At 39.2% G+C, this 72,089-nt stretch overlaps 2 protein-coding genes across 2 annotated transcripts; both read right to left on the bottom strand.

The window, feature by feature from the left end:
- Positions 1-2,296: 2,296 nt before the first annotated feature.
- ZNF879 (zinc finger protein 879) lies at positions 2,297-11,375 on the bottom strand. The gene is made up of 4 exons (XM_065874895.1): positions 11,343-11,375; positions 8,393-8,519; positions 7,843-7,938; positions 2,297-3,744 (listed from the first exon to the last, which is right to left on the bottom strand). Exons 1-4 carry the CDS (start codon positions 11,373-11,375, stop codon positions 2,297-2,299), a joined length of 1,704 nt encoding a protein of 567 aa, XP_065730967.1.
- Positions 11,376-17,156: 5,781 nt separating this feature from the next.
- Positions 17,157-24,275, bottom strand: LOC136121098 (transmembrane emp24 domain-containing protein 2-like). The gene is made up of 2 exons (XM_065874900.1): positions 23,693-24,275; positions 17,157-17,185 (listed from the first exon to the last, which is right to left on the bottom strand). The coding sequence occupies exons 1-2, from the start codon at positions 24,273-24,275 to the stop codon at positions 17,157-17,159; spliced, it is 612 nt and encodes a 203-aa protein (XP_065730972.1).
- Between the last annotated feature and the right edge of the window lie 47,814 nt (positions 24,276-72,089).

Here is a 72,089-nt window from a genome sequence, read left to right on the forward strand (position 1 = left end):
ACATATGGACTTCTGTTAATATTAAGGTAGTGCACAGCATCTGTAAGTTTCCTAATGTTAAAATAACCCATGCATTCCCATGAAAATTCTGTATTTATCATGTGTTATCTATGTTTGGGTACTTTGGTTTACATTTGCTAATGCTTTGTTTGGATTTTTACATTTCTGTTGATAGATGATATTGGCCTGCAATTTTTCTGTCTTGTATTTTCCTTGTCTGATTTTGGTACTGGGTTATATTAGAATCATCATGCTTAAAGATTATCTCCTCTGAAGGATCCTGCAAAAGACTTAATCTGTTACACTCAAGTTTGATAGACCTCGCCTTAAAAATAACTAGGCTTAATATTTTGTGTGATTTTATTTAATTTTTTGATGACTTTAGGACTATTGATACTTAGGGAATGCTATTGTCTGAAAGTTTGTGTCCCCTCAAAATTCATGTTGAAATTCAACTCCAAAGGTGATGGTATTAGGAAGTGGGGCATTGGGTGATGATGATCATGAGGGTACCTCCCTCATGAATAGATCAATGACCTTATAAAAGAGGTCCCTGACAGCTCCCTCACCATGTGAGGACACAGTGAGAAGTCACCAGAAATGAACCAGGAAGAGGGTTAACCACAATACAGCCATGCTGGTGCCTTGATCTTGGACTCCCCAGCCATAATCGTGAGAAATAAATTTCTGTTGTTTATAAGCTACCCAGTCTCTGGTATTTTGGTATAGCACTCCAAACTAAGATAGGGAAGTTATGTGTTTCCTAGGAATTTTCCTTAGGTAATTAGAGAATTTAAAAGAATGGTTGTTGGGAAAGAGACATTGCAGGTAGAGTACTAAATGACCCAGAAGAGTTTGTTCCTCACAAGTCTGAAACAATGAGACTGATTAGTCCTAGGAGGCAAAGCTGAATTCACTGATTTTTGCTTTGCTTAATCTCCATCCGAAATAACATTTTGGAGTTTTTGTTTTGTTTTGTTTTAGCACCTTGGCAAATAGAAAAAAAACTAACAGTTTTTAAAATGAAATGAGTATTCCTGTCCTTAACTGCTTGTCTACTCCTGATAAAATTGGCAAAACTGGATGTTAACCTCTGAACCTCTGTGAAGCTCAACAATTTTAGTATGACTTGTTTTTAGCTTGCTCAAATTATTGTTCACATTTTAGAAATGCTTTACTGGGATAAATAACTTGTTAAAAGACATAGCCCATTTTTTGGAGGAAAAAGCATCTGAACTTAGATAAGCCTGAATTTTTGTCTAGTGGCCCTCAGAGTGTGTGAGGGAGAGAGCATCACGTGATGGAGGTGAAGGTAGAATGTAAGAGTGAAAGTTATCTTGTTCACTTGACCTCCTAGGAGGACAACCCAAGTTCCATGTTGTTCCTGGGCCTTACTGGTGGCTGGTAACCAGAGAACTCAAGGAAGCAGGCACAACCTGGGAGCCAAGAGTCATACTCCCTATGGCTACATTGCAAGATGATTTTTAACAACATTTATCAGTAAATTAACTTGCAAAAGCAGTTATCTAAACAACCTCTAATTCTCAGCTTAATACAGCAAAGGTAATCAACTTATGAGAAAAACAAGTGAAATATCATGCCTTCCATGATTTGAAATCATGTGACTTTAGATCTGATTCAGAGTTTGGAATAGTTGGGGAGAAAACTCACAGGACTTACACCTGCAGTTTACAGAGTGATTTTATTTTCAGGTGAATGGCTTAGGAAGCAGGGGAGAAATAACTCAAAAGTTTTAACAACCACCAAGTACAGAAGTTGCTTTTAAACTCTTACAAAAACAAATTTTAGTGACAGTGAGGTAGCTCCAGGTCACCTGCTTACATTTCCTCTCCAATACATTCTTCTTAGTACAACTGGCTTGCGTAACACTCAAATGCAGTTTCAAAGAAATAGAATACTAGATTAATCTGAAGTCTGGATTTTATGGCTGCACTTTTCCATAAATCAACATGCTTCCCAGTGATGCCTGTGAAAGCTGGTGGCTGTTATCATACATCACTAGAAAGAAAATAAAATACTAACCCTTTGATCTGACAAATTTTCTATTTTATAGTCAGTAATAACTTAAGAATTTATGAAAACAACATCTTATAGAAGCTTTCCTAATATTCCTAAGGTTTTCCTGCATCATAAAGTCTCTGATGTTTGATGAGGTCTAAATTCTGAAGTTTAATTCACAATTAACTAATCTTCATGACTTTCTCCCCAAGACGAATTCTTTGATATTTCATGTGGAATTAACTTCAGTTGGAAGGTTTTTCCCCATGCATTTAACTTATAGTTTTTCTCCAGTATGAGTCCTCTGATGATTTGTAAGGGATGAGCTCTGACTGAAAGCTTTCCCACATTCTTTACATTTATAAGGCTTTTCTCCTGTATGAATTCTCATATGTGTCATAAGGGATGAACTCTGTCTAAAGGCTTTCCCACATACTTTACAGTTATATGGTTTCTCTCCAGTATGAATTCTCTGGTGCTGAATGAGAGCTGAGCTTTGGTTGAAGGCTTTTTCACAGTCATTACATTTATAAGGTTTCTCTCCAGTATGAATTTTTCGATGAGTATTAACTGCTGAGTGGGAACTGAAGGCTTTTCCACATTCCTTACAGTTATATGGTTTCTCTCCAGTATGGATTCTGTTGTGTATATTAAGCCGTGAAATCCAGGAGAAAGCTTTCCCACATTCATTACATTTGTAAGGTTTTTCTCCAGTATGAATTCTTTGATGTTGTATAAGAGCTGAGCTTTGGCTGAAGGCTTTCCCACATTCTTTACAGGCATAAGGTTTCTCACCAGTGTGAATTCTCTGATGTATAATAAGAGCTGAGTGGTAACTAAATACTTTTCCACACTCATTACAATTAAAGGGTTTCTCTCCAGTATGAATTCTATGGTGTCTACTTAGCCGTGATATTGAAGTAAAGGCTTTCCCACACTGACTACATTCATACGGTTTCTCTCCAGTATGAATTCTATGATGCTGAATAAGAGATGAGCACTGGCTAAAGGCTCTCCCACATTCATTACACTTATAGGGCTTTTCTCCAGTATGAATTCGCTGGTGATTATTAAGGGATGAACTACCTTTAAATGTTTTTCCACATTCATTACATTTATAGGGTCTCTCTCCAGTATGCATTCTCTGATGTCCAATTAGAGATGTAGTGAAACTGAAGGCTTTTCCACATTCACTACATATATAAGGCTTCTCTCCAGTATGAACTCTCAGGTGCTGAGTTAGAGATGAGCTTTGGCTAAAAGCTTTCCTACATTCCTTACATTTATAGAGCTTCTCTCCAGTATGGATTCTCTGATGTTTACTCAGAGAAGAACTGTGGAGGAAGATTTTCCCGCAGATACTACACTTGTAACACTTACGCACTGTGTTGATTCCCAGCTGTTTAAATAGAATTGAATACTGCTGTGAACAGGGTTTCCTTCCTCTGGAAACAATTCTGGGTTTTCTAATAAGTGATAATTTTAGATCAAGATTTTTCCCAAGGTCAATACCTGTAAAGCTCTTCTCCTTCATACAGGTTTTCTTGATGGTAACTAAGACTCCCCTCAAAGGTCTGTTCTTTTTGCCTTGCTGATTCTCTAGTTTTTCCTCATTTATGTAAATTTCTCCCAACTTGAAGTCAAAAGGACCATCACCTATGAGTTGATTCATTACTTCCTGATTTTCTTCTTCAGAAACTGTGGTTTCAAACAAGCTCTCCCATCCTAAAATAAATGAAACATGTAAGTCTCTCTTGCACTGAGAATAAAGAAAAATGACATTAACATATACAAGGATGGCTAACAAATGTATCCTGGGAGTCCTTAGAAAAGGATGAAAAAAGAAGAGCAAGAGAAACAAGCAGGATGGAAGAGGTGCCTGGGTGGGAAAGGGTCTGAAGAAACCTATGTGTGGGTGGGCTGAGGAACTGAGAGGGCAGCTCTTCCAGTAGAGCCAGGCCTGATCTAGTAACAAAGCAGAGGTCAGCAGGGTATACAGCATTTCTGTGTACAGCAGGTTGTACTGTTATTCAGCTTCATCTCCCAGGTCAGCCACCAGTGTACTCAAGCCAAATCCAAGAGAAAACTGCAGAGGGGCTATAAACAAAAAGTGGAAGAAGCACTGCCCTTAAAAGGCTCTTTGAAACACCAGACCTCAGCTACTGAAGTTCTGGGACTCATTTGAGTGCTATGCATAATGTTGTAATGAACTTCACTGACTCACTCAGACAATATCTACTGAGTATCCACTGTGTATTACCATGCAAAGGTCAAGACTCAGGGTTACAGGGAACGTGCCAGATAAGAGTCCAATTTTCACAAGGTTTACATTCTAATAGCCAACACTGACAATAACCAAGTAACCAAATAAAGTATTGGGAGTAATGAGAACTGTAAGAAAATATACAAAAACAAGGCAATGTGTAATATAAGTGAACAACCTGGTATTTTAAACTGGGTGGTGAGGAAATAAAATTAAACATGAGATCTAAATAACACACAAGAGCTAGCCATGAAAAAACATGGGTATAAAGATGATTCCACCTAGAAAGAAGAGCCATTACAAAGGCACTAAGGCAGGAGTAAGCTTCGTGTGTTTGCAGATAAAGAACAAGTGTGGCCTAGGCAAGAGGGAACTAGGGGAGAGTGCTACAATGGGAGGAAATGAGGTGGGCAGGGACCACATCATGTGGCATCTTGTAAGATATAGGAATGTGTTTGGAATTTCTTCTAAGGATCACTGGGGGATGGTTGTGTGACAAATGGGCTGTAATTGGGGGCAGAGGAAAACAGAACAAAGACAGGTATAGAGCAGCCAATTAGGAGGCTGCCACAGTCTTCCTGGAGGAAGGTGATGGCAGTCTGCACTGGCATGGTAGCAGAATCAGGCACACTGAGATATTTTAAAGGCAGAGATGACAGGTATGTTCACCTGTGAATAGGGGGTACAGAATAAGTGAGAAGACTCAAGAATGATGGCACCTAGCTTTTGGCTTGGGGAACTCAATGGAGATGGGTGCCATATAGGAAATACTGTGAGAAGACTACATTTTTGAAAATGATTTTCTGTCTACCTTTTTGATCACTTAGGATACAGTGCAAGAAGTGGGATCACTGATTCAAAAGGAATGAATGTACCTTATGAAAGAGCTTTCATTTTCTTAACTAAAAAGGAAATATATAATCATTGTAAGAAAAATTAAGAAAATACAGAAAACTATAAAAATGAAAATACAGTTCACCCATAAACACATCATGCAAATATAATCACTGCTATATGTGGAATTCAGCTCACCAAAATTTTTCTGTATATAAAGAAAACATTTTTACCTAAAAAATTAAAGTGGTTAAAACTTCCCCCTCCCCACTTCACTTAAAAAAAAAATCATGAACTCTCTCCGTGTCCATAAATGTAGGCTGACATCATCGTTTTGATGGCTGCATAATATTCCAGTACATGAATATATCATATTTAATAAATCTCCTTTGGAGTCATTTAGCTTTAGTTACTCCTAGTAATGCCTCATGTTATAACAAACATTCTTTTACACTATCTTTGCAACTTTGCACAATTATGGAATTATTTTCTTAAGATAAATTTCTAAGCCTGGGATTGATTTTAATAAAGCCAGAAAGACTTCCAATCAAAATCCCACTAAAGATATTGCTTATTGCTCAAAACAGTAGCAAAACACTGGACGTGTATTTCTTAACCTTTGGTAATATTCCCTATTAAAGAGAAAAATGCTTCAGTTTGAATTTCATTGATTTATAATGAAGTTGAGTAGTTTTTCAAGAAATCTTTTTAATCATAATGCTCATACCTTTGTGCTATAATTATTCAGACCTTCTTCCCCTTATATTTACTTTTGTATTCCATAGCCATGACAGCAATATTAATAGGGAAAAATGGGAAACTAAAATTTCCAAAAGGAAGATTGTTTAATAAAATATGGCTTAACAATACACTAGAGTTCTTTCAATGAAGTAGACCTCTATTCAATGATGGCTAAATAATTGAATGACATTCATAATTAAAAACAAACTCAAGAACAATATGTATAATCAATCTGTTTCTCTGCATGCATGTGTCTTTCTCTCTCATGTACAAATACACTCAAACAAATATTCACAGTCTGAAAAGATAAATAGTAAAATATTAACAATGGCTCAGCACAGTTGGTAAAATGTCAAGTGAATCTCCTTTTTTTACTCCTCTGTTTTTTTTACAATACCATGCACACCTTAAACAAATTTAAAATAATTGATTTTTTTTAATGCTTTCAAAAGAAGAACACAGTCAATTTGAAACTAATGATTTCTTTGCCAACTAGAAAGCTCACAGCCAAATTTGAAACTCATCCTTGGCTACCATCCTGGTTCTTATAATAGATACATTTATTTTCTACAGTTCTGATTGAATTTCTATTTTATTATATTGTTATTCTTACAGTGAGGCTTCTCCAATTGTCCATGGAATATGGCAGAATATATTTTAGTTTGTGGTAGAAAAAAGATCCCTGAACTGAAAAAAGACTTGGGTCTTCAAAGCAAAGGGCCCCGTGAATGCTGAATAATATTAAAAACAAAAACAAAAAAGTCAAACCTCCTTGATATAACTTAATGAAACTTCTGAATTCCAAAGACAAAGAGGATATCTTATAATATTCTAGACAGAAGACAAAAAAGGGGGAAAAGGTTTTCTATACAGGAAACAGAGGGGAAAGAAACTCCAGAGGACTTTTAATCAACAATACTCAGTGCCCCAACACAGTGGAGCAAAGTCTGAACAATTCTTGGGAATAAAAACTGATGCCAGAATTCTAGATCCCAAACATAACTCCCACAGGAGAGGTAAAAGAATTGATATTAGACATGCACAAATACAGTACACATGAACCTTTCTGAAAACATTACTCAGTAAATATTCTAGTCAGACCAAAGGAAAATATCTGAAGACAGAGTTCATGAATAGAAACACAAGACTGAACTGACATAGAAAGGCTACCTCTTGCTATCAAGAGAAATAAATTCTGGACAAGCAGCAAAACTCAAAAAGCGAGCCATCCTCTGGTGTCAGAAACAAAGACAATATTCAAAGTAGAACAGAAAGCAAGAGCTTATGATTCAGCAACCCACAGGGATTTTAGAGATTGAGAGATATGTCCTAGAAGCCAGGGTCTGGAAATATTAGTTTAAATTTTTTCACACAAAAGAATTAGGAAAAAGGCATGTTGAACATCTGCAAACCTTCTGCCTGAATTCAGTAATTGTTACCACTTTGCTAACCTTGCTTTCTCTCTCTTGCATAATACAAAATATACATGCATCATTTTTTGTTTGTTTTTTCTCTTTTTGTATTTTTTTTAGCTGAAATGTGTAAAAAGTTGCAGATAAGTCAAAGCAAAAACCCAAGATGGGACAACGAGAAATGCACTGTAGTGATAAAAGGTTTGTTCAGACCATAAAAAGAAAATAATTTAAGAAAATAATCAATCCAGTAAAAGCAAGAAAAAAGGGGGAAGGTATGAATCACAAACCTTTACACATTACATACTGCATTACATATTCTGCATTCAAATTACAAAGGACATATGACAAAAATGCAACCCATATTGGAAGAATTCAACTCTCCCTCTGAACCTGCTGTACCAAGTACTCAAAAAGGTCAAGTGAGGATATGCCCTTCCCAGCATTTCTCACCTGGCCTGGTACATCAAGGAGGGCCTTCATCAATATCTCCTGCGTGCAGCCTCCTCACTGATCAGCAAAGCCCAAGCAGTCAGAAAATGCTATACCCATTTCCCAATTACTGTCACTCACCTAGACATGTGCTTTGAGAAACTCCATTTTCCACCATCCAGGGGTCTTCCCCTTGCTCTAACTGGAGGATAACTTTTGGTTTGGAAAACAGAATCCCTGTTCATGAGCAAGAAAGAGAATGAATCCATGGTGCAGACATGAGTGGCCAGTCTGACACTCAGATCCAGCCCCAGAGTCTGGGGCAGAGGGACAGTTGAGAGGAAAGAGATTTGTTCTGAGAAGGGTTTAAAATTGGGCTCCCAGAGGATGGCCAGGAGGTGGTCTCAGGAAGAAAGTTAGGGCTCTGGCTGTGCACTCCTCTAAGCTGGAACCTCCTGTGAGACCCAGAGGGACAGAGTTCAGGGGACAGAAGACAGGAAAAGCACAGAGAAGATGCCCATCACCAATTCTACCAAGCCAAGACTTGTCCCGGCAGCCAAGGGCAATAGCAACCGCTACTTTCTGAGTCCACCTGTGGGCTGAACCTGGCCATGCCCTCCAAGTGTCCTCCTTGGAGAGGGCACCAAGGTGCTCCCCCAGCAGATTCTACATCACAAGGAAAGGTCCTTACCCAGCGAGAACAGAGTGCTGTAGTTCTCCAACATCACCTCCTGGTACAAGGTTCTCTGCGCAGAGTCCAGATGCAACCACTCATCCCGGCTGAAGAACACAGCCACATCCCTGAATGTCACAGACTCCTGTAACAGAAACCCATTCTTGCTCACCCAGGGCCATACCCTCTGTGGGATGACTGGGCAGCAACACTGTCAGTACTCTAGGTTCTGAGCATTTCAGGGTGAATACTTCCTTACCACCCCTCAATTACTGATCACATATATATTTGTCATCTACCTACTGTCAGTGATGCACTGTGTCCCCAGAAAAATGAAACACAGCAGCCAAACAAGGTAAAGCACTTGAAATAATTAAATAAAATCAGAATGACAGAAACACTGAACTCTAGACATGGACATGTACAATCACCTAGACCAAACTCATTTTACAGGTGAGACATGAGAATTGGATTTTAGAAGATTTTAGAGCCTCCAGTACACTCACTCAAGGAGGAATAGGTGTGCTTGGATTCTGTCATCACCGTGGGCCATCTGTGTCCCGGGCAAGAGGACACTGACAGTCACAGTAAGGGAGGCTCAGAGAATGCCCCAAGCATGGCTTTCCCAGGAGCGGGCCCAGCGTGTGAGCTCCACAGTTTGAAGAGCCGTGTGAGAAGGCTGCAGTTGGGACTCTCTCTCCCCACCCCAGAAGTCTTTGTTCTACCTCTCTCTGATACCAAGCAGGACCCTGTGGGGCCCTCCTGTATACAAAGAGCCTTTCCATGTCCCCCATTTCTTGTTTGTAGAAAAAGGGCTTCAGCTTCCTAGACCTTCCTGAACACCAAAGAGCATATTCAAACAGTTGCTAATCAGGGAAGTGAGGGAATGCAGAAACAAAGGAACAGACAAACAAAGGAAACTGTTTCTGTTGTCAAGAAACAACAGTGCAGCCAAAAAGTAGGGTCCTGGTTCCTGCTCAAGGGACATACATAACAATGTATCTCTGAGTTCTTCTGCAGGAACTAAGGCCCCCATCCAGGTAGAGAATGTCACTTAAGGCTGAGCGCAAGAGTCCTGGAACACTGCCCTGTTACCTCACCACCAACCAATCAGAAGAAAGTCACACACTCTGCAGCCCTCACCCCAAATTTTCCCTAAAAAAACTTATCCCCGAAAACAGTCAGGGAGTTCAAGTTTTTTTTAACACAAGCCATCCTTTCTCAGTGCTTGGCCCTGCAATAAACCTTTTCCACTCCAAACTCCGACGTTTTGGTTAGTTTTGCCTCACTGTGCATCAGGGACACGAACTTGCCTTCAGTAACATCTCCCGCTTCACTGCATCACAAGTCACCTCTTTTAAAGTAGTGGCCCCTTTCTTTTATTATTAAGAATCTTTTTTTTAAGCAAATTAGGAATAAGCAAAAGAAAAAGGAATGTTAATCTAACTTTCTACCACTAGAAACAAGGTTTATTAACTTCTTGCTGTATGTTCTTTCAGACTTTTACATGATAATATGGCTCTAAGTTTAAACAAAAATAAAATGTTACACAGGTAACTTTATCCAACAACATTTTTTATTTGCTGCCCAGCATCTCACTGTATAGATTACTTACAGATTATTAGATGGTTTACTTAACTAATCTACTAGTGGGCATTTAGGTAACTAAGCTACTTGTGGGCATTTAGGTTGTTTCCATTTTTGTAACCCTAAAAATTCTGGATTGAGCATCCCTGCACATCACAAAAAAGCGTGCAAAGCTTATTTCCTTAGGACACATTTCTAGAGGCAGAAATACTTCCACACTTTCTCTTTATCCCCAAAACCCAGAAAGGAGATCACAAGGCCAGGGATGTTCTCTGACTGATAAGGGCAAAAACAAAACTAAGAGGCTGTTGGAAATAAGTGAGAAGACTCCCACTCCAATCTCCATTTTCTTTCTGAATTTCTTTCTTCGTCCTTACCAAATGTATGTAAATCTTTTTAATAGCTAAATAAACCATCTGTCAGTCTCACAACTCAGGACTGTTTCCTCAAGGACCTGGCAACCATTTCTTTGAATGCGCCAACATTCCCAATTCCTGGGAGGAGATGGGCCTAACTTGTCACCTGACAAATTTCCAAATTGCGATATTGGGTTATAGCACTTACCTATATAAGAATGAGTTTTCTGTCTTTGCACTCTCTTTAGTGGATTGCCTGTGATGCACATTACATTCTGGCTTAATGTTTATTCAATAATAAAAGTGTTTTCTTTCTCTTCTACCTTTGTGGAAAGGTTTCCTGGGTTGGGAAGAGATTATGTTTTTAATTATAGTTCCCCAAGTGAAAGGGCAAAGAAGGGAAAAAAATCACTGTGAACCAGACGCTTCCCACTTCAGGGAAGGCTCACTTCCCGAATCTGTCCCCGCAAGCCACTGCCCAAATTGCGACTTCTTTTCCTTTCACCATCTGTACGAGCCTAATCCTGCTTGCATGTGCAAAATCGCACAATAGGAGGGAGTATCCCTGACCACACCTGCTGACTCAGAGGTCTTCTTTCTAGGATCTTCTTAGAAAATCACCTGGACCCTCACCAGGTATTACTGGAGTAGACTGGTTCTCAATACCTTGAGGATAGAGACCTTCCTCTTCGATTTCCTAGCATTATGGAAAGATCTGACTCCCCCACGTCTCTGCCCTCCCCAAGGCAAAACAGACCTGGATCCCACACAAAGCTCTGGGTGTGGCACTGGCATGGGGCCTGTGGGCCCATTCATTTCCTAGTCAACAAGCACTAACTTACGTAGAAAATTCAAAATGAGACTGGCCCTGCAGCAAGGGAAACACCTTCTTTCTGAAGTTCCTCAACTACCAGGCCTTCTAGTCCCTCAGTGCGCTTCATTACCTAGAAAAGCTCAACAATGGATGAAGCATGTTCCCCACCTCTGAACCCAGAAGGTAGTTCAAGAAAGAAGCCTTCACATACCAGAGCCTGGGCTGGCAGCAATCTTGTGGCCATGTCTCCCTCCTGCTGCTCCTCTTGGAGAAGGCACCTGAAACGTTGAAAGAAACTGTGAGGTCTCTCCATCCTATCTGCACTCCCGTCCTCATCAGGGTTAGGCTAGGTTAAGAAGTCTCCACGCACTGAGCACCTTGCAGAAGGAAACCAGAAGGAACCTGGAAGCCTAGGCATTCCTGAGTGGGAGGGGCCCTATGCTTGATCACCAAAACCAGGAGCGGGCAGTAAGAAGACTGCCAGTCACTGGGCCTGCTACCTTTCAGCCAGTGGTTTATGAATAAAGAGGAATCAAACTAAGGGCTTAGAACTATCTGATATGCATTAACAGTGTAAAGGGCAGTCACACCGGGCTCACAGAAATGTTTAATCATAGAGAAATGACATAAATATTCCACACACCTGCATTTAGGTACTTTGAGCTATAGTAATTATGATATAATAATTCTTCAAAAGTCATTTTAAGAATTGATGTCCTTTTCAGAAATAGTCAACCAAAAATTAGCTGTGTTTTTGGAAACTGTTTCCTTTCGAAGAAAGAGTTATCAAAGCTCCTTAAACGTAAAAGGAAACATTACCTAACCACCTTCCCTACTCCCACACCCCCAAAAATACAAGACTTAGAAGAAATAGCTTCGTTGGCTAGAAATGAATTTAAAATTTAGAGAAAACGGAAGTAACTCTGCAAGCATACAAAATTACTCTAAACAAACGAGTAAACAGTTAAATCACTTAGGATTCACTCTAGAACAATGTCAAAAAACAAGGTTGGCAAAAACGGATAAACATAAAGTTTAAACTCTAGGGGGGAAAAAACCAACCAACGGAAAAAGGTGAAAACCGCCCCAGGGTTCACGAACCCTGAAAACAAGGCACAGCTTGCTGCAATCTCTTTTCGAGTGCCGTTTCTCCAGGAGTCTTGCCCCAGGCATAGGCCCAGCTGTCGGGCGGGTAGACCTCCCCGGGCAACGCCCCCTCCTCGGGCTGCGTTCACCTGCCAAGGCCGCCTGGGCTGGCACGCCCAGAGCTGGGGCTCGCGCCGCGCTGGCCTTCTGTCCTGGCCCCGCCGTAGGAGGCGCACACCCCGGGCCCACTCTCACCGGCAGTCTGTACCTGGGCTCGCCAGGACGGGGACTCGAAGCTGCGGCCCTTACTGCAGGCAAGGGGAACACCTAGCGCAGGGATATTTGTTGTCGCCGCCGCCGCCAGGCCGCCGGACAAAAATGCGCGTGCGCAAAGGAGAACCGCAGAGCTTTTCCTTTCGAACTATACTTCCCAGACGTCTGCACTCTACGGCACTCTACGGGGTACGAGAAGGGCCAACGGTGGGAAGGCTAGAGTCTTGCTAGAAAAAGCAGTCTTGCTAGAAGGCAGAGGAAGTTGGAGCCTCTGCTGTAACCACATGTCCTCTGGCGCACCCTTTTTATTCATAATTATGATGACAATGATAGTAGGAGGGAAAAGTGAATATGTAATAGAAAATGTGGACGACTAGAAGTTTGCTGCTCCTTATTGGTTATTGAGAAAACTTAGAATCTAACAAATTTTTGAATTAAAAAAATTGTCTAAATTTTGTAGCCTATGATAAAAGATACATTTTTGAACTGACACACTGGGTAAAAACAAAAACATAGACCTAGTATTGCCCTTTTCATGACACTCATTACTTCTTTTAAAAGGGTTCCTTTAAATTGTAAAGCTTGTCTTCCAGTATTGACTGTACTTCCCTTCTTTACAACTGCATCCTCATTGTCTGGCACTGTACATACCAAATAATACGTATTCAATAAGTGTTGAATGAATGCTTTTTAAAATATCCACCATTACGGTTTACGAAAACAGACCTAAAATCAAAGGGTACCTTAAGGTAGAAAATAAAGAGATGAATTAAGATATAACCGGAAAAATAATATGAAAAAGAAATCTGGGATCACAATGTTACAAAGACAAATATATTTCAAAGTAAAAATAGTTAAGTTGGACAAAATAGGTTGTTATGTATCGATAAAAGATAACAATACACATTACTAACCATTAGGGAAATGCAAATCAAACCCACAATGAGCTATCACTTTACACCCATTAGGATAGCTGCTATCAAAACAAACAAACAAAGACAAAAACAAAATAATACAGAAAAAAACAAGTGTTGGTGAGGACTTGTTGAAATTGAATCCTTGTGAATTGCTGGTGACAATGTAAAATGGTGCAGCTGCTGTGGAAAATAGTATGGCGTGTCGACTTTAAAAAATGCACAACGTGCAAGTTGTGAGTCAAGTTTTATTTGGGGCGAAATGAGGACTATAGCCTGGGAGACAGCATTTCAGATAGCTCTGAGAAACTGCTCCAAAGAGGTATTGGGGGAGGTCAGTATATTTGTGATTTTGGTGAAGGGGGAGTACATGCAATCAAGCACATATTTTTTTGCAGAAGGTTTCTGCTAGTCACAAGGAGCAATCATCACCATGAAGGTGCTTAGTGCTTTTCTAGATATTAGGAGATGCAAGAATTGGACTCATAAAATTGTCTCCTGAAAATATATGACTATCTGAAGACATGTTCTGCCAGTTTTTCCCAGAGCACAGAGTGCCTCATTTCTGCTCTCCACCCTGAATTCCTTTCAGGGGGTGTTGAAAGTCAGCAGCTGCAGCAGCACATCTACCTTGTAGAGGTAGATGGCAAGTGCCAATGGCAAGTGCCAATTTGCAGTTGACAGGCAGTTCCTCAAAAAATTAAAAATAGAATTACCATATAATCCAGCAATTCCACTTCTAGGTATATTCCCCAAAGAATTGAAAGCAAGGACTCAAGCAGGTATTTGTACACTAATGTTCACGGCAACATTATTCACAGTAGTCAAAAGGTAGAAACAACTGAAGTGTCAATGGATGTATGAAAGGATAAACAAAATGTGGTCTATCCGTACAATGAAGTATTATTCAGCCATAAAATGAAGGAAAATCCAATACATGCTACAACATGGATGAATCTTGAAGACATGCAAAGTAAAACAAGGCAGACACAAAAGGACAAATATTGTATGATTCCACCTATGTGAGGTATCTAGAAGAGTCAGATTCATAGAAGGAAAGTAGAATAGTGGTTACCAATGGTTGAAGGAAGAGTGAAATGAGGATTTATTGTTTAATGGGTACAGAGTTTCAGTTTGGGATAATGAAAATTTTCTGGAGGTGACTAGTGGTGGTGATTGCACAACAATGTAAATATGCTTAATGCTATTAAGCTATACACTTAAAATATGATTAAAATGGTAAATTTTATGTTATATGTATTTTACCACAATAAAATAATAATATAAAATAAAATAACAATTATGAACCATTACTGGCAAGACAGCATTGAGATTTACAAAGTAAAAACAAGGTGGCAGACTGAATACACATAATTACCTCCTTTTTTCTCTTCATATTCTTTAAAATAATAAAAACACATGTATAATTTGAAAAGTAATAAAAACCATACAACTCTAGAAAAATACCACCAGAACACAAGAAATTGATAATCTTGGAAGGCATGCAGCAGATATGTGCCCTGAGAGACAAAGGCCATCTAACAGAGCCATATGTCTCCTTGCATGGCCCTGCAATAAACCTTTTCTGCTCCAAACTCCGACTTTTCTGTATGTTTGGCACATGAACTTGTGTTGGGTAACAAAAGTATTTACACAGATTATAGTTCCTAGAATAGCTCTGACGGAATTAATTACGAATATAATTCATTACAAAATCAAAGAAAGTAAAATTTGTATGGATTACAAGGAAATGAAGTAAGTAAATTAATCAGTAAAACATTAGAGTCAAAATTAGTGTTGAAGCATATTGTGAGGGTAATTAATCATGCAATTAAAACCCAAAATATTACAAAAGAGAGTGGCAAAGAGAATATGGTAGCAGGTTACTGTTCTTGATTATTCAGGAGAATGACATAATTTCAGAAATAAGTTTTAAAAATCTTTAAATGTGTATGTTAAATATTCAATAGAACCCACTAAGCAAATCAATATATGAATATCTAACCAGCCACTGCATAATCTTTTTTTTTGTAGGTTCAAATCTTATTTATTTTTATAATTTTTATTGGAGTATAGTTGATTTACAATGTTGTGTTGTTTCAGGTGTACAACAAAGTGAATCAACTATACACATACATATATCCACTCTTCTTTAGATTCTTTTCCCATATAGGTCATTACAGAGTATTGATTAGGGTTACCTGTGCTATAAGTAGGTCTTTATTAGTAGGTATTTATTATATCTATTTTATAAATAGTAGTGTGTATATGTCAATCCCAGTCTCCGAATTTATCCATCCTCCCCTTCCCCATGGGAACCATACGTTTTTGTTTCACTTTGTTTTTGTTTTTAAAAAGAATTGTTTATTTACTGGACCTGGGGCAGATTAGATACACAACCAATTTTAAATTTACATCTTTTAACTCAATTTTGAAGTGTTTTCACACACACACACACACACACGCACACAAACTGGCATGCAACAGTTGTCCTAAGGCAAAACACAGTCACCATAAACTGTTGCAAGTATTTTCACCCAAGGTTGAAAAATTGTTTATCCTGAACATGAAAACCTGTAACAGATTTAAATTAATTATATAAAACTTGTTACTTGTAGTTTTCCCCTTGCAAAGATCCAAAAAAAAAATGTACAAGTAACTAATATACATCAGTCACAACATAATCCTGGATCATCCCCACCAAAACTAGATGCTTCTTTAATTTTAACCCATCATCAGAGGCCAAGAGAAAGTCATTTTGTTTTATACGAAGCAAAATTCACATGTGCCAAAAATGAAAGACCCAAGAAAAACAAACACCCTAGTGCTGACAGTAATGCTCAGTACACTAATTAAACAGTGGCCAAAATGCCACTGATCAAAAATAAAATAGTGGCTGTATATCACTGCAAAGAAATCCAAGAGGCTTTTAACCCTTTGGCATCAGAAATCCAGATTTTTCCAATTATGTGAACGCATACCTCCTCCATGCTAAGAGTAGAGAAAGTGGATAGGCCATCATAGAAAGAAAAAGAACTACCGTTCACTGTAACACCCAGAGAATTGGCTTTAGTAGCAACGTCTTAAAAGGTTAGGCAGAAACAAAAAATGGTTATTAGCTGCTTGTGTCAACAATTTTAAGTGGAGGTGATTGAGTTCTAAGGTTCAAAGTAAAACTTTAAAGGGGAAAAAGGTTGTTGGTTTAAGTCTTTAAAGCAAAAACAAGATAGACAAAGTATAAAAGTACCAACCTGGTAGCATACTCTAGTCACAGAGCTCTGCCATTAGGCTAGATAGAAAATGTCAAGATTCATATTGTTGTTTCTGATAAGTACTCAACAAAATGAATCTTTAATGACTTGAACTGCAGGATTAGGGATCCCAAGAATGTAGTCATTTTTAGTAAAGTACTATCAGTAAAGTACAATCCTGATCAGACTGCATTTTATTATAAAAACAAAGGAAAGAAGATATAATAAGGACTATGCACCTATATTCCACTTACAGTGCTTGAGTTCTGGAAGGACCTGTATAATGGAGGAAGAATTCAAATATGAAATCATGCCAATCACATGTCAAATTTCACTGACTTTCCTAAAAAATGTTTCTCCCCAATATATAATAATCACAAAGAAACATAAGCTGTGAATGTACAGTTTAGAAAATAAAAACATAGAAACTAATGACATTATTATGACAAGATGTTTGGTAAACAGCGAATTATGAGTTTGGGATCATTAGAAAAAGCCTTTTTAAACAACCTTCTGGACTTCAAAAAAGTCTCTTCAGGAGTGGAAGGATGTGCTCTCAATCCCTCTTGTGAGAGCACCGGAATCACAACTGGCTGCTTGACAATCATCGACAGTGGGACACTGGAGCTCACCAGGGAAGATGCCCCACATCCAGAGACAGAGGAGAGACCACAGTGGGATGGTGGGAGGGGTGCAATCACAGTAGGGTCGAGTCCCATAACTGCTGGGTGGGTGACTCACAGACTGCAGAACACTTGTACCACAGAAGTCCACGAAATGGAATGAAGTTTCTGAGCCCCACATCAGGCTTCCCAACCTGGGGGTCCAGCAATGGGAGAAGGAATTCCTAGAGAATCAGACTTTGAAGGCTGCTGGGATTTGATTGCAGGACTTCGACAGGACTGGAGGAGGCAGGGACTCCATTCCTGGAGGGCACACACAGAGTAGTGTGTGCATCAGGAACCAGGAGGGGGAGCGGGGACGCCAGGGGAGACTGAGCCAGGCCTGCCTGCGGGTGTTGGGAGGGGGCGGTCTCCTGCAAAGACAGGGAGCAGGCAGCTGTGGCTCACCATGGAGACGGGGACACTGGCAGTGGAAGTTCTGGGAAATGCAACTTGGCGTGAGCCTTCAAAGAGACTGTCATTGGCCCCACCAAGGAGCCTGGATGGGCTCCAGTGTTGGGTTGCCTCAGGCCAAACAACCAACAGGGAGGGAACCCAGCCCCACCCATCAGCTGTCAAGTGGATTAAAGTTTTACTGAGCTCTGCCCACCACCAATCCCTTCAATCAGGAAACTTGCACAAGCCTCTTAGATAGCCTCATCCACCAGAGGGCAGACAGCAGAATCAAGAAGAACTACAATCCTGCAGCCTGTGGAACAAAAACCACATTCACAGAAAGATAGACAAGATGAAAAGGCAGAGGGCTGTGTACCAGATGAAGGAACAAGATGAAACCCCAGAAAAACAATTAAATGAAGTGGAGACAGGCAACTTTCCAGAAAAAGAATTCAAAATAATGACAGTGAAGATGATCCAGGACATTGGAAAAAGAACGGAGGCAAAGATCAAGAAGCTGCAAGAAATGTTTAACAAAGACCTAGAAGAATTAAAGAACAAACAAACAGAGATGAACAATACAATGACTGAAATGAAAACTACACTAGAAGGAATCAATAGCAGAATAACTGAGGCAGAAGAACGGATAAGTGACCTGGAAGACAAAATGGTGGAATTCACTGCTGTGGAACAGAATAAAGAAAAAAGAAAGAAAAGAAATGAAGACCACCTAAGAGACCTCTGGGACAACATTAAATGCAAAAACATTCGCATTATAGGGGTCCCAGAAGGAGAAGAGACACAGATGGGACCAGAGGAAATATTTGAAGAGAATATAGCTGAAAACTTCCCTAACATGGGAAAGGAAATAGCCAACCAAGTCCAGGAAATTCAGTGAGTCCCATAGAAGATAAACCCAAGGAGAAACATGCTGAGACACGTAGTAATCAAATTGGCAAAAAATAAGACAAAGAAAAATTATTGAAGGCAGCAAGGGAAAAGTGACAAATAACATACAAGGGAACTCCCATAAGGTTAACAGCTGATTTCTCAGCAGAAATTCTACAAGCCAGAAGGGAATGGCATGATATACTTAAAGTGATGAAAGGGAAGAACCTAAAACCAATATTACTCTACCCGGCAAGGATCTCATTCAGGTTTGATGGAGAAATCAAAAGCTTTACAGACAAGCAAAAGGTAAGAGAATTCAGCACCACCAAAGCAGCTCTACAACAAATGCTAAAGGAATTTCTCTAAGTGGGAAACAGAAGAGAAGAAAAGGACCTACAAAAACAAACCCAAAACAATTAAGACAATGGTCATAGGAATATACATATCGATAATTACCTTAAATGTGAATGGATTAAATGCTCCAACCAAAAGACACAGGAGTGCTGAATGGATACAAAAACAAGACCCATATATATGCTGTCCACAAGAGACCCACTTCAGACCTAGGGACACATACAGACTGTAAGTGAGGGGATAGACAAAGATATTCCATGCAAATGAAAATCAAAAGAAAGCTGGAGTAGCAATCCTCATATCAGATAAAATAGACTTTAAAATAAAGAATGTTACAAGAGACAAGGCAGGACACTACATAATGATCAAGGGATCAATCCAAGAAGAAGATATAACAATTATAAATATATATGCACCCCACATAGGAACACCTCAATACATAAAGATACTACTAATGGCTATAAAAGAGGAAATCGACAGTAACACAATAATAGTGGGGGACTTTAACACCTCACTTACACCAATGGACAGATCATCCAAAGTGAAAATAAATAAGGAAACACAAGCTTTAAATGACACAATAGACCAGATAGATTTAATTGATATTTATAGGACATTCCATCCAAAAACAGCAAATTACACTTTCTTCTCAAGTGTGCATGGAACATTCTCCAGGATAGATCACATCTTGGGTAACAAATCAAGTCTCAGTAAATTTATAAAATTTAAATCATATCAAGTATCTTTTCTGACCACAAAGCTATGAGATTAGAAATCAATTACAGGGAAAAAAACATAAAAAACAGTGCTTCCCTGGTGGCGCAGCAGTTGAGAGTCCGCCTGCCGATGCAGGGGACACGGGTTCCTGCCCCGGTCCAGGAAGATCCCACATGCTTCAGAGCAGCTGGGCCCATGAGCCATGGCCGCTGAGCCTGCACGTCTGGAGCCTGTGCTCCACAATGGGAGTAGGCCACAACAGTAAGAGGCCCGCGTACCGCAAGAAACAAAAACAACAACAACAACAAAAAAACACATAAAAAACACAAACAAATGGAGGCTAAACGATACGTTATCAAATAACCAAGAGATCACTGAAGAAATCAAAGAAGAAATCAAAAAATACATAGAGAGAAACGACAATGAAAACACGATGATCCAAAACCTACGGGATACAGCAAAAGCAGTTCTAAGAGGGAATTTTATAGCTATACAAGCCTACCTCAAGAAACAAGAAAAATCACATATAAACAACCTAACCTTACACCTAAAGGAGGTAGAGAAAGAGGAACAAACAAAACCCAAAGTTAGTAGAAGGAAAGAAATCATAAACATCAGAGCAGAAATAAATGAAATAGAAACAAAGAAAACAATAACAAAGATCAATAAAACTAAAAACTGGTTCTTTGAGGAGATAAACAAAATTGATAAACCATTAGCCAGACTCATCATGAAAAAGAGGGAGAGGACTCAAATCAATAAAATTAAAAATGAAAAAGGAGAAGTTACAGCAGACACCGAAGAAATACAAAGCATCCTAAGAGACTATTACAAGCAACTCTATGCCAATAGAATGGACAACCTGGACGAAATGGATAAAGTCTTAGAAATGTATAACCTTCCAAGACTGAACCAGGAAGAAATAGAAAATATAAACAGACCAATCACAAGTAATGAAATTGAAACTGTGATTAAAAATCTTCCAACAGGGCTTCCCTGGTGGTGTAGTGCTTGAGGGTCCGCCTGCCGATGCAGAGGACATGGGTTCATGCTCCAGTCCGGGAGGGTCCCCCATGCCATGGAATGCTTAGGTCCGTGAGCCATGGCTGCTGAGCCTGTGCAACTGGAGCCTGTGCTCCGCAACGGGAGAGGCCCCAACAGTGAGAGGCCCGTGTACCGCAAAAAAAAAAAAAAATCTTCCAACAAACAAAAGTCCAGGACCAGATGGCTTCACAGGTGAATTCTATCAAACATTTAGAGAAGAGCTAACACCCATCCTTCTCAAACTCTTCCAAAAAATTGCAGAGGAAGGAACACTCCCAAACTCATTCTATGAGGCTGCCATCACCCTGATACCAAAACCAGACAAAAATACTACCAAAAAAGAAAATTACAAACCCATATCACTGATGAATATAGATGCAAAAATCCTCAACAAAATACTAGCAAACAGAATCCAACAACACATTAAAGGATCATACACCATGGTCAAGTGGGATTTATGCCAGGGATGCAAGGATTCTTCAATATATGCAAATCAATCAGTGTGATGCACCATATTAACAAACTGAAGAAGAAAAACCATATGATCATCTCAATAGATACAGGGAAAGCCTTTGACAAAATTCAACACCCATTCATGATAAAAACTCTCCAGAAAGTAGGCAGAGAGGGAGCCTACCTCAACATAATAAAGGCCATATACAACAAACCCACAGCAAACATCATTCTCAATGGTGAAAAACTGAAAGCATTTCCTCTAGGATCAGGAACATGACAAGGATATCCACTCTCACCACTATTATTCAACATAGTTTTGGAAGTCCTAGCCATGGCAGTCAGAGAAGAAAAAGAAATAAAAGGAATCCAAATTGGAAAAGAAGTAAAACTTTCACTGTTTGCAGATGACATGATACTATACATAGAGAACCCTAAAGATGCCACCAGAAAACTACTAGAGCTAATCAGTGAATTTGGTAAAGTTGCAGGATACAAAATTCATGCACAGAAATCTCTGGTATTCCTATACATTAATGACGAAAAATCTGAAAGAGAAATTAAGGAAGCACTCCAATTTACCATTGCAACAAAAAGAATAAAATACCTAAGAGTAAACCTACCTAGGGAGACAAAAGACCTGTATGCAGAAAATTATAAGACACTGATGAAAAAAATTAAAGATGATACCAGCAGATGGAGAGATATACCATGTTCTTTGATTGGAAGAATCAATATTGTGAAAATGACTATATTACCCAAAGCAATCTACAGATTCAATGCAATTCCTATCAAATTACCAATGACATTTTTTTTACAGAACTAGAACAAAAAATCTTAAAATTTGTATGGAGACACAAAAGACCCCACATAGCCAAAGCAGTCTTGAGGGAAAAAAACGGAGCTGGAGGAATCAGATTCCGTGACTTCAGACTATCCTACAAAGCTACAGTAATCAAGACAATATGGTACTGGCACAAAAACAGAAACATAAATCAATGGAAAAAGATAGAAAGCTCCGAGATAAACCCATGCACCTATGGTCAAGTAATCTATGAAAAAAGAGGCAAGGATATACAATGGAGAAAAGGCAGTCTCCTCAATAAGTGGTGCTGGGAAAACTGGACAGCTACATGTAAAAGAATGAAATTAGAACACTCCCTAACACCATATACAAAAATAAACTCAAAATGGATTATAGACCTAATTGTAAGACTGGACACTACAAAATTCTTACAGGAAAACATAGGAAGAACACTCTTTGACATAAATCCCAGCAAGATCTTTTTTGATCCTCCTCCTAGAGTAAGTGAAATAAAAACAAAATTAAACAAATAGGACCAAATGAAATTTCAAAGCTTTTGCACAGCAAAGGAAACCATAAACAAGATGAAAAGACAACCCTCAGAATGGGAGAAAATATTTGCAAATGAATCAACGGACAAAGCATTAACCTGCAAAATATATAAACAGCTCATGCAGCTCAATATTAAGAAAACAAACAACCCAATCCAAAAATGGGCAGAAGCCCAAAATAGACATTTCTCCAAAGAAGACATACAGATGGCCAAGAAGCACATGAAAAGCTCTCAACATCACTAATTATTAGAGAAATGTAAATCAAAACTACAATGAGGTATCACCTCACACCAGTTAGAATGGGCATTATCAGAAAATCTACAAACAACAAATGTTGGAGAGGGTGTGGAGAAAAGGGAACCCTCTTGCACTGTTGGTGGGAATGTAAATTGATACAGCCACTATGGAGGACAGTATGGAGGTTCCTTAAAAAGCTAAAAATAGAATTATCATATTTTTCAACAATCCCACTACTGGGAATATACCCAGAGAAAACCATAATTCAAAAAGACACATGCACCCCAATGTTCATTGCACTATTTACAACACCCAGGTCATGGAAGCAACCTAAATGCCCATCAACAGACAAATGGATAAAGAAGTTGTGGTACTTATATACAATGGAATATTACTCAGCCATAAAAAGGAACAAAATTGGGTCACTTGTTGAGAAGTGGTTGAATCTAGAGACTGTCATACAGAGTGAAATAAGTCAGAAAGAGAAAAACAAATATTGTATATTAACGCATGCATGTGGAACCTAGAAAAATGGTACAGATGAACCGGTTTGCAGGGCAGAAATTGAGACACAGATGTAGGGAACAAACGTATGGACACTAAGTGGGGAAATCCACGGTGGGGTGGGGTTCGTGGTGTGATGAATTAGACGATTGGGATTGACATGTATACACTGATGTGTATAAAATTGATGACTAATAAGAACCTGCTGTATAAAAAAATAAATTAAATAAAATTCAAAAATTAAAAAAAATATATTAGGACACACAAACTAGCAATACATAAAAATGGTAATAATATATGATAACCATGTTGGGCTTTTCCAGAATACAGATAATTTTAACTCTAAAAATAATGTGATTCACCACATTAACAGATTAAAGAAGAACACACACACACACACACACACACACACACACACACAAAATCTCTTCAGGTAGTAGATCTGTCCCAATATCATGGTAACTAGAACAAGAGCTTCAAAGAAGGACCAAAGGACCACTCTGCTGTTTGTTCTGCCATTGATTGCTCTGTGTATTCTCTCCCGAACTTCCATGTATTCCTGTTCATGCTTTACAGCTGTCATCGCCACTGTGAGCTCATTAATCATTTCTTCTAGCTTGTTCTGGTGAGCTTCTGTTTCCATGTTTTGTCCTTTGGGCGCCTCCTCAATATCAATGGTGAACATCACTATTTTTGGAGTCATGGTGGACATTCTATTGCTGAAACAAAACTTACATGTTCCATCCATGTCAGCAGCAAATATGTATTTCCCACTGGACTTCCAGTCTTCTTTATAAATTCCTTTATTATCAGGCCCTGTAATCTCCACGTCAATGCCCAGGAAGATGTCCTCGGCCACCTCGAAGATGAGGCCCATCTTGGTGCCCGAGGTGACCCACTCGAAGAAGCACTCCTCTGCATGCACGTCAATGCTGACAAAGTAGTCCAAGGCCATGGCCAGGATGGCAGCCAGGAGCACCAGCAGCTCAGCGAGTGTCACCATGGTGGGGCTGGGGCCAAAACCAGGACTGGAACTGTGGCCTCCAGAGCCGCCGTTGCTGCCACCACCACCTCAGCGCATAAGTTTGTTTTCTACACCTGTGACTCTATTTCTGTTTGTAAATAAGTTCATTTTGTACCTTTTTTTTTTTTTAGATTCCACATATAGGCGATATCATATGATATTTGTCTTTCTCTGACTGACTTTCTTCACTCAGTATGACAATCTCTAGGTCCATCCATGTTGCTGCAAATGACATTATTTCATTCTTTTTTTTTATGGCTTAGTAATATATCACATTTTCTTTATCCATTCATCTGTCGATGGATATTTAGGTTGCTTCCATGTCTTGGCTATTGTAAATACTACTGCAATGAACATTGGGGTGCACGTATCTTATTTTATATTTTTAAAATTAATTTTCATTGGAGTATAGTTGCTTTAGCATGTATCTTTTCAAAGTAGCATGTATACTTTTCAAAGTATATTCTCCAGATATATGTCCAGCAGTGGGATTGCTGAATCATATGGCAGCTCTATTTTTAGTTTTTTAAGGAACCTCCATACTGTTCTCCATATTGGTTGTACCAATTTACATTACAACCAACAGCGTAGGAGGGGTCCCTTTTCTCCATACCCTTTTCAGCACTTACTGTTTGTAGATTTTTTGACGATGGCTATCCTCACCACTGTGAGGTGATACCTCTTTGTAGTTTTGATTTGCATTTCTCTAATAATTAGTGATGTTGAGCATCTTTTCATGTGCTTTTTGGCCATCTGTATGTCTTCTTTGGAGAAATGTCCATCTAGATCATCGCCGAATTTTTTTTTTTTGGCGGTATGCAGGCCTCTCACTGTTGTAGCCTCTCCCCTTGCGGAGCACAGGCTCTGGACGCGCAGGCTCAGTGGCCATGGCTCATGGGCCCAGACGCTCCACAGCATGTGGGATCTTCCCGGACTGCGGCACGAACCCGTGTCCCCTGCATCGGCAGGCAGACTCTCAACTACTGCGCCACCAGGGAAGCCCTGCCCATTTTTTGATTGGGTCATTTTTTTTAATATATTGAGCTGCATGAGGTGCTTTGTATATTTTGGAGATTAATCCCTTGTCTGTCACTGCATTAGCAAATGTTTTCTCCCATTCTATGGGTTGTCTTTTCTTTTTGTTTATGAGTTCCTTTGCTGTGCAAAAGCTTTTAAGTTTCATTAGGTCCCATTTGTTTATTTTTGTTTTTATTTTCCATACTGTAGGAGGTGGATCAAAAAAGATATTCCTGCAATTTATGTCGGAGAATGTTCTGCCTATGTTTTCCCCTAAGAGTTTTATAGTATCTGGCCTTACATTTAGGTCTTTAATACATTTTGAGTTTATTTTTGTGTATGGTGTTAGGGAGTGTTCTAATTTTATTCTTTTACATGTAGCTGTTCAGTTTTCCTAGCACTACTTATTGAAGGGGCTGTCTTTTCTCCATTGTATATTTTTGCCTCCTTTGTCATAGATTAGTTGACCATAGTTGCATGGGTTTATCTCTGGAGTTTCTATAGTGTTCCATTAATCAATATTTCTGTTTTTGTGTCAGTAACAAACTTTTTTGATTACTGTAGATTTGTAGTATAGTCTGAAGTCAGGGAGCCTGATTCCTTCAGCTCCGTTTTTCTTTCTCAGGTTTGCATGGGTTATTCGGGGTCTTTTGTGTTTCCATACAAATTGTAAAATTTTTGTTCTAATTCTGTTGAAAAGTCATTGGTAATTTGATAGAGATTGCATTGAATCTGTAGAGTGCTTTGGATAGGATAGTTATTTTGACAATATTGATTCTTCCTATCCAAGAACATGGTGTATCTCTCCATCTATTTGTGTCATCTTTCATTTCTTTTATCAGCATCTCAGCCTTCAGAGTACAGGTTTTTTGCCTCCTTAGGTAGGTTTATTCCTAGCTATTTTATTATTTTTGATGCGATGGTAAATGGGATTGTTTCCTTAATTTCTATTTCTGATATTTTGTTGTTAGTGTATAGAAATGCAGCAGATTTCTGTGTATTAATTTTGTATCCTGCAACATTACCAAATTCATTGATGAGTTCTAGTAGTTTTCTGGTAGTGTCTGTAGGATTTTCTATGTAGAGTATCATGTCATCTGCAAACAGTGATAGTTTTACTTCTTCTTTTCCAGTTTGGACTCCTTTTATTTCTTTTTCTTTTCTGATTGCTGTGGCTAGAACCTCCAAAATTAAGTTGAATAAAAGTGGTGAGAGTGGTCATCTTTGTCTTATTCCTGATCTTAGAGGAAATGCTTTCAGTTTTTCACCACTGAGAATGATGTGAGCTGTGAGTTTGTTGTATATGGCCTTTATTATGTTGAGGTATATTCCCTCTGTGCCAGCTCTCTGGATAGTTTTTATCATAAATGGGTTTTGAATTTTGTCAAAAACTTTTTCTGAAGCTATTGAGATGATCATATGGTTTTTATTATTTTTAATGTGGTGTATCTCATTGATTGATTTGCATATATTGAAGAATCCTTGCATTCCTGGGATAAATTCCACTTGATCGTGGTATACGATCCCTTTAATTTGTTGTTGGATTCAGGTTGCTTGTATTTTTTTTGAGGATTTTTGCATTTATGTTTATCAGTGCTGTTGGCCTGTAATTTTCTTCTTTTGTGGTATCTTTGTCTGGTTTGGGTATCTGGGATAAGGTGGCCTCATAGAATGAGCTTGGTAGTGTTCCTTCCCCTGAAATTTTTTGGAGTATCAGAAGGATAGTTATTAACTCTTCTCTAAATGTTTGAGAGAATTCGCCTGTGAAGCAATCTGGTCCTGGACTTTTGTTTGTTGGGAGTTTTAAAATCACAGTTTTTATTTTAATACATGTGATTTGTCTGTTCATATTTTCGATTTCTTTTTGGTTCAGTCTTGGAGATTGTACCCTTCTAAGAATTTGTCCATTTCTTCTAGGTTGTCCATTTTATTGGTGTATAGTTGCTTGTAGTAGTCTCTTATAATCCTTCTATTTCTATGGTATCAGTTGTAACTTCTCCTTTTTCATTTCTAATTTTATTGAATTGAGCTCTCTCCCTTTATTTCCTTATGAGTCTAGCTAAAGGTTTATCCATTTTGTTTATGTTTTCAAAGAACAAGCTTGTAGTTTCATTGATCTTTTCTATTGTTTCCTTCATCTCTATTTCAACTACTTATGTTTTGATCTTTATGATTTCTTTCCTTCTACTAACTTTAGGTTTAGTTTGTTCTTCTTTCTCTAGTTACGTTAGGTATAAGGTTAGGCTGTTTATTTGGGATTTTTCTTGTTTCCTGAGATAAGATTGTATTTCTATAAATGCCCATCTTAGAGCTGCTTTTGCTGTGCCCCATAGGTTTCGGATTGTCATGTTTTCATTTTCAATTGCCTCTAGGTATTTCCTCTTTGATTTCTTCAGTGATCCATTGATTGTTTAGTAGCATATTGTTTAGCCTCCACGTGCTTGTGTTTTTTATAGTTTTTTCTTATAATTTATTTCTCATCTCATAGCATTGTGGTTGGAAAAGTTGCTTGATATGATTTCAGTTTTCTTAAATTTACTGAGGCTTGGTTTGTGGCCCAAGATGTGAACTATCCTGAAGAATATTCCATATGCACTTGAGAAGAATGTGTATTCTGCTGCTTTCAGATGGAATGCTCTATAAATAGCAATTAAGTCCATCTAATAGCAATTAAGTCCATCTAATGTGTTATTTAAGGCTTGTGTTTCCTTACTGATTTTCTGACTGGATGATCTGTCCATTGGTGTAAGTGGGGTGTTAAAGTTCCCTGCTATTATTGTGTTGCTGCCCATTTCCCCATTTATGGCTGTTAACATTTGCCTTATATATTGAGTACTCCTATGTTGGGTGCATATATATTTACAATTGTTATATTTTCTTCCTGGATTGATCCCATGATCATTATGTAGTGTCCTTCCTTGTCTCTTGTAACAGTCTCTATTTTAAAGTCTACTTTTTATGATATGAGTATTGCTACTCCAGCTTTCTTTCGATTTCCATTTGCAAGGAATATCTTTTTCTATCCCCTCACTTTCAGTCAGTATGTGTTCCTAGGTCTGAAGTGGGTCTCTTTGTAGACAACATATATATGGGTCTTGTTTTTGTATCCATTCGGCCAATCTATGTCTTTTGGTTAAAGCATTTAATCCATTTATATTTAAGGTAATTATCAGTATGTATGTTCCTATTGCCATTTTCTCAATTGTATTGGATTTTTTTGTTGTTGGTCTGCTTTTGTTCTCTTCTCTTGTGATTTGATGACCATCTTTAGTGCTATGTTTGGGTTGCTTTTTCTTTTTGTGTGTGTATCTATTGTTGTTTTTTGTTTGCAGTTTCCATGAAGTTTTGATATAGCAGTCTGTATATGCACAAGGCTGTTTTGAGTTGCTGGTCTCTTAATTTCAAATGCATTTCCCATTTCCTGCATTTGTACTCTCCTCTTTTCATGGTTGCTTGTTTTGATATCATATATGTGTATGATAATTCCCTACTATTACTTTATGTTTGCCTTTACTCATGAGCTTTCCCATTTGTGATTTTCTTATTTCTAGTTGTGGCCTCTTTTTTTCCCTCTTGCTTAGAGAAGTTCCTGTAGCATTTGTTGTAAGGCTGGTTTGGTGGTGCTGAATTCCCTTAGCTTTTGCTTGTTTGTAAAGCTTTTGATTTCTCCTTCAAATCTGAATGAGAAACTTGCTGAGTATTCTTGGTTGTAGGTTTTTCCCTTTCATAACTTTAAATATATAATGCCACTCCCTTCCAGCCTGTAGTTTCTGCTGAAAAATCAGCCGATAACTTTACAGGGATTCCCTTGTATGTTGCTTTTCCTTTGTTGCTTTTAATAATTTTTCTTTATACTTAATTTTTGTGAGTTTGATTAATATGTGTCTCAGTGTGTTCCTCCTTGGGTTTATCCTGTATGAGACTTTATGTGCTTCCTGGACTTGGGTGACTGTTTCCTCTCCCATGTTAGGGAATTTTTTGGCTATAATCTCTTCAAATATTTTCTCAGGCCCTTTTCCTTTCTCTTCTTCTCCTGGGACCCCTATAATTTCAAGTTCCCTTGTTTCTCCTGGAATTTACCTCTACATTTCCAAATTAAATAAAACAAAAGCAAAAGCAAACTTATGTTGCTATTTTTCTACTTTAAGATATTAAATATCTCGGGCTTCCCTGGTGGTGCAGAGGTTGGGAGTCCACCTGCTGATGCAGGGGACATGGGTTTGTGTCCCAGTCCAGGAGAATCCCACATGCTGTGGAGCAGCTGGGCCCGTGAGCCATGGCCGCTGAGCCTGTGTGTCCAGAGCCTGTGCTCCACAGCAGGAGAGGCCACAACAGTGAGAGGACTGCATACAGGAAAAAAAAAATGATATTAAATATCTTAATGTTTTATCCATGGTTTCATTTGTTTCTATTTTTTTTAATTTAGGAAATATTTGGTACAATGGTTAGGAAGTATAACTTGGTCTCCTTCTTTGTAGAATGCAGAAAGTACTAGTAACTACCATTGACTTATGAGGATTAAATGAGCTAAAATACAAAAAGCATTTAGAGCCCCAGCAAATGTAACCACTATACAAATATTAGACATTATTATACTATTATTGCCATTATTTTTTTAATCTCCATTCTCAATCCAATCTTCAACACTCCCTCCACCACCACCACCCCGCCACCAGTGGTAACCATTCTCCTGGATTCATGTTGGTGTGTTTAAAGTTGTCCCAGAAGTCCCTGAGACTGTCCTCATTTCTTTTCATTCTTCATTCTGTTCTGTGGCAGTGATTTCCACCACTCTGTCTTCCATGTCACTTATATGTTCTTCTGCCTCAGTTATTCTGCTATTGATTCCTTCTAGTGCATTCTTCATTTCAGTTATTGTGTTGTTCATCTCTGTTTGTTTTTTCTGTAAATCTTCTATGTGTTTGTTCAGCATTACTTGTATCTTCTTGGTCTGTGCCTCCATTCTTTTTTTTTTTTTTTTGTGGTACGCGGGCCTCTCACTGTTGTGGTCTTTCCCATTGCAGAGCACAGGCTCTGGAGGCACAGGCTCAGTGGCCATGGCTCATGGGCCCAGCCGCTCCACAGCATATGGGATCCTACCAGACCAGGGCACGAACTCATGTCTCCCGCATCAGCAGGCGGACTCTCAACCACTGTGCCACCAGGGAAGCCCTGTGACTCCATTCTTTATCTGAGATTTTGAATTGTCTTTACTATCATTACTCAGAATTTTTTTTCAGGTAGATTGTCTATCTCCTCTTCATTTAGTTGTTCTTGTGGTTTTTTCTTGTTCCAATGTCTGCAACATATTCCTCTGTTGTCTCATTTTGTCTAACTTTCTGTGTTTGTGGTCTCCTTTACACAGGCTGCAGGATTGTAGTTCTTGCTTCTTGTGTCTTCCCCTGGTGGGTGAGGTTGGTCCAGAGGCTTGTTTAGGCATCCTGGTTGGAGGGACTGGTGCCTGCCCTCTGGTGGGTGGAGCTGGGTCTTTCCCCTCTGGTGAGGGGGACCATGTCAAGGAGTGTGTTTTGAGGTGGCTATGAGCTCAGCACGACTTTAGGCAGCCTGTCTGCTGCTGGGTGGGGCTGTGTTCCTATCTTATTGGTTGCATGGCCTGAAGCTTTCCAGCACTTGGAGTCTGCATGTTGTAGGGTGGGGCCAGGCTTCAGTGCCAAATTGGGAGAGCTCAGGCTGATCAATATTCCCAGAGGCCTCTACTACCAGTGTACTTGCCCACACAGTGAGCTACAGCTGACCCCTTGCCTCCCTGGGGGACCCTCCAAAACCCCTAGGTAGGTCTAGCTCAGGTTCTTGTGGAGGTACAGCTTTGTGCTGGTCCCAGTGCACGTGAAACCTGTGTGTGGCCTCCAAGAGTGGAGTCTTTGTTTCCCCCAGCCCTGTGGGGCTCCTGCACTAAAGCCCCACTGGCCATCAAGGCTAAATGCTCTGGGGGTTCTTCCCCCCAATGCCAGACCATCAGACACTCTTGGAGGGCTATTTTTTTTTTTTTTTTTTTTTTTTTTTGCGGTACGCGGGCCTCTCACTGTTGTGGCCTCTCCCGTTGCGGAGCACAGGCTCCGGACGCGCAGGCTCAGCGGCCATGGCTCACGGGCCCAGCCGCTCCGCGGCATGTGGGATCTTCCCGGACCGGGGCACGAATCCGTGTCCCCTGCATCGGCAGGCAGACTCTCAACCACTGCGCCACCAGGGAAGCCCTGGAGGGCTATTTTTATGTGAGAATATCCCCGTGTAGCCTGTGTGGGTTTAATATTTTTTGGTGCAAGGGCTGTTTTTGGTATAGAAGTCTGCCACCTCTTTCCTCAGTTTATGCTGCCATTAACCCCTTGATAGGAGGTGCAAATGATGTTGTGGTGACCAGAGCCTGCACTGGATATTGAGCAGGGCCTCCCTTTTGCTCTGTGGTTGTCACTGCCCTGTCAGGGGCTGGGTCCGCTCCCTAGTTGTTGGAGTAGAGGACCCCAGATCTGTTTCATAGCTGTGTTTCTGATCTGTGGTGTGAGGTAGGTGGGATTGGAGCACTCCCACTGGGAGAAAAGACACTGAGTGTTCCTCCTCTGGAGATGTTCACCTGTGGGTGTGCTCTGTTGTGTCACCTTTCACCTGTTGTGTGAACTCTCTGATTTCACTGTTGTTGGCACTGCTCTTGGCCCCATCTTAACTGTGAGTATGTCAGCAATTGGTCCTGGTGCCTCTCAGATGTTGTTTTCAGCAGACCACCAGTATAGACCCACTGAAGTCAGGTCCCTGATTGCAGTAATCATGGATCTAGACCTGCTCTGGGTGAGTGGGGGCAACTCAGACTCTAGCCTGGCCCAACCCCTGCATGTACATGCCCACAAAGTCCATAGCTACTAAAGCTAGACCTGTCTTGGCTGTGGGAGCACTCATTGCCTGTTCAGATGTTCTGCAGGCGCTGAGTTTACAAAGTCAGTAGTGGGGGTGTAAATCTGCAATTTGTACAGTTGTGAGAGATTTCAGCTCTTCTTCCTTAGTTGCATGGCCCCTGGAGTTCAGCTGTGGTTTCAGCCCCACCTCTGCATATGGGCCACCCACAGGAATCTACTCCCAAGGATGCCCTGGAGCACAAAAGTCTACCCTATGGGAGATGGGGTGCGGAGGAGGAGGAGGAAGCCAGGGGCATGAGAGCCTGCCCTGGTGGGAGCACTTTCTAGTGTCCAAGGAGGCAGGGACCAGTACATGGAGATAGAGGCTGCAATGGCAGCCCTGCCCTTTGCACATCATTCAGCAATGGCACTTCGCTTCTATGGCAGTCTGGACTTCCTCCACGAGCATTCCTGGTTGCAGAGCTCCTCACTCCTGTACCCTCAGTCTATCTCTGTACAGCCAACAGCAGTCCTTTCCCTGGGTCTACTCTCCAATCCCCGTGTTCCATCACCCAGACCCCGTCCACACTGGCAGACACATGTCTCAGGTTGGGACGCACATGGCTGTGGCACAGACCATCTGTGTAGGTCTCACTCTGTCCTACCTGCCACAGATTGGTTGCTGCGCTCTCCTCCGAGTCCCCAAAGCTCCTCTTCTGTTCTAGCTGATCTCCCTGCTGATGAGGGGGCTTCCCAAGATGTGAGAACCTCTCCTCTCCTTCAGCTCCCTCCCAGGGGTTGAGGTTCCATCCTGCTTCTTCTCCTCTTCCTTTTCCCTTCTTCTTTTTTTTCATCCTACCCAGTTACGCGAGGATCTTTCTTGTCCTTTTAGGTGTCTAATTTCCTCTGCTAATGTTCAGCAGGTGCTCTGTATTTTTCCACTTGTATTCTTTAAAGATTTGATTTGATTTTTATTTTTTTGGCTGCGTTGGGTCTTTGTTGCTGCGTGCAGGCTTTCTCTAGTTGTGGCAAGTGGGGGCTACTCTTCGTTGTGGTGCACAGTCTTCTCATTATGGTGGCTTCTCTTGTGAAGCATGGGCTCTAGGAGCTCAGGCTGAAGTAGTTGCAGTACGCGGGCTCATTAATTGTGGCATGTGGGCTCTAGAGCACAGGCTCAGTAGTTGTGGCACACAGGCTTAGTTGCTCTTTGGCATGTGGGATCTTCCCAGACCAGGGATTGAACCTGTGTCCCCTACATTGGCAGGTGGATTCTTATCCACTGAGCCACCAGGGAAGTCCCTGTGGATGTATTCTTGATGCATATGTGAGGAGAGGTAAACTCCCCATCCTCCTACTCCTCCGCCATCTTGACTCCCCTGAGTAATCTTAAACTACATTCAACATTCTCTTTTAATATAAATTACTTTATTTATTATAGTAATTATATCTTTACAATCAAAGTTGTCTTTTCACTATGTTCTGTTAACAAGAAATTAAATGGTAGTTATAAGCAAATTTGTTTGCCTAGGAAACAAAAATTGTATATTCAGTTTAACAGAAATAAAAGAATTCGTGTCTGAAAATGCAAGATTGTTTATTACATAGCCTTTGGCCTTGCAATTACAGTATAAAAAAGTTCAGTTTCAAAGTGACAATTACTTGTGCTGTTTGAGCTTTAAGGGTTGGAATGTTAAGTACAACATCAGCTTCTTAAAGACAAAGCAAAGTGATCTATGATATGTCTCCCCTGCAAAAGGGTATTTAGATATACAATTAACATGAAAATCTTGTATCAGACTTCAGTGGGAGATTCTTCAGCATACCTTATCCAGCATATTCATAGTCCTATACCTTGCCAACCTCACTTTCCCACATATGGAAGCACAGGTTCCCACGTACACATGGTAATAGAAAATAAAATCACTAAGTTAGCACTCTAAATTTCAGTTCTGAGTCTCCTTGTTGATATTAGTACTTAAGTATGCTGGCCGTCATAAGATAGACTGGGACCTGGGACCCTTTACCGGAGTGCTTGCACTTGCACCTGGACAAAGATCTCCTCCAGCAACAAAATACAAAGAAACTAAATGGGACTAAAAATAGCAACACTCTTGTGCAATTGGGGCAATTATGAACAATAAACTATAAAAAGCACACAAACTAACAGCCACTTCTGAGGTTCCCTGAGCAAAAGCAGGGTACTGTGCATGATCCCTGCACACAGCACCACCAAATGGGTGGGCAGATGACCTAAGCCACTCCTCTGGCTGGACCCACTGGTCTGCCCCACCTTCACTCCATTTAAGGAACCAGCTTGCTCCTGCTACCCCTTGGGCTGTGAGCAAGGGAACCTGTTACTTGTTTTTGCTCCCTCATGTCCCACCAGTCCCAATAAAGCCTTGCCTGGATTTCTAATCTGGCCTCATAAATTTCCATTGATTAAAGAGTTCAAGAACCCAGGTTGGTATCAGTCATACTACTCCACGAGATGCAGACAGCAAAAAATACATTCCAGGATTTTGGAGGTAGTTGAGGGGAAATAAAAGCATTGATGAGCTAGAATCAATAAGGATGTTAAACTGCCAACCACTAAAGTGCTAATTTGTTCCTTAGCTGAGGTTTCTCGGAAGAGGCCTGTGGTCCAAGCCACTGGTGCCTTAGGTCCTGGTAGAAAAGTTCTCCTTTAGGGTGTTTCTTCACTCTCACCAAGCCCACTCAAAGTCTAGCCAGCATTACCTCCCAAGGTCTCAGGTTCACGCCTCCAAACGCAGAAATGTTGGATGGGCTGGCATGTTTCAGGGCAGTGGGTGGGCGCTCAGAACTGGGGCACCCTAAAGCCCAGCTCTTCTCCCCACCTAGAGCAGCTAGGCAGCCCTGGTGCCACACCCCCACCCGGATTCTGTGCAGAGGCTCAGGGCCCAGGCAAGACTTGTGGAGAAGGTGGAGACCTCCAGGGCCAGCTCTCAATTATCTTATTGAGATTTTTTTAAATGTTACTTCAAAGAACTTAAGTGGAAAAGCCTTTTGCCTAACATGTGAACTGGGAAATATCAGAAATCAAAGTTTGGTTCTCAAAAAAAAAAAAGGTTTTTCCTGTCTCTATCTACTGTAAAGGACTAGAAAGAATGACAATCCAATAGCAATAACAAATTATGGTCTCTAGGTAGCATTTAATAAAAAAAGTTTCCATAGAGAAATGGCTGATTACAAATCCAAGACAGGGAGTTCACAAAATAAGTCTGGTGCTTGAAAGCTGGAAAACTATCCACGACTACTGGGTCATGTCAAAAGGACATAGGAACCAACTTGAAGAGTTTCTGTTGGACAAAGATGGAAAAATTTGGGCATCAGAAAAGAATATTAACTGCAATGGATTGAAATGCATCTGATGCCAGAAAAATCTGTTTACCTGTGCTTCTGACTAAGACAGAGTAAAAGGAACTAGAGTTATCTTCCCACCTTAAACAACAGCAATAACAACAAACACAGATGAGATATATGAAATAATATTTTCTAGACACAAGACATCAGGCGACAAAGGACATTGGTTCCTGAGAGACAAGAAACAAAGGAGAAGAGCCCTACAAAACCGTCCAAGCTTACTTCTTTGACAGAGTTTTCAGGTCAAGGCACAATAAAGGCATTTGCAAAGCCCAACATCCATTTCTGATTAAAAACACTCAGCAAACTGGAAATAGAAAGGAGCTTCCTCATCTGCAATGTTAACAGTAGGTTTTACAGCTAACATCATGCTTGATGATAAAAGACAAAATGCTCTACAATCAGGAGCAACACAGGGATGTCACTCTCATTACTTCTATTCGTCATTTTAGTGGAGGTTCTAGTGACTGCAATAAGGCAAGAAAAAGAGAGAAAAGGCATCAAGGTTGGTAAGGAAAAAGTAAAACTACCTTTATTTGCAACCAACACGATATTCTTCATAGGAAAATATGATGGAATCTATGAAAAGGTTACTAGAACTAGAAAGTAAGCTTAGCAAGATTGCAGTATGCCACTAGGTTGCAGTCAGCCACTATAATTCGGAAAAGGCAAGGAAATGGATTCTAATCTAGAGTCAGCATGAGTTCGGCTCAGTGAAACAATTTTTTTGGACTTCTGGCCTCCAGAACTATAAGAGAACCAATTAATGTTTTTTTAAGCCACTGAATTTCAGCAGCAATACACCTATTAAAATTATTTAAATAATTTTTTAAAAGATAATACAAAATGCTGGTGAAATGTGAGGCAACTAGAGCTCTCATACTTTGGAAAACAGTTTGTCAGTTTCTATAAAGTTGAACATACACTTATCATATGACTCAGCAATCTCACTTCTAGGTTACTCAATAGAAATGAAAATATATGTCCATACAAAAAGCTGTATGAAAATTTTACAGCAGCTTTATTCATAATAACCCGTAATTGGAAACACAAATGTCCACCCACTGATAAATGAATAAACAAATTTTGGTATACATTTTTCTTAAAAAACTCCACTATTGTTACATGCAATAATGTAGATGAATCTCAAAAACATTATTCTAAGTGAAATAAGCAAGACAGAAAAAGGATACATAGTGTATAATTCCCTTTATACAACAAACAAGAAAATGCAAAACTATATGGACAGAAATCAAATCAGTAGTTCCCTGGTGCAGGGAGTAGAAGGAGGAGGAAGGGATTGACTGCCAAGGGGCACAAGGGAACTTTTTGTGGTGATGTAAATGTTCTACATCTCGATTTTTCTGGCAATTACGTGACTGTAGGCCAAGATTCAACAAACAACATTGAAAACAGGTGTATTCTACTGTTAGTAAATTATGCTTCAATAAACCTGAATTTTAAAAATGAGTACATCCCTGAAAAAAAAGCAATTAATATAATCATTCATATTAAAAAATGAAAGGAGAAAGGGACTTCCCTCATGGTCCAGTGGCTAAAACTCTGCGCTCCCAGTGCAGGGGGCCTGGGTTTGATCCCTGGTCAGGGAACAAGATCTCACATGCCGCAACTAAAAGATCCTGCACACTGCAACGGGGATCCCGCGTGCCACAACTAGGACCCAGTGCAGCCAAATAAATTAATACGTATTTTTTCTAAAAATTAAGGGGGGCCCAGTCTTACCTAAGGGGCCCCACACTTTTTAAAAAATGAAAGGAGAAAAATCACATGGTCGTTTAAATAGATGCAGAAGTTTCATGAAATTCAACAACCATTCATAATAAAAATTTGCAGCAATTTAGGATAGAAGGGAACTCAATCTGATACTGGATTTCTATCAAATACCTCCAGCTTACCACCATTCCAAATGATGAAATAGTGAAAAAAATTTTCCTTTTGAGATCATGAATAGGACAATAGTTCTGATATCATCCCTTCTATTTGAGTTTTTTAAGAGATCATAAACAATCAAGAGTGGTTAAAAAAATAAAGGCATAAGGATTTAATGAAAGGAATCACATTATTTGTAGGTGATATGCTTCTGTACATACACAATCCAGCATATTCTACTGATAATTATTAGAATTAATGAGTTAGTGAAATTGATAGCTGTAAAATTGATATAAAATAATTTGTTTTCCTATATATCAGCCACTATCAAAAAGTGAAATAAAAGAGACACCATTTATAATAGCATCAAAAATATACAGTCCTTAAGAATAAATCTAACAAAAATGTTCAAGGCCTCGATGAAGAAAATTATAAAACTTTATTGGCAGATATTTAAAAATTTAAATAAATGGAGAGAGAGACCATATTCACAAATTAGAAACCTAAAAATTGTAAGTATGTTCAATTACCCCCAAAAGATTTACCAATTCAGTGCAATCCCAACAGGTTGTTTGCTGAAGTTAACAGGTTGATATTAAAATTTGTATCAGTGTGCATAGGGTCAAGAATAGTGAGGACAATAATGAAATAGAAGTATATGGGAGGAATTGCTCTCTAAGATACCAAGCCTTATGATAAAGATAGAATAGTTATGACATGTGTTGTTGCAAGATTACATAAACAGATGAGTGAAATGAATTGAAGAGCCCAAACACATACCTATGTGTAATTGGCCACTTAATATATGACAGTTTTAGCATGGCAGATCACTGAGGAAAGCATGAACTACTCAATGAATGGAATTTGGATAGTTGGATACCATATGGAAAAGAAAAAAGGAAACTGGATCCTGCATCAGTCTGTTTAGAAGAAGTTATGCTATAGTTACAACCCCAATATCTCAGTTGTTCTCAAATTTTAGCTCACATAGGAATCATCTGGAGGACTAATTGAAACACATTTCCTGGCCTCATCCCCAGAGACACAAAAAATGTTTGGGTGAGAATAGATAAATCACTCATGCAGTTATTATAGAAACTCTGTCTTCAAGGAAGTGGAACATAACTTCCTTCCAAAGAGGACAGTACAGGAAGGTTTAAAGAAAATAAAAGAATAACTTGACAGTGGAGAAACATGACAACACATGTCAGCCAGGTGATTCAGGTCAACATCGATAGTTGTAAATTATGTTGATAGTATGTACACTTGAAACAATGTAATGAAAACAGCACTTTACCTCTGTGGTCTTCCTCCCAAAACCCCATAACCCCAGCCTAGTAATGAGAAAAACATCAAAAAAATCACAATAAGGGGAGATTCTACAAAATGCCTGACCAGTATTCCTCAAAACTATCAAGATCATCAAAAATAAGGAAAGTCTGAGAGTGTCACAGCAAAAAGGAGCCTAAGGAGGACATGACAACTAAGTGTAATTTGTCATGGATGGGATCCTGGAATGGAAAAAACTTAAGAAATTATTCTGAATAAAGTATGAACTTTAGTTAATAATAATTTATCAATATTGGTTCATTGTGTGAATGCAAGATGTTCATACTATGGGTTGAGTTGTAACTGTACTATTTTTGCAACTTTTCTATAAATCTAAACTATTCTAAAATAAAAATTTATTTTAAAAATGAGTCCTGGCCCAATATAAGGAGTTAGCTTTAATTTTAAGCAGAAGAGCATTATATGTGTTTAAATATTTTCATAGAACAGTTAGGATTTCTTTGATTTATAAAACATTTTCTCATATTCTTATTTTCATTTATATTTCCTTTTTGTAAAAAAAAAAAATAGTCCTTTCTTTTCCTGCTTATCTCTGTAAGCTATAGGAAAAAAATGAGACAGACTTTGAAATGGACCAAAAAGTTTACTGAATGTCCTTTTGGGTTATCTAAGCCTTTCATTGTCTTTCAGCCATTTCACAGTTCTGAAAGTTGTAAAAAATTGTTAATAATGCAAGCTGTTCTTATTTACAGAAATGCAAATAAATTGTGTCTGGGGAGTGCAATTGATCCTGCATTCCTATGAATAGAAACTTTGTGCATCTATTTGTAGATCCAGATTTCCACATTCTTGATTTGCCTATATATGTGTGGTCCTTTGAATTTTCCTGTGAGTTGATTTTAAAATCTTACTTTTTCCCTCATTAGTTAATAAGTTAAATTAAATCCTTGGCATGCATTCATTTTATATTTCTATGAGAGCCATGGTCTTACCTGTTTTCTTTATTCCTTAACAAGGCCTTTGTGTTTCTCTCATTTTTTGAATCATTCAAATATTTTATTAGGCTTTTAATTTTTCTTATATGATATTCATGGTATTCAGAAATTTAAAATACTTTTGTAACTCAAGTATCACAATATTTTCTGTGTCATTTATGCCATTGAGGAAAACATAAAAAAACCTTTGCCATTCAGAGACCAGCTAGATCTCGCATATTTTTATTCTAATTATATTTTTCAGTAAATTCCTTCTATCAAAAAAATGCATGCATATAGTATATATGTCAAATGGGAGGGGCAATTTTTATCATCAAAAGACAGGGCCCTATACAACTCCTTCCTAAAATGGAGTACCACATCTAGAGGAAACCTCTTTCAAGTTCCCTTGTTTTTCCTGGAATTTACCTGTACATTTCCAAATTAAATGAAACAAAAGAAAAAGCAAACTTATGCTGCTATTTTTCTACTTTAAGATATTCAATATTGACAATGTTTTATCCATGGTTTCATTTGTTTTTAATTTAGGAATTATTTGGTACAATGGTTCGGAAGCATATCTTGGTCTCCTTTGTAGAATGCAGAAAGTACTAGTAACTACCTATGGACTTGTGAGGATTAAATGAGCTAAAGATTAAAAAGCACTTAGAACACTGGCAAATTTTAAACACTATACAAGTATTAGACATTATTATACTATTATTGTCATTATTTTTTATCTCCATTCTCAATCCAACCATCAACACCCCTCCTCCCCTCCCCCCACACCAGTGATAACATTCTCCTGGATTCATTTTTATTATACCATTGCTTTTTAAAAACAAATATTACAAATACGTATCCCTAAAATATCTGCCTAGTCTCCCGTAGTTAAATGTTTTTCTTATAGCCTTGTTTGGAAGCTTCATCTATCTTAATACACGTGACTGAAGTTCTTAATTTTCATTGTTCTTTGGGATGTCATTGTGTGACTTCACTACAATTTATTTATCCATTAGTCTGTCAGTTGTCCTATGGTCGCCACTCTTACTACACTGCCTTTTCTCTCACAGCCTGCACCCATGCCTTCATAGGGAGTTCCCTCTGATCAGTGGACAAAGGAAAAGAAAATATGGGCCTGGTTTGCAGATGTTTCTGCACAATATGGAGGCATCACTGGAAGTGTTTCAGTAAGAACAATACAGATTCTGTATCTGTGGCTCCAGTCAGATATCCAGTAGTACAAATTAGCTTCAAGTTATACATACTTAACAAAAGAGGTTGAGGAGTGATGAAGGGGCGGGGCCCAGGGGGAGAGGGAAGGAGAAGAAACAAAGAATTGAACATGCATGCAGGCTTTTCCATACCACCTTCAGTGCTAACCTGCTTCAGAGGGAAAGTAAAAGTAGGCAAGAATGAGCAGCCATGGATTATTGAACTGTTACCAGCACCATGCTTTTCAGCAACATTTCAGCAGAGTTTGAAACACTTCTTACAGCAAAACCATTACAACAGACTCCCCAAACGACCTTTAACCACCTCAAGCTAACATCCAATTAATTTTAAACATTGGTATCAAATTAAATTTAAACAATTAGAAAAAGTAAAAATGATATACCACTTATGCCTCTGCAGTGTGATTAACCTTTTTCTTAGATGCTTGCATCACCTAGGAATCTAATCACTTTTGACTATTCAATAAAATTTCCATTTCTAATGGTGATCTTGCCACATCTGGCAGGAGACAATACAGTAATGCTGAAAAAGCCTCTATGCAGTCCTGTTAGTGTCTTAAAGAGCCTAAAAACTGGGACCAGTAAAATCCACAGAAATTCACCCTTGCCTTTAAGAACTTTCAAAAACTGTTTAAAAAACAAACCAACAAACAAAAAACACAGCAGGGCAGGAACCTAAATTCTGAGACCAACTGTAAAAGTCAGATCTGGTGGTTCTCAGTGACAATGGGGGAATTTCCAATAGGGGTGGGATGGGAAGGTGTGGGGTGGTCAGAGATGGTTTCTCTTGTTGGCTTTTATGTCTCACTGATTTTCATCTTCCACATCCTGCAGCACTTCTTTATTCTGCTCTTCACCATCAACCTGCATGTCTGAAGTCCACAGTGTCCTGGACATCACTGGAAGTGGATAGTTGCAGCACTACTCCTCTCTGGGACATCCCTGAAGGACTTAGGTGAAGGGAAATCCTCCCTGTAGAACTTTAGCAGTGCACCTAGTTGTTCACTTTGTTTGGAAGAAGAAATGGCCAGATGTGAGGTTATATACCTATTCATGGGCTGTGGCCATTGGTTTGGCTGGATGGTCAGGGAATTGGAAGGAACGTGATTGGAAAATTGATGACAAGGAACTCTGGGGAAGAGATACATGGATATATTTTCTGAATGAGCAAAAATGTGAAGGTATTTGTGTCCATGTGATTTCTCACCAAAGGGTGACTTCAGCAGAGGAGAATTTCAATAATCAAGTGGATAAGGTAACCTGTTCTGTGGAAACCAGCCAGTATCTTTCTCTAGCCACCTCTGTCATCAACCAATGGGCTCGTGAACAAAGTTGTCATGGTAGCAAAGATGGGGGTTACATGTGGGCTCAGCAGCATGGACTTCTGCTCACCAAGCCCGACCTGGCTATGGCCATTGTTGAATGCCCAATCTGCCAGCAGTAGAGGCCAACACTGAGTCCTTGATATAGCACCATTCCCATGGTGATCAGGCAGTTTGATGCTTTATCCACCATTATAGTATTCCACACAGCATTGTTTGTGATCAAAGAACTCACTTCACAGCAAATGAAGTGTGGCTATGGGCCCATGCTCATGGAATTTGTTGGTCTTACCATATTTCTCACAATCCTGAAGTAGCCAGCTTGACAGAATGGCCTTTTGAAGATCTAGTTACATTGCCAACTAGGTGAATACCTAGCAGGGCTGAGGCAAGTTTCTCCCTAAGGCTGTATATGCTCTGAATCAGCATCCAATATACAGTTCGGTTTTTCCCATAGCCAAAATTCACAGGTCCAGGAATCAAGGGGAGGAAATGGGAAATAGTGGCACCCTCCACTATTACCCCTAGTAACCCACGAGCAAAATTTTTGCTTCCTGTTCCTGCAAACTTACATTCTACTGGACTAGAGGTCTTTGTTCCAGAGGGAGGAAAACTTTCACCGGAAGACACAATGATTCCATTGAACTGGAAGTTAAGATGGTCACTTTGAGTTCCTCATGACTCTGTATCATCAGGCAAAGAAGAGTTATGATGTTGGCTGGGTGATTGATCCTGACTACCAAGGGGAAATTAAACAGTTACTCCAAGTGGACATAAAGAAGAGTATGTCTGGAATACAGGAGATCTCTTAGGATGTCTTTAGTATTACAGTGTCCTGCAATTAAGGTCAGTGGAAAACTACAAGCAAATCCAGGCAAGATTACTAATTGCCCAGACCCTTTAGGAATGAAGGTTTAGGTCACCCAACCACATCAGAAACTGATACCAGCTGAGGTGCTTGTTGAAAGCAAAGGGAATACAAAATGGGTAGTAGAAGATTGTTATAAATACCAACTATGACCAAGTGAAGAGTTATAGAAATGAGGACTGTAATATTATGAGTTCATTTTTTGGTTATGAATATGTTTTCTTCCTTATCTTATACTCTTATCATGTAACATAAGATGTATTGATTTTATATCATAGTATTTAAGTTACAAGATATCAGGAAGAGTAAACATTCCTCAAGGACATTACCTACTCTTTTGTGGAAGGGCTTAGTGAGTTTTTGATTGTAGGCAGGATACTTGTATCATTTGGGGTAGAAGTATGACCTTGTTACTATCTTTATTTAGAGATTGAATATGGTTTAAAGAGATGCATATGGGGGCCAAGTTGACAAAGTGTGGTTAATTTATTGTTTTAGTTTGAATAGGCCATAGGGCGCCCTGATATTTGGTCAAACATTATTCTGGGTGTGTCTGTGAAGGTGTTTCTAGATGAGATGAACATTTGAATTGGCAGACTGAGTAAAGCAGATTACCCTGCATGATGTAAGTGGGCCTCATCCAATCAATTGAAGGCCAGAATAGAAGAAAAAGGCTGATTCTCCCATGATGAACAAGGAACTTCTGCCTGTCTTAAGATGGAACATTGGTCTTTCCCTGCCTTCAGATTCAGACTGAAACATTGGCTCTTTTTGGATCTTGAGGTTCTTTGTTTTTGTTCTGGAATTTTTACCATGGGCTCTCCTAGTTCTCAAACCTTTGAAATTGAACTGAAATTACACCATCATCTTTCCCGGTCCTCCAGCTTGTCAATTGTAGATCTTGAGACTTCTCAGCCCCCATAATCACATGAGCCAATTCCTCTTAATATAGTCATGTTCTGTTTCTATGGAGAACCCCGAATAATACAGTAGACAATCATATATATAAATGATGAGAGTTGTTTTTTTTTAATTTTATTTATTTTTTTATACAGCAGGTTCTTATTAGTCATCAATTTTATACACATCAGTGTATACATGTCAGTCCCAGTCACCCAATTCATCACACCCCCACCCCCACCCCACTGTGGCTTTCCCCCCTTAGTGTCCATACGTTTGTTCTCTACATCTGTGTCTCAATTTCTGCCCTGAAAACTGGTTCATCTGTACCATTTTTCTAAGTTCCACATACATGCGTTAATATACGATATTTGTTTTTCTCTTTCTGACTCACTTCACTCTGTATGACGGTCTCTAGGTCCATCCACGTCTCAAAAAAAGACCCAATTTCGTTCCTTTTTATGGCTGAATAATATTCCATTGTATATATGTACAACTTCTTTTTTTTAAGTTTTTTTAAAAACAGTTTTATTGAAATATAATTTACATAACATAAAATTCACGCATTTAAATTGCACAATTACAAACACCACAGTCAATTCTAGGACGTTTTACTCACCTCAAAGAGAAATCTATCCCGTAAGCTATTACTTCGTATTTTATTGTCTTCATTTTGCTTGCTTTAGGTTTAGGTTGCACTTTGTTTCCTATTTTTGTAATTTGGAAAGTAAGGTTGTTGATTTCAGATGTTACTTCTTTTCTAAGGGAGGCATCTACCAGTATAAATGTCCTTCTAGCTGCATCTGATAAATTTTGGTATGCTGTGTCTTCACTTTTACTCAGTTCAAAATATTTTCTAGGGCTTCCCTGGTGGCGCAGTGGTTGAGAGTCCGCCTGCCGATGCAGGGGACACGGGTTCATGCCCCGGTCCGGGAAGATCCCACGTGCCGCGGAGCGGCTAGGCCTGTGAGCCATGGCCGCTGAGCCTGTGTGTCCGGGAGCCTGTGCTCTGCAACGGGAGAGGCCACAACAGTGAGAGGCCCGCGTACCGCAAAAAAAAAAAAAAAAAAATTTCTAATTTCCCTTTTGATTTCTTATTTGAGCCATTGGTTATTTAGGATTGTGTTGTTTAGTTTCTACATATTTATGAACTTACCAAATTCTATTTGTTATTGATTTCTAAATCAATTCCTTTGTGGTTTGAGAACATATTTTGTATGTTTTCTCTATTTTGTTGAGGTTTGTTTTATGTTCTAGGGTATGATCTACACTGCAGAATATTCATTGTACCACAACTTCTTTATCCATTCATCTTTTGATGGGCATTTAGGTTGCTTTCATGACCTGGCACTTGTAAATAGTGCTGCAATGAACATTGGGGTGCATGTATCTTTTTGAATTATGGTTTTCTCTGGGTATATTCCCAGTAGTGGGATTGCTGGATCATATGGTGATTCTATTTTCAGTTTTTTAAGGAAGCTCCATACTGTTCTCCATAGTGGCTGTATCAATTTACATTCCCACCAACAGTGCAAGAGGGTTCCCTTTTCTCCACACCCTCTCCAACATTTGTTGTTTGTAGATTTTCTAATGATGCCCATTCTAACTGGTGTGAGGTGATACCTCATTGTAGTTTTGATTCGCATTTCTCTAATATTTAGTGATGTTGAGCAGCTTTTCATGTGCTTCTTGGCCATCTGTATGTCTTCTTTGGAGAAATGTCTATTTTGGTCTTCTGCCCGTTTGTGGATTGGGTTGTTTGTTTTCTTAATATTGAGCTGCATGAGCTGTTTATATATTTTGGAGATTAATCCTTAGTCCATTGATTCGTTTGCAAATATTTTCTCCCATTCTGAGGGTTGTCTTTTCGTCTTGTTAATGGTTTCCTTTTCTGTGCAAAAGCTTTGAAGTTTCATTTGGTCCCATTTGTTTATTTTTGTTTTTATTTCACTTACTCTAGGAGGTGGATCAAAAAAGATCTTGCTGGGATTTATGTCAAAGAGTGTTCTTCCTATCTTTTCCTCTAAGAGTTTTATAGTGTCTGGTCTTACATTTAGGTCTCTAATCCATTTTGAGTTTATTCTTGTGTATGCTGTTTGGGAGTGCTCTAATTTCATTCTTTTACATGTAGCTGTCCAGTTTTCCCAGCACCACTTATTGAATAGACTGTCTTTTCCCCATTGTATATCCTTGCCTCCTTTGTCATAGATAAGTTGGCCATAGGTACATGAGTTTATCTTTGGGATTTCTATCTTGTTCCATTGATCTATGTTTCTGATTTTTGCCAGTACCATATTGTCTTGATTACTGTAGCTTTGTAGGATAGTCTGAAGTCAGAGAGCCTGATTCCTCCAGCTCCGTTTTCTTCCCTCAAGACTGCTTTGGCTACTTGGGGTCTTTTGTGTCTCCATACAAATTTTAAGATTTTTTGTTCTAGTCCTGTAAAAAATGTCATTAGTAATTTGATAAGGATTGCATTGAATCTGTAGATTGCTTTGGGTAGTATAGTCAGTTTCACAATATTGATTCTTCCAAACCAAGAACATGGTATATCTCTCCATCTGCTGGTATCATCTTTAATTTCTTTCATCGGTGTCTTATAGTTTTCTGCATACAGGTCTTTTGTCTCCCTAGGTAGGTTTACTCCTAGGTATTTTATTCTTTTTGTTGCAATGGTAAATGGGAGTGTTTCCTTAATTTCTCTTTCAGATTTTTCATCATTAGTGTATAGGAATGACAGAGAGTTCTGTGCATTAATTTTGTATCCTGCAACTTTACCAAATTCATTGATTAGCTGTAGTAGTTTTCTGGTGGCATCATTAGGGTTATCTATGTATAGTATCATGTCATCTGCAAACATTGACAGCTTTACTTTGTCTTTTCCAATTTGAATTCCTTTTATTTCTTTTTCCTCTCTGACTGCTGTAGCTAGGACTTCCAAAACGAATAATAGTGGTGAGAGTGGACATCCTTGTCTTGTTCCTGATCTCAGAGGAAACGCTTTCAATTTTTCACCATTGAGAATGATGTTTGCTGTGGGTTTGTCATATATGGCCTTTATTATGTTGAGGTAGGCTCCCTCTCTGCCTACTTGCTGGAGAGTTTTTATCATAAATGGGTGTTGAATCTTGTCAAAAGCTTTCCCTGCATCTATTGAGATGATCATATGGTTTTTCTTCTTCAGTTTGTTAATATAGGATATCACATTTATTGATTTGCGTATATTGAAGAATCTTTGCATCACTGGGATAAATCCCACTTGACCATGGTGTATGATCCTTTTAATGTGTTGGTGGATTCTCTTTGCTAGTATTTTGTTGAGAATTTTGCATCTATATTCATCAGCAATATTGGACTGTAATTTTCTTTTTTTGTAGTATCTTTGTCTGCTTTTGGTATCACGGTGATGGTGGCCTCATAGAATGAGTTTGGGAGTGTTCCTTCCTCTGCAATATTTTGGAAGAGTTTGAGAAGGATAACTGTTAGCTCTTCTCTAAATGTTTGATAGAATTCACCTGTGAAGCCATCTGGTCCTGGACTTCTGTTTGTTTGAAGATTTTTAATCATAATTTCAATTTCATTACTTGTGATTGGTCTGTTTATATTTTCTATTTCTTCCTGGTTCAGTCTTGGAAGGTTATACCTTTCTAAGAATTTGTCCATTTCTTCCAGATTGTCCATTCTATTGGCATAGAGTTGCTTGTAGTAGTCTCTTAGGATGCTTTGTATTTCTGTGGTGTCTGTTTTAACTTCTCCTTTTTCATTTCTAATTTTATTGATTTGAGTCCTCCCCCTCTTTTTCGTGATGAGTCTGGCTAATGGTTTATCAATTTTGTTTTTCATCTCAAAGACCCAGCTTTTAGTTTTATTGATCTTTGCTATTGTTTTCTTTGTTTCTATTTCATTTATTTCTGCTCCGATCTTTATGATTTCTTTCCTTCTACTAATTTTGGGTTTTTTTGGTTCCTCTTTCTCTACCTCCTTTAGGTATAAGGTTAGATTGTTTATTTGCGATTTTTCTTGTTTCTTGAGGTAGGTTTGTATAGCTATAAACTTCCCTCTTAGAACTGTTTTTGCTGCATCCCATAGGTTTTGGATTGTTATGTTTTCATTGTCATTTGTCTCTAGGTATTTTTGGAATTCCTCTTTGATTAAATCTAAACCTATCTGGTCTATTGTGTCATTTAAAGCTTCTGTTTCCTTATTTATTTTCACTTTGGATGATCTTTCCATTGGTGTAAGTGAGGTGTTAAAGTCTCCCACTATTATTGTGTTACTGTTGATTTCCTCTTTTATAGCTGTTAGTAGTTTCCTTATGTATTGAGGTGCTCCTATGTGGGGAGATATAATTGTTATATCTTCTTCTTGGATTGATCCCTTGATCATTATGTAGTGTCCTGCCTTGTCTCTTGTAACATTCTTTATTTTAATGTCTATTTTATCTGATATGAGTATTGCTACTCCAGCTTTCTTTTGATTTTCATTTGCATGGAATATCTTTGTCTATCCCCTCACTTACAGTCTGTATGTGTCCCTAGGTCTGAAGTGGGTCTCTTGTAGACAGCATATATATGAGTCTTGTTTTTGTATCCATTCAGCACTCCTGTGTCTTTTGGTTGGAGCATTTAATCCATTCACATTTAAGGTAATTATCGATATGTATGTCCCTATGACCATTGTCTTAATTGTTTTGGGTTTGTTTTTGTAGGTCCTTTTCTTCTCTTCTGTTTCCCACTTAGAGAAATTCCTTTAGCATTTGTTGTAGAGCTGCTTTGGTGGTGCTGAATTCTCTTATCTTTTGCTTGTCTGTAAAGCTTTTGATTTCTCTATCGAACCTTAGTGAGATCCTTGCCGGGTAGAGTAATCTTGGTTTTAGGTTCTTCCCTTTCATCACTTTAAGTATATCATGCCACTCCCTTCTGGCTTGTAGAATTTCTGCTAAGAAATCAGCTGTTAACCTTATGGGATTTCCCTTGTATGTTTTTTGTCATTTTTCCCTTGCTGCTTTAAATAATTTTTCTTTGTCTTTATTTTTTGCCAATTTGATTACTATGTGTCTCGGTGTGTTTCTCCTTGCGTTTATCTTGTATGGGACTCACTGAATTTCCTGGACTTGGTTGGCTATTTTCTTGCCCATGTTAGGGAAGTATTTGACTATATTCTCTTCAAATATTTCCTCTGATCCCATCTGTGTCTCTTCTCCTTCTGGGACCCCTATAATGCGAATGTTGTTGCATTTAATGTTGTCCTAGAGGTCTCTTAGGCGGTCTTCATTTCTTTTCTTTCTTTATTCTGTTCCACAGCAGTGAATTCCACCATTTTGTCCTCTAGGTCACTTATCCATTCTTCTGCCTCAGTTATCCTGCTATTGATTCCTTCTAGTGTAGTTTTCATTTCAGTCATTGTATTGTTTATCTCTGTTTGTTTGTTCTTAATTCTTCTAGGTCTTTGTTAAACATTTCTTGCAGCTTCTCGAGCTTTGCCTCCATTCTTTTTCCGAGATCCTGGATCATCTTCACTATCATTATTCTGAGTTCTTTTTCTGGAAGTTTGCCTATCTCCACTTCATTTAGTTGTTTTTCTGGGGTTTCATCTTGCTCCTTCATCTGGTACATAGCCCTCTGCCTTTTCCTCTTGTCTATCTTTCTGTGAATATTGTTTTTGTACCACAGGCTGCAGGATTGTGGTTCTTCTTGATTCTGCTGTCTGCCCTCTGGTGGATGAGGCTATCTAAGAGGCTTGTGCAAATTTCCTGATGGGAGGGACTGGTGGTGGGTAGAGCTGACTCTTGCTCTGGTGGGCAGAGCTCAGTAAAACTTTAATCCTCTTGACTGCTGATGGGTGGGGCTGGGTTCCCTCCCTTTAGTTGTTTGGCTTGAGGCAAACCAACACTGGAGCCTACCTGGGCTCTTTGGTGTGGCTAATGGCAGAGTCTGGGGGGGGCTCATGCCAAGGAGTACTTCCCAAAACTTCTTGTGCCAGTGTCCTTGTCCCCACAGTGAGCCACAGCCACCCTCCATCTCTGCAGGACACCCTCCAACACTAGCAGTTAGGTCTGGTTCAGTCTCATATGAGGTCACTTCTTCCTCCCTGTGGGTCCCAGTGCGCACACTACTTTGTTTGTACCCTCCAAGAGTGGAGTCTCTGTTTCCCCCAGTCCTGTCAAAGTCCTGCAATCAAACCCCATTAGCCTTCAAAGTCTGATTTTCTAGGAATTCCTCCTCCTGTTGTCAGACCCCCAGGTTGGGAAGCCTGTTGTGGAGCTCAGAACCTTCACTCCAGTGAGTGAACTTCTGTGGTATAAGTGTTCTCCAGTCTGTGAGTCACCCACCCAGCTGTTATGGGATTTGATTTTACTGTGATTGCGCCCCTCCTACCTTCTCATTGTGGCTTCTGCTTTGTCTTTGGATGTGGGGTATCTTTTTTGGTGAGTTCCAGTGTCTTCCTGTTGATGATTGTCCAGCAGCTGTTTGTGATTCTGGTGTTCTCAGAAGAGGGAGTGAGAGCACATGCTTCTACTCCACCATCTTGGTTCAGGCTCCTCTCTCCATAAAGCGGACATCCTCAAGGCTGCCCATGGAATAGCAGTTGTCTCCAGGGTTGACAGCTCTGGTGAGTACCTGATGCAAATGCATCTCTGGAGCCCCGGCTGGCCAGGTGAATGCACTAGAGACTCAACGAGCCCCGCTCTCTGCTCTCTTGCACCCACAAGAGTGCTTCCCACTCTGCCTCCCTCGGGACCCACCCCGCTGTGGCTCAGGCTTAAGGCCTCGCCCCCATTTTGCCTTCCCCCCTCCTGGTCCCAGGCGTGGGAGCTCCTCAACCGCTTCCGCCACAGCTGCTGCCATCGCCAGGATCACCACTTGGCTGCGGAAGTGCCCGGATGCTCCCCGATGGTTGTATATTTTTTAATTAGATTATTATGCTTATTTTTCTTGCACTGACTAGGGCCCCCTACAGGGGGTGATAATTGGAATTACAGTTGACCCTTGAACAACACAGCTTTGAAATCATGGGTCCACTTATACACAGACTTTTTTTTCAGTGAATTCGTACTACAGAACTACACAGTCTGTGGTTGGTTCAATCTGTGGATGCAGGTCAGTCGTTAAACATAAAATTATACATGTGAAGGGGGTCAGTGTCCCTAAACCCTGTATTGTTAAGGATCAACTGTATTGTCTTCTTCTGGTTTTAAAGGAAATAAACACTTGAAATGACTCATCACTGAATACAATTTTTTCTGGAGGATGTTGGTAGATAATTTTATCAGGTTAAAGAAGATCCATAGATTACTAAGTTTATAAAATTATGAATGAATATTGGATATTCTCAAATGCTTTTTCACATCCATTTAGATAATGTTTTTTCCTTTAATCTGTTAATGCCATGAATTACATTAATAATTTCCTAAGTCCTTAATCTGCTAAAGTGCATTTCTGGGACAAACCAGTCTTGATAATGATATTTTTATGTTCTTCAGCTTGCAAATGTTTGACAAGGATTTTTGTATTTGTGCTCCTTGGTTTGGATGTAAATTTTATTTCTTGTCCTAGGTAATTATTAGTATTTATATTATATAAAATATATATAATATATTTTATAATATATTATAAAATATATTGTAAGATGTTTTCTTTGTCTATTTTGAATTTTTGTGAAGAATATGTTCTGCTGCAACAGGTGCTTCTGTATTATGCATCAGGTTAGTGTGATGTGGAAGGTTTCTTGGTTCATAGGAGATTTTTTCCTCTAGCACATTAATATGTTAGTCTGAGTGAAGGTAAACCAACACAGCTGAGAGCAGTGCAATTGGAGAAAATAGGACTGTTCCTGATATGCCTTTAATTCTCACAATCTCTCTCCTAACTCAGTGTGGCCACCTGCTTTCTCTCTCAGAAACACTTCTGAGTCTTCATGATTCAGTGGCATCAACCCTTCATCAATTTCTCTTTATCCAATGTACTTTCACCCGTTTTTTTTTTTTTTTTTTTTTTTTTGGTAACACCACATGGCTTATGGGATCTCAGTTCCCTGGCCAGGAATTGAACCCTGGCCACAGCAGTGAAAGCGCTGAATCCTAACCACTAGACCACCAGAGAACTCCCACTTTCACCTTTCTTAATAGGAGAAGTTTTCCCTCTCTCTCACTTTCTCTCTCTCTCTCATGCGTGTGCATATATAGGTATCTAATAACTAATCATGTCTTTTAAATTATGCTGTTTTTTATTAAGATTGTTCCAAACCTGCTAAGGTTTGAGTGTTCTGTTCAAATCCTATTCTTCCCATAACTCCAGTTATTTTTTTGTCTGAATTTTTACTCAACAGAAGATTTTTCAGAGATATCTATACTGTACTCTCGCAGAAGCACCTATATTCACTCCTTGATTAATTTGTGTCACCTGTCTGTACCTGAAGTCTCCAATTGCTGTCTCCTCTGCCTGGTAGATATCAACATTGTTTTATCACACTTTTCATTCAGTCTCTGCCCAAGTACCACCTGCCATAGAGATCTACATATCAAACTGGTTATCCACTTGCAAAAAATTGAAGTTGAACCTCTGCCACACCTCTGAGGTGTACCTCAGTGATATCACAGGTTTGGTTCCAGACCACTGCAATAAAGTGAATATTGCAGGAAAGCAAGTCACACAACTTTTTTTGGTTTTCCAGTATGTATAAAAGTTTTGTTCACCGCATACTGTAATCTATTAGGTGTGTAATAGCATTATGTCAAAACAATGTACATACATTCATTAAAAAATACCTTATTGCTGGGCTTCCCTGGTGGCGCAGTGGTTGAAAGTCTGCCTGCCGATGCACGGGACACGGGTTCGTGCCCCGGTCCAGGAAGATCCCACATGCCGCAGAGTGGCTGGGCCCGTAAGCCATGGCCACTGAGCCTGCGCATCCGGAGCCTGTGCTCCGCAATGGGAGAGGCCACAACAGTGAGAGGCCCACGTACCGCAAAAAAAAAAATCCTTATTGCTAAAAACTGCTAAACATCATCAGCCTTCAGCAAGTCATAATCTTTTTGCTGGTGGAGGCTTTTGCCTTGATGTTGATGGCTGCTGACCAATCAAGGTGGTGTTTGCTGAAGTTTGAGGATGGCTGTGGTAATTTCTTAAAATAAGACAATGATGAAGTTTGCCACATTCATTGACTTCCTTTCACAAATGATTTCTCTGTAGCATGCAATGATAGCATTTTACTTGGAGTAGAGATTCTTTAAAAATTGGAATCAATCCTCTCAAACCCTGCCACTGCCTTATCAACTAAGTTTATGTAATATTCTTAATCCTCTGTTGTCATTTCAACAATCTTCACAGCATCTTTACCAGGAATAGATTCCATCTCAAGAAACCACTTTCCTTGCTCATCCACATGAAACAACTCTTCCTCCATTAAAGTTTTACCATGAGATTGCAGCGATTCAATCACAAAATTCAGCCTCCACTTCTAATTTTAATTCTCTTCCTATTTCTGCCACATCTGCAGTGACTTCCTCCACTAAAATCTTGAACCTCTCCAAGTCATCCATAGGGTTGGAATCAACTTCTTCCAAACTATTGTTAATGTTGATATTTTGACATCTTCCCATGAATCACAAATATTCATAATAGCATCTAAAATGGTGAATACTTTTCAGAAGCTTTTCAACTTACTTTGCCCAAATCCATCAGAGGAATCACTATTTATGGCAACTATAGACTTGCAAGACGTACTTATTAAATAATAAGACTTGAAAGTTCAAATTACTCCTTGTGCCATGGGCTGCAGAATGGATGTTGTGTTAAAGGCATGAAAACAATATTAATCTCATTGTACATCTCCATCAGAGCTCAGGGGTGACCAGATGTATTGTCAATGAGCAATAATATTTTGAGAAGAATCTTTTCTTTCTGAGTGGTGGGTTTCAACCGTGGGCTTAAAATATTCAGTAAACCGTGGGGTAAATAGTTGTGTTGTCATCCAGGCTTTGTTGTTCCATTTATAGAACATAAGCAGAGTAGATTTAGTGTAATTTTTAAGGGCCCTAGGATTTGGGGAATAGTAAATAAGCTCTGGCTTCAACTCAAACTCACCAGATGACTGATTCTTCCAGCTCCGTTTTTCTTTCTCAGGATTGCTTTGGCTATTTGGGGTCTTTTGTGTTTTCATACAAATGTAAACATTTTTTATACTACATCTGGGAAAAATGCCATGGTAATTTGATATAGATTGCTTTGAATCTGTAGATAACCTTGGGTAATCATTTTGACAATATTGATTCTTCCAGTCCAAGAACATGGTATATCTTTCCATCTGTTTTTGTCATCTTTGGTTTCTTTTTTATTTAACATCTTTATTGGAGTATAATTGCTTTACAATTGTGTGTTAGTTTCTGCTTTATAACAAAGTGAATCAGTTATACATATACATATGTTCCCATATCTCTTCCCTCTTTCATCTCCCTCCCTCCCACCCTCCCTCTCCAACCTCTCTAGGTGGTCACAAAGCACTGAGCTGATCTCCCTGTGCTATGCGGCTGCTTCCCACTAGCTATCTATTTTACATTTGTTAGTGTATATATGTCCATGCCACTCCCTCGCTTTGTCACAGCTTACCCTTCTCCCTCCAAATATCCTCAAGTCCATTCTCTAGTAGGTCTGTGTCTTTATTCCCGTCTTACCCCTAGGTTCTTCATGACCATTTTTTTCCCTTAGGTTAGCATACGGCATTTGTTTTTCTCTTTCTGACTTACTTCACTCTGGATGACAGACTCTAAATCCATCCACCTCACTACAAATAACTCAATTTCATTTCTTTTTATGGCTGAGTAATATTCCATTGTATATATGTGCCACATCTTCTTTCTCCATTCATCTGTTGATGGACACTTAGGTTGCTTCCATGTCCTGGCAATTGTAAATAGAGCTGCAATGAACATTTTGGTACATGACTCTTTTTGAATTATGATTTTCTCAGGGTATATGCCCAGTAGTGGGATTGCTGGGTCCTATGATAGTTCTATTTGTAGTTATTTAAGGAAACTCCATACTGTTCTCCATAGTGGCTGTATCAACTTACATTCCCACCAACAGTTCAAGAGGCTTCCCTTTTCTCCACACCCTCTCCAGAATTTATTGTTTGTAGATTTTATGATAATGGCCTTTCTGACCGGAATGAGATGATATCTCATTGTAGTTTTGATTTGCATTTCTCTAATGATTAATGATGTTGAGCATCCTTTCATGTGTTTGTTGGCAATCTGTATATCTTCTTTGGAGAAATGTCTATTTTGGTCTTCTGCCTATTTTTGGATTGGGTTGTTTGTTTTTCTGATATTGAGCTGCATGAGTCACTTGTAAATTTTGGAGATTAATCCTTTGTCAGTTGCTTCACTTGCAAATATTTTCTCCCATTCTGAGGGTTGTCTTTTGGTCTTATTTATGGTTTCCTTTGCTGTGCAAAACCTTTCCAGTTTCAATAGGTCCCATTTGTTTATTTTTGTTTTTATTTCCATTTCCCTAGGATGTGGGTCAAAAAAGATCTTGCTGTGATTTATGTCATAGAGTGTTCTGCCTATGTTTTCCTCTAAGAGTTTTATAGTGTCCACCCTTACATTTAGGTCTTTATCCATTTTGAGTTTATTTTTGTAAGTGGTGTTAGGGAGTGTTCTAATTTCATACTTTTAAATGTACCTGTCCAGTTTTCCCAGCACCACTTATTGAAGAGGTTGTCCTTTCTCCACTGTACATTTCTGCCTCCTTTATCAAAGATAAGGAGACCATAAGTGCGTGGGTTTATCTCTGGGCTTTCTATCCTGTTCCATTGATCTATATTTCTGTTTTTGTGCCAGTACCATACTGTCTTGATTATTGTAGCTTTGTAGTATAGTCTGAAGTCAGGGAGCCTGATTCCTCCAGCTCCGTTTTTCATTCTCAAGATTGCTTTGGCTATTCTGGGTCTTTTGTGTTTCCATACAAATTGTGAAATTTTTTGTTCTACTTCTGTGAAAAATGCCAGTGGTAGTTTGACAGGGATTGCATTGAATCTGTAGATTGCTTTGGGTAGTAGAGTCATTTTCACAATGTTGATTCTTCCAATCCAAGAACATGGTATGTCTCTCCATCTGTGTGTATCATCTTTAATGTCTTTATCAGTGTCTTACAATTTTCTGCATACAGGTCTTTTGTCTCCTTAGGTAGGTTTGTTCCTAGATATTTTATTCTTTTTGTTGCAATGGTAAATGGGAGTGTTTCCTTAATTTCTCTTTCAGATTTTTCATCATTACTGTATAGGAATGCCAGAGATTTCTGTGCATTAATTTTGTATCCTGCTACTTTACCAAATTCATTGATTAACTCTAGCAGTTTTCTGGTAGCATCTTTAGGATTCTCTATGTATAGTATCATGTCATCTGCAAACAGTGACAGCTTTACTTCTTCTTTTCCTATTTGGATTCCTTTTATTTCTTTTTCTTCTCTGATTGCTGTGGCTAAAACTTCCAAAACTATGTTGAATAAGAGTGGTGAGAGTGGGCAACCTTGTCTTGTTTCTGATCTTGGTGGAAATGCTTTCAGTTTTTCACCATTGAGGACGATGTTAGCTGTGGGTTTGTCATATATGGCCTTTATTACGTTGAGGAAAGTTCCCTCTATGCCTACTTTCTGCAGGGTTTTTTATCATAAATGGGTGTTGAATTTTGTTGAAAGCCTTCTCTGTATCGATTGAGATGATCATATGGTTTATCTCCTTCAGTTTGTTAATATGGTGTATCACATTGATTGATTTGCCTATATTGAAGAATCCTTGCATTCCTGGGATAAACCCCATTTGATCATGGTGTATGATTCTTTAAATGTGCTGTTGGATTCTGTTTGCTAGTATTTTGTTGAGGATTTTTGCATCTATGTTCATCACTGATGTTGGTCTATAATTTTCTTTCTTTGTGACAACTTTGTCTGTTTTTGGTATCAGGGTGATGGTGGCCTCATAGAATGAGTTTGGGAGTGTTCCTCCCTCTGCTATATTTTGGAAGAGTTCAAGAAGGATTGGTGTTAGCTCTTCTCTAAATGTTTGATAGAATTCACCTGTGAAGCCATCTGGTCCTGGGCTTTTGTTTGTTGGAAGTTTTTTTTTTTTTTTCTGTACACAGGACTCTCACTGTTGTGGCCTCTCCCGTTGCAGAGCACAGGCTCCAGATGCGCAGGCTTAGTGGCCATGGCTCACAGGCCCAGCCTTTCTGAGGCATGTGGGATCTTCCCCGACTGGGGCATGCATCCATGTCACCTGCATTGGCAGGAAGACTCTCAACCACTGTGCCACCAGAGAAGCCCTGTTGGAAGATTTTTAATCACAGTTTCAATTTCAGTGCTTGTGATTGGTCTGTTTGTATATTCTATTTCTTTCTGGTTCAGTCTTGGAAGGTTGTGCATTTCTAAGAATTTGTCCATTTCTTGCAGGTTGTCCATTTTATTGGCATAGAGTTGCCTGTAGTAATCTCTCATGATCCTTTGTATTTCTGCAGTGTCAGTTGTTACTTCTCCTTTTTCATTTCTAATTCTATTGATTTAAATTCTCCCTTTTTTTCTTGATGAGACTTCTCCCTTTTTTTCTTGATGATTCTAGTTAATGGTTTATCAATTTTGTTTATCTTCTCAAAGAACCAGCTTTTAGTTTTATTGATCTTTGCTATCATTTCCTTAATTTCTTTTTCATTTATTTCTGCTCTGATCTTTATGATTTCTTTCCTTCTGCTAACTTTGGGGTTTTTTTGTTCTTTCTCTAATTGCTTTAGGTGCAAGGTTAGGTTTTTTATTTGAAATGTTTCCTGTTTCTTAAGGTAGGACTGTATAGCTCTAAACTTCCCACTTAGAACTGCTTTTGCTGCATCTCATAGGTTTTGGGTCATCGTGTCTCCATTGTCATTTGTTTCTAGGTATTTTTTTATTTCCTCTTTGATTTCTCCAGTGATCACTTCGTTATTAAGTAGTGTATTGTTTAGCGTCCATGTGTTTGTATTTTCTACAGATCTATTCCTGTAATTGATATCTAGTCTCATAGTGTTGTGGACAGAAAAGATACTTGATACAATTTCAATTTTCTTAAATTTACCAAGGCTTGATTTGTGACCCAAGATATGACCTATCCTGGAGAATGTTCCGTGAGCACTTGAGAAAAATGTGTATTCTGTTGTTTTTGGATGAATGTCCTATAAATATCAATTAAGTGCATCTTTTTTAATGTATCATTTAAAGCTTGTGTTTCCTTATTTATTTTCATTTTGGATGATCTGTCCATTAGTGAAAGTGGGGTGTTAAAGTCCCCTACTATGATTGTGTTACTGTCGATTTCCCCTTTTATGGCTGTTAGCATTTGCCTTGTGTATTGAGGTGCTCCTATGTTGGGTGCATAAATATTTACAGTTGTTATATATTCTTCTTGGATCGATCCCTTGATCATTATGTAGTGTCCTTCTTTGTCTCTTCTAATAGTCTTTATTTTAAAGTCTATTTTGTCTGATATGAGAATTGCTACTCCAGCTTTCTTTTGGTTTCCATTTGCATGGAATATCTTTTTCCATCCCCTTACTTTCAGTCTGTATGTGTCTCTAGGTCTGAAGTGGGTCTCTTGTAGACAGCATATATATGGGTCTTGTTTTTGTATCCATTCAGGCAGTCTGTGTCTTTTGGTGGGAACATTTAATCCATTTACATTTAAGGTAATTATCGATATTTATGTTCCTATTCCCATTTCTTAATTGTTTTGGGTTTGTTATTGTAGGTCGTTTCCTTCTCTTGTGTTTCTTGCCTAGAGAAGTTCCTTTAGCATTTGTTGTAAAGCTGGTTTGGTGGTGCTGAACTCTCTCAGCTTTTGCTTGTCTGTAAAGGTTTTAATTTCTCCATCAAATCTGAATGAGATCCTTGCTGGGTAGAGTAATCTTGGTTGTAGGTTTTTCTCCTTCATCATTTTAAATATGTCCTGCCAGTCCCTTCTGGCTTGCAGAGTTTCTCCTAAAAGATCAGCTGTTAACCTTATGGGGATTCCCTTGTGTGTTATTTGTTGTTTTTCCCTTGCTGCTGTTAATATGTTTTCTTTTTATTTAATTTTTGACAGTTTGATTAATATGTGTCTTGGTGTGTTTCTCCTTGGATTTATCCTGTATGGGACTCTCTGTGTTTCCTGGACTTGATTAACTATTTCCTTTCCCATATTAGGGAAGTTTTCAACTATAATGTCTTCAAATATTTTCTCAGTCCCTTTCTTTTTCCCTTCTTCTTCTGGGACCCCTATAATTCGAATGTTGGTGCATTTAATGTTGTCCCAGAGGTCTCTGAGACTGTCCTCACTTCTTTTCATTCTTTTTTCTTTTTCCAGCTCTGCAGTATTTTTTCCCATTATTTTATCTTCCAGGTCACTTATCCGTTCTTCTGCCTCAGTTATTCTGCTATTGATCCCTTCTAGAGAATTTTTAATTTCATTTATTTTGTTGTTCATCATTGCTTGTTTCATCTTTAGTTCTTCTAGGTCCTTGTTAAATGTTTCTTGTATTTTCTCTATTCTATTTCCAAGATTTTGGATCACCTTTACTATCATTATTCTGAATTCTTTTTCAGGTAGACTGCCTATTTCCTCCTCATTTGTTAGGTCTGGTGGGTTTTTACCTTGCTCCTTCATCTGCTTTGTATTTTTATGTCTTCTCATTTTGCTTAACTTACTGTGTTTGGGGTCTCCTTTTTGCAGGCTGCAGGTTCGTAGTTCCTGTTGTTTTTGGTGTCTGTACCCAGTGGCTAATGTTGGTTCAGTGGGTTGTGTAGGTTTCCTGGTGGAGGGGACTAGTGGCTGTGTTCTGGTGGATGAGGCTGGATCTTGTCTTTCTGGTGGACGGGTCCATGTCTTGTGCTGTGTTTTTGGATGTCTGTGGCCTTATTATGATTTTAGGCAGCCTCTCTACTAATGGGTGGGGTTGTGTTCCTGTCTTGCTAGTTGTTTGGCATAGGGTGTCCAGCACTGTAGCTTGCTGGTTGTTGAGTGAAGCTGGGTGCTGGTGTTGAGATGGAGATCTCTGGGAGATTTTCACCATTTGATATTATGTGGAGCTGGGAGGTCTCTTGTGGACCAGTGTCCTGAAGTTGGCTCTCCCACCTCAGAGGTACAGCACTGACTCTTGGCTGGAGCACCAAGAACCTTTCATTCACACGGCTGAGAATTAAAGGGAGAAAAAATGAAAGAAAAAAGAAAAAGCAAACAAGCAAGAAAGAAAGGAAGGAAGGAAGAAAGGAAGAAAAAAAGAAAGAAAGAAAGAAAGGAAGAAAGAAAGAGAGAAAGAAAGAGAGAAAGAAAGAAGAAAGAAAGAAAGAAAGAAAGGGAATAAAATGAAATAAAGTTATTAAAATAAGAAATAATTATTATGAAAAAAATTTGTAAAGTAAAACAAAAGATGGATGGACAGAACCCTAGGACAAATGGTAAAAGCAAAGCTATACGGACAACATCGCACACAGAAGCATACACATACACACTCAGAAAAAGAGAAAAAGGGGGGGGGAAATATATTTTTGCTCCCAAAGTCCACCTCCTCAATTTGGGATGCTTTGTCGTCTGTTCAGGTACTCCACAGATGCAGGGTACATTAAGTTGATTGTGGAGATTTAATCCGCTGCTCCTGAGACTACTGGGAGAGATTTCCCTTTCTCTTGTTTGTTCGCACAGCTCCCTGGATTCAGCTTTGGATTTGGACCCGCCTCTGCATGTAGGTCGCCTGAGGGCATCTGTCCTTCGCTCAGACAGGACGGGGTTAAAGGAGCAGCTGATTCGGGGCCTCTGGCTCACTCAGGCCAGGGGGAGGGAGGGGTATGGATGTGGGGCGAGCCTGCGGCAGCAGAGGCCAGTGTGACGTTGCAACAGCCTGAGGCACGTGCCGTGCGTTCTCCCTGGGAAGTTGTCCCTGGATCACGGGACCCTGGCAGTGGCAGGCTGCACAGGCTCCCGGGACGGGCAGTGTGGATAGAGCCTGTGCTTGCACACAGGCTTCTTGGTGGCTGCAGCAGCAGACTTAGCATCTCATGCCCTTCTCTAGGGTCCACGCTGATAGCCGCAGCTCACTCCGGTCTCTGGAGCTCCTTTAAGCTGCGCTCCTAATCCCCTCTCCTCGTGCACCAGGAAACAAAGAGGGAAGAAAAAGTCTCTTGCCTCTTCAGCAGGTCCAGACTTTTTCCCGGGCTCCCTCCCAGCTAGCTGTGGCGCACTAGCCCCCTTCAGGCTGTGTTCACGCAACCAACCCCAGTCCTCTCCCTGGGATCCGACCTCCGAAGCCCGAGCCTCAGCTCCCAGCCCCCGCCCGCCCCAGCGGGTGAGCAGACAAGCCTCTCGGGCTGGTGAGTGCTGGTTGGCACTGATGCTCTGTGCAGGAATCTCTCCACTTTGCCCTCCACACCCCTGTTGCTGCGCTCTCCTCCATGGCTCCGAAGCTTCCCCCGTCCACCACCCGCAGTCTCCGCCCATGAAGGGGCTTCCTAGTGTGTGGAAACCTTTCCTCCTTCACAGCCTCCCTCCCACTGGTGCAGGTCCCTTCCCTATTCTGTTGCCTTTTTTTTTTCTTTTGCCGTACCCAAGTATGTGGGGAGTTTCTTGCCTTTTGGGAGGTCTGAGGTCTTCTGCCAGCGTTCAGTAGGTGTTCTATAGGAGTAGTTCCACATGTAGATGTATTTCTGATGTATCTGTGGGGAGGAATGTGATCTCTGTGTCTTATTCTTCTGCCATCTTGAAGCTCCTCTCATCTTTTGTTTCTTTCATCAGTGTCTTATAGTTCTTGGAGTACAGGTCTTTTGCCTCCTTAGGGGTTTATTCTTAGGTATTTTATTCTTTCTGATGTGTTGGTAAATGAGATTGTTTCCTTAATTTCTCTTTCTGATCTTTTGTTGTTAGTGTATAGAAATACAACAGATTTCGGTGTATTAAATTTGTATCCTGCAACTTTACTGAATTCATTGATGAGCTCCAGTAGTTTTCTGGTAGTGTCTGTAGGATTTTCTATGTATAGTATCATGTTACCTCCAAACAGTGGCAGTTTTACTACGTCTTTTCCAGTTTGGATTCCTTTTATTTCTTTTTCTTCTCTGATTGCCATGGCTAGGACTTCCAAAACTATGTTGAACAAAAGTGGCGAGAGTGGACATACTTGTCTTGTTCCTGATCTTAGAGGAAATGTTTTCAGCTTTTCATCATTCCATATGATGTTAGGTGTGGGTTTGTCATATATGGCCTTTATTTTGTTGAGTTATGTTCCATCTGTCCCTGCTTTCTGGAGAGTTTTTATCATAAATGGTCGTTGAAGTTTGTCAAAAGTTTTTTCTTCACCTATTGAGATTATCATATGGTTTTTATTCTTCAATTTGTTAATGTGGGGTATCACACTGACTGATTTGTGGATATTGAAAAATTCTTGCATCCCTGGAATAAATTCCACTTGATAATGGTGTATGATCCTTTTAATGTATTGTTGGGTTCAGTTTGCTAATATTTTGTTGAGGATTTTTGCATCTATGTTCATCAGTGATATTGGCGTGTAATTTTCTTCTTTTGTGGTATTTTTGTCTGGTTTTGGTATCAGCATGATGGTGGCCTCAGAGAATGAGATTGGAAGTGTTCCTTCGTCCTCAATTTTTTGGAAGAGTTTCAGAAGCATAGGCGATGACTCTTCCCTAAATGTTGGATAGAATTCACCTGTGAAGCCATCTGGTCCTAGACTTTTGTTTGTTGGGAGTTTTTAAATAACAGTTTCAATTTCAGTGCTTGTGATTGGTCTGTTCATATTTTCTATTTTTTCCTGATTCAGTTTTGGGAGAGTGTACCTTTCTAAGAATGTGTCCATTTCTTCTAGGTTGTCCATTTTATTGGCGTATAGGTGCTTGTTGTAATCTCTTATGATCCTTTGTATTTCTGTGGTGTCAGTTGTAACTTCTTTTTCATTTCTAATTTTATTGATTTGAGCTCTCTCCCTTTTTTTTCTTGATGAGTCTGACTAAGGGTTGATCAATTTTATTTATCTTTTCAAAAACTAGCTTTTAATTTCATTGATCTTTTCCATTGTTTTCTTCATTGCTATTTCATTTGTTTATGCTCTGATCTTTATAATTTCTTTCCTTCTGCTAACATTGGGTTTTGTTTGTTCTTCTTTCTCTAGTTGCTTTAGGTATAAGGTTACGTTGTTTATTTGAGATTTTTCTTTCCTGAGGTAAGATTGTAAACTTCCCTCTTAGGACTGCTTTTGCTGTGTCCCATAGGTTTTGGATTATTGTGTTTTCATTTTCATTTGTCCCTAGGTATTTTTTGATTTCCTCTTTGATTTTTTCAGTGATCCATTGATTGTTTAGTAGCATATTGCTTAGCCTCTATGTGTTTGTGTTTTTTAGTTTTTTCTTGTACTTTATTTCTAATCTCATAGTATTGTGGTTGGAAAAGTTGCTTGATATGATTTCAATTTTCTTAAATTTACCAAGGCTTGCTTTATGGTCCAGCATGTGATCTACCCTGGAGAATATTCAATGTGCACTTGAAAAGAATGTGTATTATGCTGCTTTTGGATAGAATGGTCTATAAATAGCAATTGAGTCCATCTGGTCTAATGCATCGTTTAAGGCCTGTGTTTCCTTGTTGATTTTCTGTCTGAATGATATGTCCATTGGTGTAAGTGGGGTGTTAAACTCCCCCACTTAAAATTTCTCCTTTTATACCTGTTAACATTTGCTTATATACTGAGGTGCTCCTATGTTTGCTGCATATACATTTACAATTGTTATATCTTCTTCTTGGATTTATCCCTTGGTCATTATGTAGTGTCCTTCATTGTCTCTTGTAACAGTCTTTATTCTACAGTCCATTTTGTTTGATACGAGTATTTCTACTCCAGCTTTCTTTTACTTCCACTTGCATGGAATAACTTTTTCCATCCCCTTGCTTTCAGTCTGTATGTGTCCCTAGATCTGAAGTGGGTCTATTGTAGGCAGCATATACATGGCTCTTGTTTTTGTATCCATTCAGCCAATCCATGTCTTTTGGTTGGAGCATTTAATCCATTTACATTTAAAGTAATTATTGATATATATGTTCTTATTGCCATTTTGTTAATTGTTTTGGATTTGGTTTTATAGGGGTTTTTTTTCCTTTCCTCTTTTGTTCTATTCTCTTGTGATTTGATGACTATCTTTAGTGTTGTGTTTGGAGTTCTTTTTCTGTTTTGTGTGTATATCCATTATAGATTTTTGGTTTGCAGTTACCATAAGGTGTTGGTACAGCAGTCTATATAAACATATGATTGTTTTAAGTTGCTGATCTTTAAGTTTCAAATGCATTTCAAATATCCTGCATTTGTACTCTCCTCTCGCAGTTACTGGTTTAGATATCATATTTGTGTGTGGATGGTTTCCTACCTTTACTTTATGTTTGCCTTTAGAATTTCCCATTTCATAATTTTCTTGTTTCTAGTTGTGGCCTTTCCTTTTCCACCTAGACAAGTTCCAAGGCTAGTTTGGTGGTGCTGAATTCTTTTAGGTTTTATTTGTCTATATAGCTTTTGATTTCTCCATCAAATCTGAATGAGAGCCTTGTTGGGTAGAGTATTCTTGGTTGTAGGTTTTTCCATTTCATCAATTTAAGTATATCATGACTCTCCCTTCTGGCCTACAGAATTTCTGCTGAAAAATCAGCTGATAACCTATGGGGCTTACCTTGTATGTTATTTGTTGCTTTTCCCTTGTTGCTTTTAAAATTTCTCTCCATATTTAATTTAATTTAATTTTTTTTTTTTTTTTTTGTGGTACGCAGGCCTCTCACTGTTGTGGAGCACAGGCTCCAGATGTGCAGGCTCAGTGGCCATGGCTCACGGGCCCAGCCGCTCCATGGCATGTGGGATCTTCCCGGACCAGGGCACAAACCCGTGTCCCCTGCATCAGCATGCAGACTCTCAACCACTGTGTCAGCAGGGAAGTCCTCTCCATATTTAATTTTTGTCAACTTTATTACTATGTTTCTCAGCATGTCCCTCCTTGGATTAATCCTCTATGGGACTCTCTGCACTTCTTGGACTTCGGTGACTGTTTCTTTTCCCATGTTAGTGAAGTTTTCAGCTATTATTTCTTCAAATATTATCTCAGGCCCTTTCTCTCTCTCTTCTCCTTCTGGGACCCCTATAATGTGAATATTGGTGCATTTGATGTTGTTCCAGAGGCCTCTTAAACTGTCCTCATTTCTTTTCATTATTTTCTTCTTTATGCTGTTCTGTGGCAGTGATTTCCACCACTTTGTCTTCCATGTCACTTATCTGTTCTTCTGCCTCATTTATTCTTCTATTGATCTCTTACAGTGTATTTTTCATTTCAGTTATTGTACTCTTCAACTCTGTTAGGTTGTTCTTTATATTTTCTCTTTGTTAAAAATTTCTTGTAACCTCTCACTCTGTACATCCATTCTTTTCCCAAGCTCTTGGATCACCTTTATGATCATTACTCTGAACCTTTTCTCAGGTAGATTACCTCTCTCCATGTCACTTAGCTGTTCTTCTGGTGTTTTATCTTGTTCCTTCATCTGGAACATATTCCTTTGCCCTTTCATTTTGTTTAAATTTCTATTTGTATTTTTATGTATGTGGAAGGTTAGTTATGTTTCTTGACCTTTGAGAAGTGGCCCTCTCTAAGGATGTCCTATGTGGCCCAGAAGTACACTCCCCTCTCTTCACTCAAGGGCCAGGGACCAGCTGGTCCCCAGGTAGGTTCTGACTTGTGTTTGCAGACTCAGTTCCACTGGCTGTGGGATTTTAGTTTTCTTGCTTCTGGTGTCTGTACCCTGGTGGGTGAGGCTGGTCTAGAGGCTTGTGCAGGCTTCCTGGTGGGAGGGACTGATGCCTGCTCTCTTGGGTGGAGCTGGATCTTGGCCCTCTGATGGGCAGGGCCATGTCAAGGAGTGTATCTAGAGGTGTCTGTGGTCTCAGGAAGTCTTTAGGCAGCTTGCCTGCTGATGGGTGAAGCTGTGTTCCTGCTCTGCTGGTTGCATAACCTGAGGCATCCCAGCACTGAGCCTACAGGCTGTTGCATTGGGCCAGTGCTAATGACCCAAGCAAGATGTCAGCCTCTAGCAAGAATTCATGCAGATGAATACTCCCTGATATTTTTGCCATCAGTATCTATGTCCCCATGGTGAACCATAGCTCCCCCTTGCCTCCCCAGGAGACCCTCCAAGACAAGCAGGTAGGTTTGGCCCAGGCTCCTGTGAATTTACTGCTTTTCTCCTGGGTTCTGGTGTGCATGAGATTTTGTGTATACCCTTTAAAATTGGAGTCTCTGTTTCTCCCTGTCCTGTGGAGCTCCTGCAGTTAAGCCCTGCTGGCCTTCAAAGCCAGATGCTCTGGGGGCTCATTTTCTCAATGCAGTGCCACCAGGCTGGGGAGCCTGATGTGGGGCTCAGGACTCTCACTCCCTCCTGTGGGAGAACTTCTGCAATATAATTATTCTCCAGTTTGTGTGTTGCCCACCTGGGGGGTATAGGATTTGATTATTTATAATGAGTGTGCCTCTCCTACTAACTCGTTGTGGTTTCTTCTTTATGTCTTTGGATGTAGAATATCTTTTTTGGTAGGTTCCAGTCTTTTTTATTGATGGTTGTTCAGCAGTTAGCTGTGATTTTGCTGTGCCCATAGAGGAGGTGAGCTTCTACTCCACCATCAGAATTTATGGGAAACAGTGAAAGCAGTGTTCAGAGGGGAATTTATATTTGTAAACAACTTGGATGAGCTGAACTGTAGACTGGTCACAGCTGAGGAAAGAATTAGATCACTTGAATATAGGTCAGTATTTCCCAAACTATAGAGGACTGAATGTAAAAGCTGTCTGACAGTGGACTTCTCTGAGTAACCAGCAAGTATTTATTTTCTTGCTTAACCAGGGGTTGCCTGCAGGCCCTGGGTGGGGCTTGGTTTGGGTGGGTGGAATGGGGCAAACAGGGCACAGCTGGAGCCTGCAGGGTGTGCTAAGTGGTCTCAGGTATGTTCAGGCAGTAACTGCAGGTCCTATGGAGCCACAGGGAGAGGGTCGGTTGGGATTCACCAAGCCCCATGGGTGGCTCAGAGAACCATGGACTCAGGCCCAAGGCATTTCTGCTGCAAACACTCTTCCCAGAGGAAGCCTCAGCTGGGGGTTTTTCATAAATTCCCCTTACCATGTTCTATTTCTAGTTTTCTGAATATTTTGAACAGTAAAAGGGTGTTGGACTTCCCTGGTGGTGCAGTGGTTAAGAATCTGCCTGCTAATGCAGGGGACATGGGTTCAATCCCTGGTCCAGGAAGATCCTACATGCTGCAGAGCAGATAAGCCCATGTGTCAAAACTACTGAGCCTGCACTATAGAGCCCGCAAACCACAACTACTGAGCCCGCATGCCACAATTAGTGAAGTCCACCTGCCTAGAGCCTGTGCTCCACAACAAGAGAAGCCACCGCAATGAGAAACCCACACACCACAATGAAGAGTGGACCCCACTTGCCACAACTAGAGAAAGCTCGCGCACACCGTTGAAGACCCAAGGCAGCCAAAAATAAATAATTTTTTTGAAAAAGGATACCTAGAATTCACGCACAAAAAAGACTTAAAAAAAATAGTAAAACGGTGTTCAGTTTTGTCAAATGCTTTTCCTGCATCAATTGAGATGATAATATATTATTTTTTTCTTTCATTCTATTACATATTGTATTATATTGATAGATTTTCTTATGCTGAACCACTCTGCATTCTTGGCATAAGTCCCATGTACTCATGGTGCACAATCCTTTTTATCCACTGTCAGATTCAGTGTTGTTAGTATTCTGTCGAGAGGGTTTTGGATTTATAAGAGATATTGGTCTATAGTTTTCCTCTACATCAGTCTTTGACTGGCTTGGTATCAGGTTAATGCCTCATACAATGGTTTAGAAAGTGCTTTTTCCTTTCTATTTTCAGAAGAGTTTGAGGAGGATTGTTGTTAATCTTTAACTGTTTGGTAGAATTCACCCAGAGAAGCCATCTGACCCTGGATTTTTCTTTCTTGGAAAATTTTTCATTACTGATAATACTATATATCTGTTATGATTTTCTATTTCCTTTTGAGTCAGTTTTGGTAGTTTATTTCAGCTAGGTTATCTAATTTGTCAGTGTACAATTGTCCGTAGTGTTCTCTTATAACCCTTTTTATGTCCGTGAGGTTAGTAGTACTGTCCCCACTTTTATTTCATCTTTTTTTATATATCTTTATTGGAGTATAATTGCTTTACAATGTTATGTTACTTTCTGTTGTACAACAAAGTCAATCAGCTATAAATATACATATATCCCCAAATCCCCTCCCTCTTGAGCCTCCTTCACATCCTCCCTATCCCACTCTATAGGTCATCACAAAGCATTGAGCTGATCTCCCTGTGCTACACAGCAGCTTCCCACAACCCATCCATTTTACATTTGGTAGTGTATGTAGGTCAAAGCTACTCTTTCACTTCGTCCTAGCTTACCCTTCCCTCCCTGTGTCAAGTCCATTCTCTACATCTGCGTCTTCATTCCTGCCCTACCACTAGGTCCATCAGTACCGTTTTTTTAGATTCCATATATGTGCGTTAGGATATGGTATTTGCTTTTCCCTTTCTGACTCTGTATGACAGACTCTAGGTCCATGCACTTTATTACAAATAACTTACTATCATTCCTTTTTATGGCTGAGTAATATTCCATTGCATATATGTGCCCACATCTTCTTTATCCATTTATCTGTCGATGGACATTTAGGTTGTTTCCATGTCCTGGCAATTGTAAATAGTGCTGCAGTGAACATTGCAGTACCTGACTGTTTTTGAATTATGGTTTTCTCAGGGTATATGCCCAGTAGTGGGATTGCTGTGTCATATTGTAGTTCTAGTTTTAGTTTTTTAAGGAACCTCCATACTGTTCTCCATAGTGGCTGTATCAATTCACATTCCCACCAAAAGTGTAGGAGGGTAACTTTTTCCCCACAACCTCTCCAGCATTTATTGTTTGTAGATTATTTTGATAATGGATATTCTGACTGATGTGAGGTGACACCTCATTGTGGTTTTGATTTGAATTTCTCTAATGATTAGTGATGTTGAGCATCTTTTCATATGTTTGTTGGCAATCTGTATGTCTTCTTTGGAGAAATGTCTATTTAGGTCTCCTGCCCATTTTTGGATTGGGTTGTTTGTTTTTTTGATATTGAACTGTATAAGCTGCTTGTGTATTTGGGAGATTGATATTGAACTGTATAAGCTGCTTGTATATTTGGGAGATTAATCCTTTGTCAGTTCCTTCATTTGCAAATATTTTCTCCCATTTTGAGGGTTGCCTTTTGTCTTGTTTATGGTTTCCTTTCCTGTGCAAAAGTGTTTAAGTTTCATAAAGTCCCATTTGTTATTTTTGATTTTACTTCTATTACTCTAGGAGGTGGGTCTAAAAAGATCTTGCTGTGACTTATGTGAAAGAGTGTTCTGCCTATGTTTTCCTCTAAGAGTTTTAATAGTGTCTGGCCTTACATTTAGGTCTTTAATCATTTTGAGTTTATTTTTGTGTATGGTGTTAGGAAGTGTTCTACTTTTATCCTTTTACATGTAGCTGTCCAGTTTTCCCAGCTCCGCTTATTCAAGAGGTCATCTTTCATTCATTGTATATTCTTGCCTCCTTTGTCAAAGATAAGGTGACCATATATGTGTGGGTTTATCTCTGGGTTTTCTATCTTGTTCCATTGATCTATATTTCTGTTTTTGTGCCAGTACCATACTGTCTTGACTACTATAGCTATGTAATATAGTCTGAAGTCAGGGAGCCTGATTCCTCCAGCTCTCCTTTACTTTCTCAAGATTGCTTTGGTTATTCGGGGACTTTTGTGTTTCCATACAAATTGTACAATTTTTTGTTCTAGCTCTGTGAGAAATGCCATTGGCGATTTGATAGGGCTTGCATTGAATCTGCAGATTGCTTTGGGTAGTATAGTCATTTTCACAACGTTGATTCTTTTGACCCAAGAACATGGTCTCTCTCTCCATTTGTTTGTATCATCTTTGATTTCTTTCATCAGTGTCTTATAATTTTCTGCATACAGGTCTTTATTCTCGTTAGGTAGGTTTATTCAATGTATTTTATTCTTTTTGTTGCAATGGGACTGTTTCCTTGATTTCTCTTTCTGATTTTTCATTGTTAGTGTATAGGAATGCAAGAGATTTTGGTGCATTAATTTTGTATCCTTCTACTTTACCAAATTCATTGATTAGCTCTAGTAGATTTCTGGTGGCATCTTTAGGATTTTCTATGTATAGTATCATGTCATCTGCAAACAGTGACAGTTTTACTTCTTCTTTTCCAGTTTGGATTCCTTTTATTTCTTTTTCTTCTCTCATTGCTGTGGCTAAAACTTCCAAAACCATGTAGAATAATAGTGGTGATAGTGGGCATCCTTGTCTTGTTCCTGACCTAAAACGAAATGCTTTGTTTTTCACCATTGAGAATGATGTTGGCTGTGGGTTTGTCATATATGTCTTTTATTATGTTGCGGTAGGTTCCCTCTCTGCCCACTTTCTGGAGAAATTTTATCATAAGTGGATTTTGAATTTTTTCAAAAGCTTTTCCTGCATCTATTGAGATTATCATATGGTTTTTATCTTTCAGTTTGTTAATATGGTGTATCACATTGATTGATTTGTGTATACTGAAGAATCCTTACATTCCTGGGATAAACCCCACTTGATCATGATGTATGATCCTTTTAATGTGGTGTTGGATTCTGTAATGTTCTGTTGGATTCTGTTTGCTAGTATTTTATTGAGGATTTTTGCATCTATGTTCATCAGTGGCACTGGCCTGTAATTTTCCTTTTTTTGTGTGTGTGACATCTTTGTCTTGTTTTGGTATAAGGGTGATGGTGCCCTCATAGAATAAGTTTGGGAGAGTTCCTCCCTCTGCTATATTTTGGAAGAGTTTGAGAAGGATGGTGTTAGCTCGTCTCTAAATGTTTGATAGAATTCACCTGTGAAGCAATCTGACCCTGGACTTTTGTTTGTTGGAAGATTTTAAATCACAGTTTCAGTTTAAGTGCTTGTGATTGCTCTGTTCATGTTTTCTATTTCATCCTGGTTCAGTCTTGGAAGGTTATACTTTTCTAAGAATTTGTCCATTTCTTCCAGGTTATCCATTTCATTGGCATATAGTTGCTGGTAGTAATCTTTCATGATCCTTTGTATTTCTGCAGTGTCAGTTTTTACTTCTCCTTTTTCATTTCTAATTCTATTGATTTGAGTCTTCTCCCTTTTTTTCCTGTTGAGTCTGGCTAATGCTTTATCAATTTTGTTTATCTTCTCAAAGAACAACCTTTTAGATTTATTGATCTTTGCTATAGTTTCCTTCATTTCTTTTTCATTTATTTCTGATCTGATCTTTATGATTTCCTTCATTCTGCTAAGTTTGGGGGTTTTTTGTTGTTGTTGTTCTTCTTCTTTCTCTAATTGCTTTAGGTGTAAGTTTAGGTTGTTTATTTGAGATTTTTCTTGTTTCTTGAGATAGGATTGTATTGCTATAAACTTCCCTTTTAGAACTGCTTTTGCTGCATCCCATAGGTTTTGGGTCATTGTGTTTTCAATGTCATTTTTTTCTAGGTATTTTTTGATATCCTCTTTGATTTCTTCAGTGATATCTTGGTTGTTTAATAGCATATTGTTTAACCTCCATGTGTTTGTATAGTTTACAGGCTTTTTCCTGCAATCGATATCTAATCTCATAGCATTTTGGTCAGAAAAGATGCTTGATATGATTTCAGTTTTCTTAAATTTACCAAGGCTTGATTTGTGACCCAAGATGTGATCTATCCTGAAGAATGTTCCATGTGCACTTGAGTGTATTCTGTTGCTTTTCATGGAATGTCCTATAAATATCAATTAAGTCCATCTGGTTTAATGTGTCATTTAAAGCTTGTATTTCCTTATTTATTTTCTGTTGGATTATCTCTCCATTGGTGTAAGTGGGGTGTTAAAGTCACCTACAATTATTGTGCTGCTGTTGATTTCCCC

Source organism: Phocoena phocoena, chromosome 3, assembly GCF_963924675.1.
Source record: "Phocoena phocoena chromosome 3, mPhoPho1.1, whole genome shotgun sequence".
NCBI lineage: Eukaryota > Metazoa > Chordata > Mammalia > Artiodactyla > Phocoenidae > Phocoena > Phocoena phocoena.

Bases quoted from the DNA above. Each gene is read 5' to 3' on its own strand.
- ZNF879 (XM_065874895.1), bottom strand. From the start codon at position 11,375: ATGGCCACAAGATTGCTGCCAGCCCAGGCTCTG. The intron at 8,520-11,342 runs GTATGTGAAGGC...TTTCTGTTACAG, and splicing joins TGCTGCCAGCCCAGGCTCTG to GAGTCTGTGACATTCAGGGA. The intron at 3,745-7,842 runs GTGAGTGACAGT...CATTTATTTTAG, and splicing joins TTCTCAAAGCACATGTCTAG to GATGGGAGAGCTTGTTTGAA.
- LOC136121098 (XM_065874900.1), bottom strand. From the start codon at position 24,275: ATGGTGACACTCGCTGAGCTGCTGGTGCTCCTGGCTGCCATCCTGGCC. The intron at 17,186-23,692 runs GTGTGTGTGTGT...ACTCCTGAAGAG, and splicing joins CTACTACCTGAAGAGATTTT to ACTTTTTTGAAGTCCAGAAG.